The sequence below is a fragment of the Gastrolobium bilobum genome, unplaced genomic scaffold (genome assembly GCF_033153095.1).
Source record: "Gastrolobium bilobum isolate Gb01-03AN ecotype WA unplaced genomic scaffold, APGP_CSIRO_Gbil_v1 utg2803, whole genome shotgun sequence".
NCBI classification, from domain to species: Eukaryota; Viridiplantae; Streptophyta; class Magnoliopsida; order Fabales; family Fabaceae; genus Gastrolobium; species Gastrolobium bilobum.
This window is the reverse complement of record NW_026898379.1, coordinates 356888-428976: the sequence shown is the minus strand read 5'-3', so window position 1 is coordinate 428976 and position 72089 is coordinate 356888. Positions and strand designations below refer to the sequence as shown.

Sequence of the window (72089 nt, the reverse complement as noted above, 5' to 3'; positions counted from 1 at the left end):
TTTAAGGTCAAAGTTTAATATGAAAAAATCATTTGAAAATATTTATTAAAGGACCAATTACTAAATTAATGAATTTTCCATGCTTAGGAATTAAAATAGATTTATTTTTATTATTAAAAATGATATCCCCTGTGTCTTGTTGCAAACTCGGCAAGTATATCGATCGTCCCAAGTAATAAGTGATAAGTAGAGTATCGTCTCCACGAGGATTGAAGCACCAAATTTATTATAACTATTCTTTTCTTGTTGGATGGATAAAATCAGTTTAGAGAACAATTGTTGTTCATGAAAAGTAAGAACAAATTAAGGAAATAAAAAAAAAATTCAAGATTCGTTTTAAATTCCATAACACAATATTAATGATTAAGAAAATATATAAGGAAATATTTTGCGGTTAAGAGAAACAAACACGTTTATGATCCCCACCTTATAACTTGAATTAACGTTTATATTTAATTATTCAATTGATCAAACGATTCACTATCTTCTATTTAATTGGTTAAGCCCTAATTTCTTAATGACATTAACCTTATTAACTCTAGTAGATTCCTAATCTCTTAGAAATTTCTTTGCAAATTAAGACTTAGAATCAATGAATCTTTAACGTTTGCGGTTCATGTGGCCTATCCCTAGTGCATACATGAACAATTATCTTACCTTTTATCAGGAATTAAAATCCCAATATCCCTATTGAAAACCCTAACACTCACAATCCTAATAGATTGATCGATTCTAGAAGAATTATAAGATTAAGAACAAGGTAAAATAAAACTCAATTGAGATAAATAAATATAAATTTAACCAAACTACAAGGGGTTCACATTAAGGGTTGTGACGCTTACCACAATAATAGAAACTAGCCAGACATATTCATGTTTGACGAATTCAATGTAAAAGAAACTAACATTCAGAACCTAATTATGAAGAATAGGATGACGATCTTCAATCTTGATCTTGAGATTCTTCAAAAGCTCCAAGAAACCTCCAGAATTCTCTCTCTCTTGTTTGTTCTTTTCTTCCTGTCACCGAAAAAGTGTCATCTCCTGGTTTCTAATCTCCCTTATTAGGTTTAGGAAAAAAATCTTCCAAAATTACCCTCAAAATGGGCCTCAGCAAGTGCAATTCGCATCCAATTCGCATCTAATCTCCAGATTTACGCGGATCGCGCGGCAAAACAGTAAGTATTTGAACTTATGGCGTGGATCGCGCCAGTTACCGCGCGGATCACGGAGACTTTGCAATTTTGAATTTCCTCCTTTCACTTCTTTTCTGGTGCTTCCTGCTATCAAAATGTATAAATTGAGTGAGAGAACGACTGAGAGGGAATAATCAATATTTCTAACATTTATAAACCATTTTCGCTCATTTATGATTAATTTCTTGCTTCTTTTAGCTTAGAAAGCATCATATGCTAGACGCGTATCAAATAATTCCCAGATTTAGATGTTGTTATCCTCAGCAATAAACAAGATTTAAACATGGGAAGCAAGGTTCAATTAGTCAAGCATAACATTGCACAGACAATAATAAAGATTACTATACTAAGCATGAATGATTTCCATGTCAAAACTTAAGACGGTTCTTTTCAATTTCCTTCAAATATCAAAGTTTAACTTGATTACCCCTCACCAAGACATAATATTCACTCATCACTCAATTGTTTGGTTGTTCAACCTCACTCATTCCATCACAGCTGTAACACTACCATAGGCTTGATTTTATTCTCAAGATTCTAAATATGAAGAACATTAACACATGCACGATTGATCAACAGGGCCTTGCAGGGTTATAACTTGGTCTGGCTTAAGGATAAGAATATTTGGAAAGTAGCTGAATAATCATTGAGATTGAAACACTGATATTCTTCAAGACTCAATCATATCTGATTTAGGTTTTAAGCTCCACTACTTAATTGAATTCATGATTCTATCCTTTTTCTTTCCCTTTTCTTTCTCATTTTTTCAATTTATTTTTCTTTCCTCTTTTCTTTCTCATTTGAGGACCATTCCTTTCTTTCCCTTCTTCAATTGTGTAACTTCTAGTAGAGCTTACCTTAATTTCTTGTAACTTTTGATAATTAACATTTCAATCTCAATTAAGGTAAGTCCTGATGGAAGTGGCTAAATAATTTCATCGAATAATCGAACAAAAACAGTTTTAGGCTCAAAAGGGCTAGCAATGGATAATTTTTTTTTTCAGGTGGCTATTTGGCCATAGGCTAACAGAATAAAATGCCTTTATCACTTCAATCAATGCATGCATTACAGAGAAATAGATCAAGTTCTAGAGTACTAATACAGTGAGGACTCTTAAACAAAATTAATTGTATAAGCTCAAACCTCACATGTTGTGGTATCAAGCTAGACTCTTCCTAATTTCATTTTTATCATCACTCACTACTAGAAAATACTTGTATAGCGATGCAATTGCTATGGAAATTCCATTCCTAATTTCATCATCGCTACTACTTTCCGTCACAAATTCCCTCACAAAATCGTTTGCAATGGAATTTGCGACGGAAAGTAGTAGCGAGGATGAAATTAGCAACGGAATTTCTATAGCCATTCTGTCGCTATACAAGTTTTTCTAGTAGTGATTATTCATTTTTAACATAAAAATCAAACAAACGAGCAATCATAACATCAATTCATGTTCTATGCAATGCCATGGCAATAATTCATATCATACAAAGCTTCCTTATTTTCAACCAAAGACTTGACTGATTTAGCACATCTAAATCTGAGATATGCTTTCAAAGAGCTCTGTTTATTAATCCTAAGAGAGAATAAAATTAAAAACAAAATCAAAAACAGAAAAACAAAAATTTGACTCAAAACTGAAATAGAAAGGTTAAAATATCTCCCCTGAATTAGAAATGAATTTTCTGTAGACGTTTTTTGTTCCGCTGTATGTGATTCCTCAAGTAAAGCGTATACGCCCCCATTCCTAGATTTAGAAAATTGTTGTCCTCAACAATAACTAAACAAGTCGAAGGCGTAACTGCTGCGTAGGTGAAACACACACACATGTGAAATATCAATCAGAAAATAACATGACCACTGTACTGGGGATATACAATACCAAAGACCAAATATGTCTCACAGACCTGAACATAATCCTAATTGGTCAAACAAAAACAGCAAAACTAAAATAGCAAAAATAGAAAAATGGTGATGGTCAACAATGTCCTGTGTCACTCCTCATCCATAATGTCAGGATGCTCTGCTGCTGACTCAAATGGCATGGAAAAAGTCAGGAGGAGCGTCAGCTGCTGTGGGAGGTGATGGAAAGTATGGTTCTGGTGTCCGATATGATGGTGGAACTGGTGGATACTGTGGCTGATAAGCAGAATAGTCAATGGCTAAATGCTGGTAGATGTCCTCAAACATACGAGTATGGTAAGCTCCATGAATGGTCTGTATGTCACTCTGAATAACTAGACGATCCAGCTGAGCCTACATCTGTAGATAACTTGGAAAATCCTCATATACGAGGTCATACCGTGGGGCTTTGAAGGTGAAGGAAAATGATGCACGTGGAGGGATCGGTAACTCTGACTGGGGCTCCTCAGAAGAAGCACGTGGTGCTCGGCGAGGGCTCCTAGCAACTAATTCTCTTGGCTCCAACTCAGAAGCTCGAACAATCTGATCTCGCCTAACATCCTCAATCATATCTGTATAGGTATTATGAGTCATGGTCTTGTCCAACACCACATCTCTGGTGTAACACCCCGTATATATCCGGTTTGTTATCATATCATCGTATTAAGCTGCGCTTAATTTAAAATGCGGAATAACTTTTTCTTTTCAATTATGACGTCATTATGCTTAACCAAGTTGATTACTTAATCATTTTCATAAAACATCCCCTGTATGTAAATTGCAAATAGACATCTAATTGAAATACCTGAATATATAGATATAAATGTGAGTAACTAAGTCACGGATCTACAACACGTAGTCCGGACAATATCCTGGTACATTATAAGACCCGAATCTAAAACAACGAGTCAAAACAATGTGGCATGGACAACCCCCATGCTCACCAAATAAGGCAACAAAGCCCCAACAGAGTCTCAACAACAAAATCATAATAATAACGTAAAGCATGTCAGCATCCAAGCATAACAGTAGATACAGCATAAATCTAACTCAACTCCGGCCTTCTACCAGCCGAGGTCTCAACCCCCGAGTTACCTGAACCTGAAAATGGTGCCCCAAACGTGGGGTGAGATCTCTAAACAGAAATCTCTGTAAGACAAGGGGTCCTCACGGATCTTCCACCCCAATCTCACTTACATGTGCAATATAAGTTCTAAAAGCAGTAATTCAATATAAGTTCCAAAACTATGCAGTGCAACAGATATTCATGCCATATGTGTTATCACTATTCTACTGGCCAGAGAAATGCAGGATGTACGTCTACAACCCCACAATAAGCACAAGGAACACAGCTTGCACCTCACCCACAGCCTCGCCATCTTGTATGTACCACATACTCAGGCTTGCCGTATAGGTGGAACACCACATGCATATCATCAAGGCACTCGCATATAACAACTCAACAGCATTTCAACAAATCAATATATCACGAAAACAACATCATGCATATAGACCATCCCCCCATGGGACATGTGGAACCAACAGTGGCTAAACCGAGGACACAAAAGCTTACCTTGCAAGCTAACTATCCAATGTCAAGAGTCCACACAAGCTCAAAGTCCGAATACAGCAGAATCACAATCTGTTACGGACCAATTATAACATCAATATACATACTCCACAAGCATACAATAAAAGACAACGCCTTTCCTTTACGTTTTATGTCTTTAGGCTCCTCACAAAGCCTCAAGCCCTTAATCATTTGATTCTGACTTAGTTTCTTTATTACAGAAGTTCAACTCCATTAATCTAGGGTCCACTAACCCCCAATAGCCTTCTGTATGAACAATGCAGCTACTGTTCTTCGAAAACCCAGAATATCCGAATATTTGTCGGAGGCATATCCGGACATCCAATATCCGGATATCTCTCTGTCAATATCCAGATATCAATATCCGGATATCCAGAACCCCATATCCGGATATACATATCCGGATATCAATATCCGGATATACATATCCGGATATCAATATCCGGATATTTCCAACCCAATATCTGGATATCTCGCGACAGAATGCAGATTCTGCATTTCGCAAACATATCCATCAAAGGTCCAACTTTTATCCATTAAATACGTTCAAGACTCCATTTTTAGGCTCATATAGGTTCATACACTGGTTAGTTACATGTTTAACTCATCTACATGCCAAGACTCCATCTTTAATCAACTAAAACTCATGATCAAGGTTCACAACTTACCCCAATGCTTAGAACAGCAACCCAAGGTGCTCTTGGAGCTCACAAAGCAACTCCCACGATTCTGGTTTCCAAGTGCACGAAAATGGAACCTCAAGGAGAGTTCCTTCTCTTCAAAGGTTACACCTTGAGACACAAAACACCAAGATAAAGGCTTCCACCACCAACTCAATGAACTCAGCCCTCCAAACTGGCTTCACACAGTCCCCACACTCAGAAATCTTGCTCCTTGCACACTCCCAATGATCCCTCTCACTCACACAAGGTGTTTGGTGAAGAGAAATGAAGCAAAAGAGGTTTCAATGCTCACAAATGGGTGAGGGAGCAATGGAACAGTGCCAAGAGAAGCTGGTCAGCCTCCTCTCTACGTGTAGAAACTGAGATGCCTAGGGTTTTGGGCCAAACATACATATTTATAGTCCACTTAAGCCTTAATCACACAGTATTAGCATTAATAGTTACGCTTAATATTTTAATCCCAAACTTAGGATTCTGAACCTACTCAATTTTACAAGATTTGTCATATTTTTATTATATTTTTCGCAGCACCTTTTCGGTAGGCGCTTTTCCATAGCCAGTATTAGTTCTGGCACCAGTTCTCATTATTTTAACTTGAAACTTGTTTTACAACTCCTATATAATATCCTAGGAATATTCATGCACTTATTATAATTTTCTGAGATACTTCATCGGTATGCATTTATACCGGGTAGCAGAACCGGTATCTGCACTTTTCGTCAGAAAAACGACTTTCAACATTATTACTCACTTACTATAATTATTAAAGCCTCATAATAATTATTAGGGTCAATTATGGAATTATTTCCTAATTTCACATAATTAATTAATTAACTTCCTTAATTAACGGTGCGAGTTCTTACATCTGGGCTCCTCCGATAGAATGTCAACTCCTGCCTTGATACATAAATGCATAATCATGGAGGAATGTGCAATCCTAGTCTTGTTGCCTCCATCTTGTATAACTTTAAGGATCCTATCAGATAGAATCCTAGCAATATCGAGGTTTCCATCTCTCATCAGCACATATAACAAGATCGCCTTCTCTACATTTACATCAGTCAAGTTTGGAGAAGGAATGATTGTGGCATTATTAAACTGGTGCCAGAAAGATGCCTAACATGTCAAATCATTTCTTTTCATCTTCTCTGGAACATGAGTAAGGCCAGCGTTAGGTTTCCAGGCTATGTATAGACAAGTAATTCCTCGCCTGATAGTATCAGCCATTTCAGGCATATTTTCCAGATAAACATTTCTGATATCAGTGGGCTGCATCTTATTGAAGAGAGAAATGAATCTACATCTAGCAGTAGATACATAGGAGGTCTCAAGGAGATCCTCAATATCATTTGGAGCAAACGATACTATCTTGCCTCGCACCCAGCTCCTCCTGGTTTCATCCACGTCCTCCCTATTCTTCAAAATAGTACTTGGACTGGGTTCAACAAAAGTAACCAGCTTCTCCCACTTTCTCATTCTTATTATTTCCAGAATGGGAGAATCCTCAGGGAGACTCTCCAAGTTAATTTTCCTTTCCAGAATTATTTTCTTTGGCCAATACCAGTTTTCATACCTCTGTTGGCACTCCAAGGAGAGGAACCTCCCTTCAACAAAATCAGCATTCTAAGGCCTTTTGCTGCCAGATGCAACTGTGCTCTTTCAATGTCCAACCTGGGTACTCTTCTTGCCAACCTGTTTTCCCTGAAACTCAGAAAAATTCCAACCAATATATTGCAAAACAGAGTCATCATAATTCACAATTGCAATAATCAGACAAGCACAATTCCTAGATTTAAGTTCAAGACAAGGTTCAATTTTAATCATTTGGAATCATGTAGAAACTATTTCTATGCATTCAGTCAATGATCAAAAAATAAATCATAGCTCATCCAAATCAGAGATTTCAACATGTAACTAGACTGTCATCAAAATCATAGCAATAATTGTATAGAGATTACACACCACAGTTGCATGAATTGTCCTTGATGAAAGCACACAAAATCACAAATCCCAGCTAGCGCGTTTAGCGCGAGTTACCACTCGATTCGCACGGGTTGGAAAATATATATACTTTAAGGCCCATCCAGCGCGTTTCGCGCCAGCCTTCGCGCGATTCGCGCTGGCTGGAAAGGATGAAGATCCTCATCTTTTCTATCTCTAAACCAGTAATATTCCACATATAATTTAATCAGCAAATAACCAAATGACCCTAAATACATAAATATGTATGAGATTCGAAAACCTTACCTTTTCTACTAAGCTGGAGGTAACATTGTTGAGCATTCCACACTTGATGCCCCTTGGTGTAATACTTCAACACCATCCCTGCCCCCAAACCCTTCTCTCTCAAACTCATAACCTCCAACAATCTTGAAGTATTAGCTTTGTGTGTCGGATTTGAGCAAGTAAGGTGTCTATTCGAAGATCTCAATGAGAGGAACTCATATTTCAAATCACTTCCGTGATTCGACAGAAGGATTTTCCAAGATCTGAGTTTGAAGATACTGCAGCCGCAACCTTTCGACCCAGATCCCAAAAAATTTACCCAATTTCAGGAAGTGAAACCTATTGGTTTTGTTCTACTCATCGAGACGATCGTTTTGAGGACGAAGGAGATATGGAAATCTGAAGTTTTCATATACATTTTCCTACGATTTTAATAACTGAGAAATATTTCGGTGAGTTTCCGGCAGAAGGGGTAGTCCATCTTAAGATTTTTGGGCGCTCGAAATCTGTTTTTGGATCTATTTGGGCAAATTCCAACTCTACAGAGCTGTCTTGATAAAAATTAGAGTCTTTGAAGTCCTTGGGCTATAAGTTGCACTCTTTCTAACTCTTAGCTCTAATTAAAAAGTTGCAATCATTTGATGTTATTGAGTTTCATGGTTGGAAATTAAATGTTCAATTCGGTATGAAAGAACGTCAAATATTCTATACTGTATTAAGTGATTTTGCATCTACAATTGAGGATGTGGATGAATATCAATGAAAAAAGGATGGAGATTTTTGTAGGGATTACTTGCTAAATTTTTTAAATCCTCGTTTAGCTATGACTTATAGTGAGTATAAGACGACAAAAGAGATATGGGATCACTTGAATGCTCAGTTCCAAAAATAAGGGGCTTTCCAAAACTCTCCTAGCAGAGAAGTTTTTTGAATTCAAATTTAATATGGATTCAAGTATCACATCTCAATTAATTGAATTAGAGAACATGATGAATAAGCTAAAAGATGATAAATCTGATATGTCTGAAAATCTTTTTGTCAGTCTTATTTTGGGTAAGCTACCTAATGAATAGAATTCTTTCAAAATTGAAATGCATAGACTGAAAGAACAGATTGGACTAGATGAATTAAAGAGGTTTATTCATATTGAGGATCAAAACTATTCTAGGAAGAGTTTGGAACAAGTAGGAGAACAAAAGTCAGTTGCCAACTTAGTTTCACATTCCAATAAACCTCAGAAGAAGTCTAAGTCACCAAAACGTGAATCCTCTTCACAGTTAGTTTCACATTCCAACTTAGTTTTTAACACAAGGAACAGATCCACTGTTCCATTCTTAAATGGATAGATTCTCAACCTAAGACTTAACCCTTATGAATTTGTTTAGGTCTTTTCACTGCCAACTCTGATTCCTCAGCTCATGGACTTTCATAGATCACGAGTTTTCATATTTCTATGGCTCCCTTGACTGCAACAGTTACTAAGTTCAGAACCTTCAGTGAACGAGGTGGTTCCTTATTCCTAATCCTAAGGCAACCAGTAGTTTTGTTTTCACAACACTACCTTCCTTCTCTGATTAAGTTGTCTGAAATCCCCTCCTTATGGAATTTCCTTTCTCAGTTTGAGTTCAATTTCCATTGATACAAAAAGAATAAAGCCCACTTAATCACATGAATACAAAAGCTTCAGTGTAAAAGTTTTGAATATAGTTCTTTAAGAACTTCACAGCTTTTCCATTCCACAAATAACTTAGCCCATGGCTATAACTATAAACATAATTATTCCAAACTGAAGTCCCATAGACCCGAGATTCAGTTCAGAGATAACGATTGGAAGAGAAAATAAATAACAACTTATATTAATAAGAGACAAGATTAGGTTACAAGAATATAAAATGGAGAAGTATGGAGGTTGCTCGTGAGGAGTCTCAAATGGAAGGTATAGAATGGAGGTAGAGTTGCTGCCACTTAACTATTGCTAGAAACTATACAACTGAAAAGCATAAATTGAAACTATCCTAAGTGATCTCTTCTTAAGGAATTCGATATTTTCTTCATGTTGGAACATCCTATTTATAGGCCAGAAGAGTGGTTGGAAAAGCTTGTAATTTCCTTTGAGTTATTTTCTTGACTGCATGAAAGGGGCAGTGTGAACAGTACTCTTTTGGGAGGCAAGTTGCTGGATGGGACACTTATTGTTGATATTTGCCTTTCCTTCTGCACTTCCCATGCTTGCTTTTCTCTTTTCCAATGGTAACTCTTTATTCTCTGCTATACACGTTTCTTCTTGCTTGATTGTTGTACCTCTTTATGCTTTTTGGAAGCTTCTTTTCAATGTTTCCTGCAAAGTGGTCAGAGAGATTGAGTTAGTGAAGCAGGTGTATTTAATGAACCAATTCGTTCCCCTTTTTCTTTTATTTCTCAAATGATTACCTCATCATCTATTCCTTACTGTGTTTTTGTTATAAAGAGAGAGAACGTCTAATGTTCACCTCTGATCCAAATAGATAAAATAAGTACTGTGGCAGGAACGTAGTTTTGGGGTGGTTCAATAACCACATACACCTATATTTTTTTTTCAATATAAAATATATATATATATATATATATATATATATGTAGTTCATAATATATATTGGTTATACATATACTGATGTTCATAATTATTTTGATCACAAAAATGGCTAAGTTTAGGATATGTTAAAAAGGAGAATGTTCCCTTAGCTTACAAGATAAGGATTATAGGGACATTTGTCCCTGCTGAGTCACTCAAGGGCACGCAGCCGTTAGCAAACCTGCATTCATTGCAAATTTTGGAAACGTGCTCACAAAAAGCAACTGTCCACTCAGCCATTAATGCAACAGCTCTTCTTTTCTTTCCCGCTCTCCCACGATTTTTCCCCAAAACCGTTCCATCTCCTCAACCCATCATCAGCAGTTATTAGCCATTACTCCCTGACTACTCATTTCATAACGTTCCCCCTCCACTACGTCTTCAACCTCCCTCCTTAACCCCCCACGTCCTCAAAACTTCTCACTTTCCCTCCTTTGCATGTCTATTTAAACCTTTCTCTTTTCTCTTTCGTATTTTACCACTCTTTTGCAAACTTAGAAACTTTCATTCTCCATTACTCTTCTCTTTCTTTTGCCCTAATCCCTTCTCAACGCGTGACTATGACCGAATTCACAGCAACCATTACCCCTGTTGCAGACTACACACAAGAGCCTGAAATCTTTGAAAACAATATGATTCTCTATCTAGATAGGAACATTTACCTGAAAGATAAAGCTCATATGCCCACCTTTGTGGTGAATGCACTGACCAAACTCAGATGGGTCAAGTTCGCAACTACAAAACGAGATTTTTACCCTTCTTTGGTGGCTGAATTTCTATACCATGCAAAGAGGCTACCCGAGATAACCAGTCATAAAAGGTAATGGTGCAGGGGAAGAAAGTCTCATTCTCCCCTGAAACCATTAGGCAAGTGCTTTTATTGCCAATTATGAACAAATGTCCTTATCCTGAATACATAGCAAAGAAGGAAGACCTTGAATTCGTGATGGAAATGAAGAAGCTGATAACCATCGGCACACCTGTGTATGCCAAGGGAGCCCTCTGCAAAGGTAGTTTGGTAGATGAAGCTAGGTTCTGGGCTTTGCTCGTAAATACCAACTTGACTCCTTCCACTCATGATGCCACTATTAAGTGGGCATTGCAGGTTCAAATTTACTGTATCATGATGAACATCCCTATTGATGCAGTACCCCTTATCTATGGGAGCCTGAAGAAGGAGTTCAGGAAAACCACCAACTGCCTCCCCAATTTGATTTCAAAGCTCTGTCTAAGAGCTGGTGTGCCCGTCCCCTCGAATGAAGACCCAACTGTTGGGTCAGTGCTTGATTTCAAAACTTGGAATAATTTGAGAAGCACTTACATTGATGGAGCCTATGCATTTCTCAAGGATCACAACATCAAGCATGATGTTGTTGTGCTCAATAATGAAGATGATGAAGAAGAAAAAGAAGTCCTTGGAGCCAAACATGAGAAGAAGAAAACCAAGAAAATCAATAAACCAGCACCTGTTACCTCAGCCACCAAAATAGCAAAATTCGTTCCCCCTCCACCAAAAATCAAGAAGGAGATTCATGCTGCTACTGAAAGAAAGCAAGTGAAGAAACTACTCCCCAAATCTCCTTCAAAACCTTCCCCAAAAACACACAGAAAGAAGGAACGATCCAGTCAGAGGCTGAAGAGAACCTTCAGCCGCACAAAAGGACTAGAGGTGTAACACCCCGTGTATACCCGGTTTGTTAACATATCATTGTATTAAGCTGCGCTTAATTAAAATGCGGAATATCTTTTTCTTTTCAATTATGACGTCATTATACTTAGCCAAGTTGATTACTTAATCAATTCCATAAAATATCGCCTGTATGTAAATTGCAAAAAGACATCTAACTGAAATACCTCATAATATAGATAAAGTGAGTATCTATGTCACGAATCCACTACACGTAATCTGGACAATAATCCTGATATACTAATACAACTCCAACATAAAACAAGACATAATCAAGTCTATGTGGCATGGACAATCCCCATGCTCACCAAATCCACAGCATAACCAACAGAGTCTCAGCAGAGAAATCCATAAACTGAAGCTAAAAGCATAAGACAGTAAATAGGATCCAACATCCAATCATAACAGCATATCAGCATAAGCAGCATAAACATGTAACATCTATCAGCTAAGCTCTGGCCTCCTGCCACTAGAGGTCTCAACCCCCGCATTACCTGAACCTGAAATAAGCATTTCCCAAACGTGGGGTGAGATCTCTAAACCAGAAATCTCAGTAAGACAAGGGGTCCTCAAGGATCTTCCACCCCAAGCTCACTTACATGTGCAATATAAGTTCCAAAAGCAGTAATTCAATATAAGTTCCAAAACTCAATGCAGTTCAACAGATATTCATACCATGTGTGTTGTAACTATTCTACTGGCCAGAGAAATGCAGGAATACATCTATTACCTACAGATAGTACAAGGAACACCGCTTGCACCTCACCCACAGCCTCACCATATTTTATGTACTACATACTCAGGCTTACCGTATAGGTGGAACACCACATGCATATCATAAAGGCACTAGCATATAATAGCTCAATAGCATTTCCAAAACATCAAAAGCATATAACACAACATGCATATAACCATACCCCCATGGGACATGGTGGAACCACAACATGGCTAAACCGAGGACACGAAAGTTTACCTTGCAAGCTAGTTATCCCAGCCAAGAGTCCACACAATCTCAAAGTCCAAACATAGCAGTATCACAATCTGTTATGGACCAATAATATATCAACAATCATACTCTACAAGTATACAACATAAAGACAACGCCTTTCTTTACGCTTTACGTCTTAAGGCTTCACACAAAGCCACAAGCCCTTAATCACAATGATTCTGACTTAGTTCAATTAAAACAGAAGTTCAACTTCAACAATCTAGGGTCCACAAACCCCCAAACATAAGTTCTGGATGAACAGTAAGCTACTGTTCCTCGCAAACCCAGAATATCCCGATATTTGTCGGGGACATATCCGGATATCAATATCCGGATATCATATCCGGATATCCATATTCGGATATCAAGGGACCCCATATCCGGATATCAATATACGGATACACATATCCAAATATTTCACGACAGATAGAAGCTTCTGCATTCGCGAAGATATTTATCCAAGGTACCATTTTTAACACTTTAAAACGTCAAAGCATGCATTTTTATACTGTTTTAGGTTCATACAACAGTTGGTTACTTGTTTAACCCATTAACATGCAAAGACATCACCTTTAAACCATTAAAACTCATGATCAAGGTTAGGTAACTCACCCCAAAGCTTAAAATAGAGGAAGGAGTGCTCTTGGAGCTCACCAACAGCTCCCCAAAACTGACTAAACACAGTGCACGAAAATGACACCTCCAAGGTTGGTTCTTTCTCACCAAGGTCACCACTTGGACCTCAAAATGCCATGACCATGGTTCACCCAACCCAAACAACCAAGTCAGCAACCAACCCTCCCTCACACTGACCCTCTAACTCAGAAAATGCACTTTCCCACCCTCACAAGGATAGCTCTCAAGTGTATACAAGCTCAAAGATGGAAGGAATCAAGTAAAGGTGACAACTTGAGTTCAAAAATGGTGAAAGGAGGCAATGGAACAGTGGCAAACCACTCAGCCTCCAAGAGGGTCACGAAGGAATTCTGTTATGCCTAGGGTTTAGTGCAAATAAGAGTATTTATAGGCCACTTAAGGGTTAAACACATAGTATTAACTTTAATTGCTACGCTTAGCATTTTAATCCCAAACTTTGGAATATGATCCTACTCATTTTTCTAAGATTTAACATGTTTTTATTTTATTTTTCGGAGCACCTTTTCGGTACGCATTTTTCATAGCCACTATTAGTGTCTGGCACCAGTTCTCATTATTTTAACTTGAAACTCGTTTTACAAGTCCTGTATATTATTTTAGGAATTATCATGCGCTTATTATAATTTTCTGAGATACTTTTTTGGTACGCATTTATACCGACTAGTAGAATCGGTATCTGTACTTTACTTCCGAAAAATGACTTTCAGCATTCTGAACCACTTTCTATAATTATATAAGCCTCATAATAATTATTAGGGTCAATTATGGAATTATTTCCTAATTCTCATATATAATAATTAATTAACTTCCTTAATTAACGGTATGGGTTCTTACATTCACCCCACTTTTTTGGGATTTTGTCCTCAAAAATAGAAACACACCTGTCTCGAAACTCGGGGTACTGCCGGAGAAGCTCGTCCTCACGCTCCCAAGTACACTCCTCAGGAGTTCTTCCAGTCCACTGAACTTTGACCATCAGAATGATCTTGCTCCTCAGCTGCTTCTCGCCACGATTGATAATCTTGAGTGGTCCGACGGGAGTCCTTAGGTTCTCCTGAACCTCCACATCATCAGGTTGCACCACGTGTGAAGGATATGCTATGTACTTCCGAAGCTGAGACACGTGAAACACGTCGTGGATGTTGGCCAAGTTCGGAGGCAAGGCAAGCCGGTAGGCAACAGGTCCTACTCTACCAAGAATCTGGTATAGCCCAATAAACCGCGGGCTCAGCTTCCTTACTCCGAGTGCCCGACTAACACCGGTGACAGGTGAAAGTCTCACAAACACGTGCTCACCCTCACTGAACTCCAGTGGACGATGCTTGACATCATAGTAGCTCTTCTGGCGATTCTGCGCCTGCTTCAACTTTTCTCTAATCATCAGGATCTGCTGGGTGGTATCCTGGACAAAGTCCAAGCAAAAAAGCTCCTTGTCTCCAATCTCAAACCAACAGGCAGGAGTCCGAAACCTCTTACCATACAGTGCTTCGTAGGGCGCCATGCCCAGGCTAGCATGAAAGCTATTGTTGTACGAAAACTCAACCAACGGAAGGTACCTATCCCATGCCGAGCCCTGCTCCAATGTGCAAGCCCGCAACATGTCCTCCAAGGTCTGGATGGTCCTCTTAGTCTGTCCATCAGTCTGAGGGTGATAGGCGGTACTCAATCTCAACTGCGTACCAAAAGCCTCCTGCAGCGCCTCCCAGAACCGAGATGTGAACTTCGGGTCCCTATCGCTGATGATACTCTCGGGCACCCCGTGAAGCCTCACAATCTCGCGAACATAAAGCTTGTCCAACTACTCTGTAGTGAAGCTCACCTTCACTGGAAGAAAATGGGCAGACTTCGTCAGTCTGTCCATAATGACCCAGATAGAGTCACAACTCGCCTGAGTCTTAGGCAATCCCACCACGAAGTCCATGGAAATACTTTCCCACTTCTACTGTGGTACTTCAAGAGGTTGAAGCTCACCAGACGGTTTCTGATGCTCGATCTTCACCTTCTGGCAAACCAAACACTTAGCCACAAAAATAGCAACATCCTTCTTCATGCCCAGCCACTAGAAATTCTTCTTCAAGTCTTGATACATCTTAGTAGCACCAGGGTGGATAGAAAATTGGTCCTTATGGGCCTCTACCATAACCTCTTCGGTCAACGGACCGCGGGGAACGACGATCCTCTGCTGAAACAAAAGAAGTCCATCCTCATTCCAAGATACACTGTCTTGGTTCTTTACATTATCCAGGCATTCTCTTTGCACTTGTGCCTCTTTGATCTTTTCTAACAGCTCGTTAACAACATCTGCTGCTTCCTTCTTGAGAAGTGCACTTCCGCACGGAGCGGTCACTGCCAGGTTTTGGAACTTCTCAACCACATCAAAATTACCAAGTAACAAACTGGATGAGCTCCCGGTTTTCCGGCTCAAAGCATCAGCTACCACATTGGCCCTGCCAGGATGGTACTTCAACTCGAAGTCGTAATCCTTTAGGAACTCCATCCATCTCCTCTGCCTCATGTTCAACTCCTTCTGGTCGAAAAGATACTTCAAACTCTTGTGGTCACTGAACACCACAAACTCTAAACCAAAAAGATAATGCCTCCAAATCTTGAAAGAAAACACAATAGCAGCCAACTCCAAGTCATGAGTAGGGTAGTTCTCTTCATGAGGCTTCAGCTGCCTCGAAGCATAGGCAATCATTTTGCCCAACTGCATCAACACACAACCTAGCCCCTTCCCGGAGGCATCGATGTAAAGCTCAATCTCAAGCGCAGGATCAGGAAGGACCAACATAGGTGCAGTAGTCAGTCTCTCCTTCAACTCTTGAAAACAAACCTCACACTCGTGAGTCCACACAAACGGAGTCTCTTTACGGGTAAGGCGAGTCAATGGCAGCACCATGGTGGAGAATCCCTTAATGAACCTCCGATAGTAACCTGCCAAACCCAAGAAACTCCTCACTTCAGTAACCGTCTTGGGCCTCTCCCAATCTAGCACAACCTCGATCTTGTTCGGATCCACTGTAACTTCTTCAGCAGAAATAACATGCCCAAGAAACTTCATAGACTTGAGCCAAAACTCACACTTTGAAGGTTTTGCATATAGCTTCTTCTCCTTCAACACTTGCAGAACAATCCTCAGATGCTCTACATGCTCCTCCTCCGTCTTGGAGTAAATCAAGATATCGTCGATGAAGACGATCACAAACTGATCCAGGTACGGCTGTAAGTTCTGTTTCATGTAATCCATGAACATTGCAGGTGCATTGGTGAGTCCAAACGGAATCACCAAATACTCAAAGTGACCGTATCTCGAGCGAAATGCGGTCTTAGGGACATCCTCCGGTTTCACCCGAATCTGATGGTATCCGGACCAGAGATCAATCTTAGAATACACGCAAGCACCCTTGAGCTGATCCAACAAATCATCAATCCGAGGAAGGGGATACTTGTTCTTGATCGTCACCTTGTTCAGCTGCCTGAAGTTGGTGCACAATCGCATTGTCCCGTCCTTCTTCTTCACAAAGATGACCGGTGCTCCCCAATGAGACACACTCGGTCGAATGAAATCTTTCGCTGAAAGATCCTCAATATGCTTCTTCAGCTCTGCCAGCTCCGGTGGCGACATCCGGTATGGAGCTAATGAAATAGGCACCACACCAGGCAACATATCTATGGACAACTCTATCTCCCTCTGTGGTAGAAACTCAAGAATCTCCTCAGGAAAAACCTCGAGGAATTCCCTCACCACAGGAATGCCAGAGATATCCTCATGTGTCCCACTCACTAAACCTCCCAACATGACATATCCAAATGCCCCAGCTCTCAAGGCTCTCCTAGCCTGCAGAAAAGAAAAGTACGGCGAGGAACCGACTGTGGAATCACACGGAGATATCACCACACGCTTGGCACAACAATCAATCAATGCACATGTGACACCCTCCCCTGTGTGCACCCAAGGGAGTTGTCTGCTAAGCGGATTAGAGTCGTAACGAATTTTTTAAATAAATACAGCACTGCGTTTTCGAGTTACTAAGTAACCATTAATTTGAAATCTGGGAGTTTACTGAAATCAGAGTGCAACTTTACAAAATGCATGGCTTGCTGAAATAATGGCTTTCTTGAAAAACCTTGCTGCCTTGTAAAAACGGTATAAATTCGAGTTCAATAGCTTAAAAAAATATTCTTTAATACAAGGAAACTAGACATTCAGGGCTTTATGAGCATATAAAAATCATTTCATTCGGAGGCGTCTAGCTCCCGAAACTAAACTCGCAAAGTGTAAGACAAATCAGTGCAATGTTTCAAAATGACCTGACTTGCAAAAATCATTATAAATCGAGCTTTCATAATTTCATTGTAAAGTTTATATAATATTAAACTAGACACGTGGGGCTTCGCGTGCATATAAATTATAGGTGAATCAGAGGTCTGTAGCCCTACTAAATATGACTCGCAAAGTGCTCGCCAAATCTGTTTATAAATCAGCACTTAAAACGTTCAAAAATCGTTTTTCGCAAAACAGGACTAGAATCTCCTAATTTACCAGTTGGCCATCAAATCTTATAAGTAACAATTTAAAACATGTTTCAACAGTAGTCCAATCTTCCCAAAATATTACATCAAATTATCATAATCAGCCAACATCTACAAGACCAAGCAGGCAGCAGCAAAAATCCCAAAACAGCAGCAATAAACAACAAATATCCAAATAACAATATCATCATATGCTTGTTCGTCCTCCTGCAATTTTATTAAAATTGAGCCCCAAAAGGGGTGAGAAAAATCCCAGTAGTGTGATAGCAAAACCAATAATGCAACAGTATTAAACTAGGCACAGAATTCCAAAACAGTCGTATCAACATTTAAAATTTCGTACAGCTGTTAATCATCATCTTATTGCGCGTATAACGCCATGGTCATGTATATTCATAATAGTCATAATAGTGCGTATATAACGCCATTTCCTTGTTGGTGCGTATATAACGCCATTTCCTTATACGTTCATAGCACCGTTGTGCACGTACTAACATACACAGTGGATATTCCATGAGGGCTCCCTTAAAGGTGAATTCCAACTGTGGCCTATGCGGACGGAAGCCAAGTGTCCCATACCCTGGTACCGAAGGGATGCCTATATGATGCGTGATCAAACGTATGCATATTTATATAATTATCCTAGTCCATGAGCAACATGAAATTCGTGCATGTATGCCATGATATGCTTTACACACAAACAAGAAACAAATGAATTATGAGGTGTATATGCATGACTAGATCATCATCATAATAGCATATATTTCATGTACTTTCCGTACCAAGCTGCCACATAACAATTACTTCTCATACAAAATTTTCCATCTTGTCACATTCATAAGCAGCATACATATAGCATATGACAGCACATTAATCCAAGGCACGTGTGAGCAACAATTCACAATTCTATACGCTAGCTAATAGTCTCATTAGGTAATACCACCAAACACTTACCTTGGCGTCCAAATATTAATTAAACAGCAGCAACTCAGCCCACACCCTTAGGGGTTTTGCGCACCTAGTAAACCCGTACGCCAAATCAGAATTCAGAATAATATTTCATATAATTCACAATACTTTCTATACCCCTTAACCCATGTATGTAATTCGGTTTTCATGATTCTCATAATAATTAATTTTCTAACTTTATATCATTTTTTTCTAACTTGCTACTTTAATAAAAATCCAAGGTTCTTCCATGTATCCAATTCGGTTTTACCATGCTTCTTTTCCTAGACAATTTCTGATTTCATATTAATTTACCAACATATAACAGCGAGAAGTTCCAAGGTCTCATACATATGCAGTTTCGGTTCTTTTTTAGAATTCAAAGAGGATATTTAGGATTTTATTTAACTAGCCAACTCCACTAAGCCTAGGTGCGTTACAGAGGACCTAAAGCATGTTGTTCCTAAATTTCTTAACTCATATGAATAATTCAAATAGTTTACAGCTCCAAACAGAATTATAATAATTCACATTCTAAGACAGGTCAGGGATACTTACCAAGCAGAATTTACAAGATACATGCGCGACAATTCAAAATCTCAAGACTTAAATTAACAGTCACATAGATTAAACTACCTACACATACTTTGGGTGTCCAAATAATATTCAAACAGCACCAGAATTTCAGCCTACTCTCTAACAATTATACGCACCTATATACATTACTAACAAGTCAGAATTTGTTTCTTGTTATTTCTATAATTTACCAACAAGTTTCCACGCCTATTAACCCTTGCACCCATTCGGTCTACAAGATTCTTTTCTCAGTAATTTTCTGGTTGTTATTAAGTTTATCCACTAGCTAACAATGAAGAAATCCAAGGTCCACAACCCATTCATTTTCGGTTTTCAGCTGATAAACATACTGTCATCACCGGTTTTAACACATGCAATAGAAGTAATTTTTCCTAGCTTTTATACAAAACTGAATCAGAGGAAATGACAAAATAATTATCCTCCTAAGATATCCATGCCAGCCGAATAGAAAAGGGGAGGAATGACAGAAAAAAATTTCATCTACTCCATATGCATGCCACGGCCAAACAGTGAGGGAAAAAAAAGTTTTAAACTTTGCTTATTCACTTGCATGTACTAATGGCAAGGCTGTTCACAAGGCAGTAGTAGTGAGGATAAAATACAGAAATATAACCGCTCCCAAGGTACACATTCACGGCTGAACAGAGAGTAGGGATAACTTAGAGTTCGACTCACCTCCTTGTGCGTTCTCACACTCACTACTCGGTCCAACGGATAACAGCAAAAAACGAACAGCTCCCTAATCTTCCTTATGCTTCACGGTTTCAAGCTTTAACTACATGCAAGCCAAAAATGGTTTCATCAACCGAGTGAGGTGTGAAGGAACAAGGGGACGATGGATACCTTACCTTGTTGCTAAATGTAGTTCGGCCAACTAGAGAAAAAGATGAATTGCTAGGCGATTTGCTCCCTTGCTCCCTGCTCATGGAGTTCACGGATTGTCGCATGTAATAGATGAGATGAAGTTTCCTTGTGTTTTCATCTCTATGAGCTTACGATTTTTGTTTGAAGGGAACAAGGAGATGAGAGTGGAATGTGAGCTGAATGAAAGTTCCTTGTGAGAGTATGCTTGCGGTTTTTTAGGGGAAGTGTGACTGAAATTGATCCATTTCTGTTTGATGATCGAAGAGCATAGGAGAGGTTTCAGTCTTTGAAATATCAAGAGGTGAGTTCTTAGTCACCAAGAGGACTTGGCCGATCCTAAAGGGAAGAGTTCAGTGTCCTATTTGGTGTGAAGGTGGCGGACATGCAGGGAAAAATGGGTATGTGGCACACATGCACAGACTTAGAGGCTAGGTGTCATTCATGCAAGAGGGTGGCGGGCTAGGTGGCGCGCATGCAGTGGGATTTAGTATGTAGTACTGAAAATTAATCCTAGCCTACACATGCTTGTTTTTCGAGTTTATTAAGTATGTACTCCTCCATCATTGCACTTAAAATAATTTCCTAATTTTTATGGGATGTTACAGCACAGTTCCTGGACAACCAATCCATGCCCAGAATAATCTCCAAGTTGGCCATCGGCAATCCTATTAGATCCACTGAGAAGTCATGGCCATCTCACTGAAACGCCACATTGCGATGAACAGTGGTAGAATCACACCTTTCTCCGGTGGCGGTGGTCACCCGCAACGGTGGAGAAAGCACATACATGGGAAACTCAAGCCCCACAGCAATCGGGTTGCAACAAAAGAATGTGTAGCCCCAGAGTCAAACAAGACATCGACAGATGATGCACCAATAGTAACAGTACCTCTGACAAGGTTCGGAGCTCGGTCCGACTGTTGACGATCCAGGGTATAAACACGCCCAGTAGACGGTGGCACTGCCGGTGCCGAAGTAGGTGGAAGGGGAACCATCTGAAGTGGCACTGCCTGAACTGCAGTAGCTCTCGCCGTCGTCGACGGACAGTCTCTGGAGAAGTGGCCCTCCTTGCCACACTGGAAACAAATCAACTGGCCGGTAGAACACGACCCAAAATGAGTCTTCTCGCATCCCGAACACTTGGGAGCAGGAGGTCTCGTTGCACTCCCCTGAGCAGAAGTTCTCTTAAACTGATTCGGCGCTTGCCGAGCCACCATCTGCTTTCCCTTGCCCTTATTCCCAAACTTCCTGTCTCTCCAAGAAGTGGAACTGCCAGCTACCTTGGCCCTCTTGGCCTTACTCGAGCTGTAGAAGTCCTCGATATCCCGACAATGTTGTACTAGTGTCCCAAAGTCTCTAGAAGCCGAACCAGCAAGGTAACCAGCAATATCCTCACTAAGTCCCCTAGGAAACTTAGCAGCCAAGAATGTTGGAGTAGGCCTCGCCATCCGGAAGTGTGCAAACTTCACCAGCTGATTAAACTGGGCCAGGTACTCGTCAACAGACAACGAGCCCTGAACCAACCTGTCAAACTCCCCCTGCTTCCTCTCCTGTGCGTCATAAGGGAAGTAGTGACCCAGAAAACAATCCTCGAAGAATGGCCACGTCATCACATGGCCCTGCATCTCGTAAACATGAGAAGTGTTTGTCCACCACTCAGGGGCATCGCCCTTCAGCATATAAGTAGCGAACATCAGCTTCTGCGGATCCGTACACTGTATGACTCAAAAGATCTTGTCCAGCGCCTGTAGCCATCGCGCCGCAGCAATAGGGTCATAAGACCCATCAAAGGTAGGTGGCTTATGCTTACGGAAAGCATTCAGCCGGCGATCAATCGCATCTTGATCCTCAACAAGCACAGGGCCGGTCGGCATGACCCCCGTAAAGTGATTGCCATCACCCAACTGACTCTGACTGTCGTCCTGCAGACTGAGTGGAGGTGGAGGTGGTGGCGGAGGAAAATGGCCAACAGCAGGACCAGTCCTTAACTCCTATAACATGACTCTCATCATCGTCATGTTCACCAGACGGTTGGCCTCCAACACATCCTCAGTGGCCTTCCTGTTCGCCTCTCTGACGGCGTCCAGCATGGCCTGGTTTGCCATTCTCATGGCCTCCTCGTCGGCTTGTCGGGCCGCCTGCATCTCAGCCAATGCAGCCAGGACCGGGTCAGGTTGACCCTCATCAGTCTCTCGTGTTCTCCTGGATCCTACCATGACTCTGCACAAGTTACACAATTTATGAGTTGATCAGGCCCACACAGTGTGATTACATATGCATCATCATAATAAAACCCAACGGAGCAAACACACAAGACAGACACAACCAAACATCCTAATCATTGCAATACATACAGGTTTTTCCCTTGAACCGTCGCTTTGATACCATAAAAAGTAACACCACGTGTATACCCGGTTTGTTAACATATCATTGTATTAAGTTGCGCTTAATTAAAATGCAGAATATCTTTTTCTTTTCAATTATGACATCATCATACTTAGCCAAGTTGCTTACTTAATCAATTCTATGAAATATCGCCTGTATGTAAATTGCAAAAAGACATTTAACTGAAATACGTCATAATATAGATAAAGTGAGTATCTATGTGACGGATCCACTACACGTAGTTCGGACTATAATCCTGATACACTAATACAACTCCAACATAAAACAAGACATAATCAAGTCTATGTGGTATGGACAATCCCCATGCTCACCAAATCCACAGCATAACCAACAGAGTCTCAACAGAGAAATCCATAAACTGAAGCTAAAAGCATAAGACAGTAAATAGGATCCAACATCCAATCATAACAGCATATCAGCATAAACATGTAACATCCATCAGGTAATCTCTGGCCTCTTGCCACTAGAGGTCTCAACCCCCGCATTACCTGAACCTGAAATAAGCATTCCCCAAACGTGGGGTGAGATCTCTAAACCAGAAATCTCAGTAAGACAAGGGGTCCTCAAGGATCTTCCACCCCAAGCTCACTTACATGTGCAATATAAGTTCCAAAAGCAGTAATTCAATATAAGTTCCAAAACTCAATGCAGTGCAACAGATATTCATACCATGTGTGTTGTAACTATTCTACTGGCCAGAGAAATGCAGGAATATATCTATTACCTACAGATAGTACAAGGAACACCGCTTGCACCTCACCCACAGCCTCACCATATTTTATGTACTACATACTCAGGCTTACCGTATATGTGGAACACCACATACATATCATAAAGGCACTAGCATATAACAGCTCAATAGCATTTCCCAAACATCAAAAGCATGTAACACAGCATGCATATAACCATACCCCCATGGGACATGGTGGAACCACAACATGGCTAAACCGAGGACACGAAAGCTTACCTTGCAAGCTAGCTATCCCAGCCAAGAGTCCACACAATCTCAAAGTCCAAACACAGCAGTATCACAATCTGTTATGGACCAATAATATATGAACAATCATACTCTACAAGTATACAACATAAAGACAACGCCTTTCTTTATGCATTACGTCTTAAGACTTCACACAAATCCACAAGCCCTTAATCACAATGATTCTGACTTGGTTCAATTAAAACAGAAGTTCAACTTCAACAATATAGGGTCCATAAACCCCCAAACATAAGTTCTAGATGAACAATAAGCTACTGTTCCTCGCAAACCCAGAATAATCGGATATTTGTCGGGGACATATCCGGATATCATATCCGGATGTCCATATTCGGATATCAAGGGACCCCATAACTGGATATCAATATCCGGATATCATATCCGGATACACATATTTAGATATTTCGCGACAGACAGCAGCTTCTGCATTCGCGAAGATATCCATCCAAGGCACCATTTTTAACACTTTAAAACGTCAAAGCATGCATTTTTATACTATTTTAGGTTCATACAACAGTTGGTTACTTGTTTAACCCATTAACATGCAAAGACATCACCTTTAAACCATTAAAACTCATTATCAAGGTTAGGTAACTCACCCCAAAGCTTAAAATAGAGGAAGGAGTGCTCTTGGAGCTCACCAACAGCTCCCCAAAACTGACTAAACACAGTGCACGAAAATGACACCTCCAAGGTTGGTTCTTTCTCACCAAGGTCACCGTTTGGACCTCAAAATGCCATGACCATGGCTCACCCAACCCAAACAACCAAGTCAGCAACCAACCCTCCCTCACACTGACCCTCTAACTCAGAAAATGCACTTTCCCACCCTCACAAGGATAGCTCTCAAGTGTATACAAGCTCAAAGATGGAAAGAATCAAGTAAAGGTGACAACTTGAGTTCAAAAATGGTGAAAGGAGGCAATGGAACAGTGGCAAACCACTCAGCCTCCAAGAGGGTCACGGAGGAATTCTGTTATGCCTAGGGTTTAGTGCAAATAGGAGTATTTATAGGCCACTTAAGGGTTAAACACACAGTATTAACTTTAATTGCTAGGCTTAGCATTTTAATCCCAAACTTTGGAATCTGATCCTACTCATTTTTCTAAGATTTAACATATTTTTATTTTATTTTTCGGAGCACCTTTCCGGTACGCGTTTTTCATAGCCAGTATCAGTTTCTGGCACCAGTTCTCATTATTTTAACTTGAAACTCGTTTTACAAGTCCTATATATTATTCTAGGAATTATCATGCACTTATTATAATTTTCTGGGATACTTTTTCGGTACGCATTTATACCAACTAGCAGAACCGGTATCTGCACTTTTCTTCCGAAAAGCGACTTTCAGCATTCTGAACCACTTTCTATAATTATATAAGCCTCATAATAATTATTAGGGTCAATTATGGAATTATTTTCTAATTTTCATATATAATTAATTAATTAACTTCCTTAATTAACGATGCGGGTTCTTACAAGAGGGAACTACCTTTGAAAAACATATCACCCTCTCTGACAAATAAGAGGACAATGAAGATAATGTGCCCATTGCTAAGCCGCTAAGGCAGGATGAAGCATCAAATCTCAGGCAGCTACCAAGGAGACGTCCCCAGGTAGCTATGAAATCTCTGGTTTTTCTAACGTTCCATCTTTTCAAGCTTCACCCCCTCATTCCTCACCACCCCCACAAGATGCACCATAACAGCCTTCTTGTTGATATTTGCCTTTCCTTCTGCACTTCCCATGCTTGCTTTTCTCTTGCCCAATGGTAACTCTTTATTCTCTGTTATACACGTTTCTTCCTGCTTGATTGTTGTACCTCTTTATGCTTTTTGGAAGCTTCTTTTCAACGTTTCCTGCAAAGTGGTCAGAGAGATTGAGTTAGTGAAGCAGGTGTATTTAATGAACCAATTCGTTCCCCTTTTTCTTTTATTTCTCAAATGATTACCTCATCATCTGTTCCTTACTGTGTTTTTGTTATAAAGATCTAAACATGTTCTTTTAATGCAAAAGTTGTTCACCAGATTAAAGAACAAATGGAATTTTACCATCAAAATGAGCTTAGATGGGAATGAATTTTCGTCTCATCAAATACCCCAAAACTAAAATGTTGGTTGTCCTCAAACAACTCAGAGATAGTGGTTAAGCTGCTCAATTTCAAAGAAAAGCTCAACATTAGAATCTTAACCAATGGGAAACATAATTATGTTCAAAGACAAATTACTATCCATAGATGGCAGAGTAGAAAGAATTTGTTCCAAGGTAAGTGAAGGTTACTGATCTTCTGTCTCACTGTCACTCAGGGTTGGTGTGTCTCTGTCCATTCCTAGATGTGATTATTCAAACTTGCTTATATGCTGCTTACCTAAGAGGTACAAGTGTCTTCTATTTCAAAGGACTTTCGCGGGGAGGAATTATGGAGTGGGTAAAAAAATAATGCGAACACTGGTCTAGGGTCAAGGAATTACTTCTCTATTGAGAACTGGACTTTTCTGTTGGGGAACGCCTTTTCTTTGTATTTCTACCTTCTTTTCTTCCTTTGAGGGAATCTTGTTTGGTAGTTTCTTCTGAATTCTTTTGAATTGTTGTTCCCATTTTCTTTTTCTTTGTCCTTACTGCTTATTTTGTTGTTGTTCCTTGACCTTTAGTTTGACCTAAAGGTTTGTAAGTGTCTATGTGAATGTGTTGATGGAGGTTTTTGGATGTTATTGTGAGGGAACGGTTAGTTTAGTGGGTGTCCTTATTCTTTTGGAATTCACCTGTTCCACAGCAGTACTTACAACATCAAAGCAAGTTCAGAAGTTTTATTGTGGTTACACCTTGTGAACGCTCTTATGAGTAGGTATTTGGCATTTTTCGTTCCTCACCAGCTAGTGCACACAGATCGGCATCCTTCAAAAATCTGAAGATTAAATTCACTTCTCTTTCCCTACTTCTAGAATTCAAAGTAAGAACAACAATTATCATTCATTGGTTTTATATTCCATGTCACTATTTATTCAAACTTGCACAGCCACACTACTATAACTAAAATGTTTGCTCAAAATAGTTTGAATTTTCACTAAACAAAAAGGATTTTTCTATTCATAACTGAAAAGTTTTTACACTAAGAAACAGAAAATGAAAGAAATTGAAAACTGCAGTAAAGGTAATAGAAAAATGCAGTAATAAAAGAAAAATGGGGGGTTCTCCTCCCTTCATTGTGGTGACCTCTTCTCCAGCTTTTGTTTTTCTCTTCATCCCTCTTCTTATATCAATCTCTTCTTGTGTTAATGGCCTGCTTCGCAGCCGATCTTGCAACTTCTTTACTTCAGCCTCAGGGAGCCATTTCTTAGCTTCTTTTAAGAGGTCACTGACTATAGCAGTGATATGTTCCATGGTGGCCCTCATCATTACCCTGCCATTGTGAATATGCACCAATTAGCCTTCCATATCCAGCACTCTATCCTCCAGCTAAGTGATCTTTTCTTCCAGGAACTTACCAAAGACCTTGAAAGCCTCTTTTGTCTCTTTTCGTTCCTTAGCATCTTTGGTGAGGAGGCGTCTGAGTTGTAACTCAGCTCTGGTGTTATGCAGTGAGTGAGCATATTTTAAGGCATCAACTGCACCTCTGACTTCATTCCTGACAGCTTGTAGAGTTGGTGCAGAGGGTGTAGCTTTGGTGTTTATAATAGTGGCATTGACAGAGTTAAGGAATTGATCTCTCTCATCCTTTTGTTGTTCTTGAAATTGGATGAAAGTAGAAGATTGTTGTTCCACTCCGTTCCTTAGAGCTTTTAGCTCTTCTGAGGTACTGGAGGTGTTTATCTGAGGAACGGATGGCTCTTCAGGCCGTAATTTTTCTAATTTCTTTTCCATCATTTCAAAAATTTCAACAATTCCTATTTGGGATTTTCTCCTTGGTGCTAGGGGAATTGCTGTGATGAGAGAAATTGGATTTCTCTTTGCCTGTTTGCTTTTGGTTTGAGGGCCAGGAGATGACGGTGTTTCAAAAGATGCCTTCGTGATGATGGATGACGGTTCTTCAGCAGGTGCTTCGCTGGCCACTACCTCCTTTGTTTTTGAGGTAGATGGGATTGTTGTAACCTGTTCCTCCATCAGTAGAGAAACTTCAAGTCCTTATTCTCCTGCCAGAAGCCCTAGTTAAGGCCTCGTCCCCAGAAGTGTCAGGATAGATGAATGAAGACGAGAGGGGTCCCCCCAGGCTGATTTGTCTGGGAACGATTGGCTTTTTCTTTTGGGGGAGACTATGAGCAATCCCCTTGCCCTTGTCAACATTTTTTTGTGAGTGAGCCTCTTGCTCATCCACTTGTTTTTCAGCAGCTTTAGCTGCTTCTATTTCCTCCAGCCTTTCTCCTTTTTGCTGCATGAGAGAAGGCTGTTATGGTGCATCTTGTGGGGGTGGTGAGGAATGAGGGGGTAAAGCTTGAAAAGACGGAACGTCAGAAAAACCAGAGATTTCAGAGCTACCTGGGGACGTCTCCTTGGTAGCTTCCTGAGGTTTTGATGCTTCATCATGCCTTAGCAGCTTAGCAATGGGCAAATTATCTTCATTGTCCTCTTCTTTGTCAGAGAGGGTGATATGTTTTTCAGAGGTAGTTCCCCCTGGTCCTTTTGTGCGGCTGAAGGTTCTCTTCAGCCTCTAACTAGATCGTTCCTTCTTTCTGTGTGTTTTTGGGGAAGGTTTTGAAGGAGATTTGGGGAGTAGTTTCTTCACTTACTTGCTTTCAGTAGTAGCATGAATATCCTTCTTGATTTTTGGTGGAGGGGGAACAAATTTTGCTATTTTGGTGGCTGAGGTAGCATGTGCTGGTTTCTTGAATTTCTTGGTTTTCTTCTTCTCATGTTTGGCTCCAAGGACTTCTTTTTCTTCTTCATCATCTTCATTATTGAGCACAACAACATCATGCTTGATGTTGTTATCCCTGAGAAATGCATAGGCTCCATCAATGTAAGTGCTTCTCAAATTATTCCAAGTTTTGAAATCAAGCACTGACCCAACAGTTGGGTCTTCATTCGAGGGGACGGGCACACCAGCTCTTAGACAGAGCTTTGAAATCAAATTGGGTAGGCAGTTGGTGGTTTTCCTGAACTCCTTCTTCAGGCTCCCATAGATAAGGGGTACTGCATCAATAGGAATGTTCATCATGATACAGTAAATTTGAACTTGCAATGCCCACTTAACAGTGGCATCATGAGTGGAGGGAGTCAAGTTGGTATTTACGAGCAAAGCCCAGAACCTGGCTTCATCTACCAAACTACCTTTGCAGAGGGCTCCCTTGGCATACAAAGGTGTGTCGATGGTTATCAGCTTATTCATTTCCATCACGAATTCAAGGTCTTCCTTCTTTGCTATGTATTTAGCAATAAAAGCACTTGCCTAACGGTTTTAGGGGAGAATGAGACTTTTCCCCCCTACACCATTACCTCTTATGACTGGTTATCTCTGGGTAGCCTCTTTGCATGGTATAGAAATTCAGCCACCAAAGAAAGGTAAAAATCTTGTTCTGTAGTTGCGAACTTGACCCATCTGAGTTTGGTCAGCGCATTCACCACAAAGGTTGGCATATGAGCTTTATCTTTCAGGTAAATGTTCCTCTCTAGATAGAGAATCACATTTTTTTCAAAGATTTCAGGCTCTTGTGTGTAGTCTGCAACAGGGGTAATGGTTAATGTGAATCTGGTCATAGTCACGCGTTGAGAATGGATTAGGGCAAAGAAAGAGAAGAGTAATGGAGAATGAAAGTTTCTAAGTTTACAAAAGAGTGGTAAAATACGAAAGAGAAAAGAGAAAGGTTTAAATAGACATGCAAATGAGGGAAAGTGAGAAGTTTTGAGGACGTGGGAGGTAGAGGAGGTTGAAGAAGTAGTGGAGGGGGAATGTTATGAAATGAGTGGTCAAGGAGTAATGGCTAATAACTGCTGATGATGGGTTGAGGAGATGTAACGGTTTTGGGGCAGAATCGTGGGACAGGGGGAAAGAAAGGAAGAGCAGTTGCATTAATGGCTGAGTGGACAGTTGCTTTTTCTGAGCACGTTTCCAAAATTTGCAATGAGTGCAGGTTTGGTAACGGCTGCGTGCCCTTGAGTGACTCAGCAGGGACAGGTGTCCCTATAATCCTTATCTTGTAAGCTAAGGGAACATTCTCCTTTTTAACATATCCTAAACTTTAGCCATTTTTGTGATCAAAATAATTATGAACATCAGTATATGTATAACCAATATATATTATGAACTACATATATATATATATATTATGTTAAACTCTATGTTACTTACAGTTGGCATGCCTTTCTCCTATTGGGGAGAAGCAGTTTTAACTGCCAATCCCATCCTGAACAGGTTGCCTCACTCTAAGTTGTCTATGACTCTTTATGAGATATGACATGAGTTTTCTTGTAGATATGATACTCTTAAGACTCTGGGATGTATTGCTTATGTAAGAATACAAGATTCTAAGTGACCTAAGGTGGGACCTAGAATCAGTACTTGCGTATATCTAAGAAGTGCAGAAGACAGTGCTACAAATAGATTTTTGGATCTATTTACAAATATGGTGATAGAATCCAGAGATGCAAAATTCTTTGACAATAAGTTTATCAAAGACCATGGCTTAAGTGTTTCTGGATCTACAAATATGATTTTAGAATCTCCTATAGAATCTGAAGCCAGCCTTTCTGACACTTACCCCACACAACTGGTTGTTGAATCAGTTTTAGTTAGAGTATCTACGAGAGAGAGATAGAGTTTCCAAAGACTTTGGTGAGGACTTTGTCACTTATCATCTAGAGGATGATCCATCTCCTATCAAGAAGCGATGAGATATAGGGAATCTCTACTATGGGCAGAAGCCATAGATGATGAAATGAGCTCTCTGTTGCAAAATCATATTGGGCAACTAGTCAATTTAAAGGGGGTAAGGCTATAAGTTGTAAGTTGGTAGTGAAGAAGAAACTGAATAGTGATGGATCGATAGCCAGATACAAAGCACATTTAGTAGCTAAAGGCTATAGACAACAAATTGAAGTAGATTGTTTTGATGTCGACTCACCTGTGTGTCATCTATCAACCATAAGAATTCTTCTTACTTTGACATCTATTGAACACTATGTAGTGCATCAAATGGATGTAAAGACAACTAGTGGATGACATGTTAATTCTTGGCTTTGATCATCCTACAGTGATGGACATGAAAGCTAATTTAGCTAAATAATTTGACATGAAAGATCTTGGTATTGCTAATACCATTCTTGGTATGAAAGTAAGCTTTGATAGATAAGTTATCTCCCTTAGCCAGACTAATTATATTGAGCAACTACTTTCTACCTGGGGATACAGTGAGTGCAAACTGAGTGAGACACCATGTGATTATAATAAAAGATTGAGTCCTCATGAAAGGACCAGTGTGGATCAATTAAAGTATTTAAAATTGATTGGTAGTCTCATGTATGTTGCAAGTTGCACTAGACCTGACATAGTCTTTACAGTTGGCATGCTGAGTCGTTTCACTAGTAATCCTAGTAAAGAGCATTGGCATGCCTTAGCCTAAGCCAGCGAAGAGGCAGCGTGGATAAAGAATCTGATTATGGATATTCCATTGACTCAGCTAAAGATTAATTCTTTAAGTCTATTCTGTGATAATCAAGTCGTTGTCTAAGTTGTTAAAAATGCTCTCTTTAATTCAAAGAGAAGACATGTAAGACTGAGACATGCTTTGTTGAATTATCTGAGAGAACAAGGAGTTATCACCTTGATCGATGTAAGATCGAATGATAACTTGGCTGATGCTCTCACAAAAGGTATGCCTAGAGATCGATTATTCAAAACAGTGGGGGAAATGGGGTTAAAGACTATGTAGACAAGTTTTAATTACCATTTACTCTACTAATTGTGTGTTTTGAATTATCGAATCTTTCTTTTGTTGGCCAAAATGATAAGCACATTTTATATGTATCATCGATGTTCATGGTTGCTAATTAATTTGAAAATGGTAAGTTATCTCATTCCAAACTTGATGAAGATAACTTGAACCTAAATCAAAGGTTCTACCTAGGAAACTTGTGTCATTCCAAACTTGATGATACAATCCAACCAAGTTGGACCATCCTTTTGGTTAAATGATCCCATTCCAAACTTGATGCTAAATTATTTGACTTTGAGGTTTTAGTAATTGTGACATTCCAAATTGAGACATTGAAATAGTTGTTTACATAAGAAGCCTATTGGTCTTGTTCTTATTTGAAACTTGAAATCACATGACTAGCTTATTGTAAGTGTTTTAACTATTGGTCCTGTTCATTGAAACTAGACAATAATTATTCTTTTACAAATAAACTTAAATTATTTAAGCCTTGTTCATTATTTATGAAACTAGATTGATGCTTATTAACATGATATTATGATGTTTTTTGACATTAACATATGTTCTTCTTTGCCTGATGATATGATGCTAAGTTCTTTTAGTAGAACTAGACATCTATGGTAGATTATTCAACTGATTAAATTCATGATAATATGAAATTCATATTTGATATTTCACAGTGGATGGCAGAGATGGACGAGGGCTTAATAAGTGAGATCTTGACGAAGATGACCTGCTTGAAGAATGAATATATCATTTAGTGTGTATGGGGATTTGACAGCTCACCTGTTATTGCCCATTTTAATGGAGTCCATTTATTTGAGATTATTTGAGACTTATATTTTGCTATCTTTATTTTATGAACATTGTTGTTATGAACTGATTTTGAGACTTATTTTAGATGTTGGGATTTCAATGAGTTTAGATTGAATCTAAAATTCTAAATACTTATTTTTGTATGTTAGTCTTAGAACAACTTTATGATAATAATGGTTTATTTATTTAGATTATAAATGACGATTGAGTTTAATATTTTACCATTAAAACTCTTTGATTGATTCGAGTTAATTATCTTGGACTGTATGTGAATGATTCATATTTGTTTGAATATTACATTGATCACTCTATTGGATTGTGTTGTATGGTGAAAATAGGAGGATCTTGTTAGATATGTTAATAATATAATCCAATAGTATGTTCACATACAAGCCCAATAGGTGAAAGCATGGTTATTTGAGTCCATATGTGCTGGAGCCCAATAGCTTGCACTATCTTTAGGGTTTCATAAGTTGGAGGTAACACTGTTGAGCATTCCAAACTTGATGCCTCTTGATGTAATACTTCAAGCACCAACACTGCCCCCTAACCCTTATCTCTCAAACTCAACCTCCAACAAATTATTGGGATAATTTAACCGTGACAGTTTGTTAAACCTGCATATTTTATTTTGGTTTATTTTAGCCGTGACGACTTAGTGATTCAAAATTTATCTAAAATTTATAACAAAAGAAACTTATAACACTAAGTTTATTATCAAATGGGTGATTTAACCGTGATAATTTATTACCCCGTATATTTTATCTTGATTCATTTTAGCCGTAACGGCTTGGTGATTCAAAATTCATTCAAATTTATCTTAAAATTTACGATAATGAAAATAATAATATGGAATTTATTTTAAAAGGATTAGCTGAGTTGAGACAGCTTGTTAATCCTACAATTATCATTTCAGATTATTTTAGTCGCGACAATTTGATAGTCTGAAACCATCAAATCCAACTTTCAAATGATTTTCTTTAAAATTATTTTCAAAATTAAAACAATCAATAGACAAATATTTTCTACATAACAACGTAGCTTTGAGTTCCCTATTGCATCGAGGGATACGTTAAAGCGGAACTCTTCCTGTCAAGCATAAAAATAAATTTTCAAAAATTAGCTTTTTTTTTTAATTAATTTTGTTTAATTCTTTGGGGTGAAATAAATATTTAAAATTTTATCAATAATTGGCACAATTAATATAAGGTAACAATTTTTTTAAAATGGTCGGTATAGGATGCTAACACCTTTCCTACTCGTAATCGACTCCCGAATCCATTTTATATTTCAAAGACTAGTTTTCTCAAACAAAAGAGTTTTTTCAATGTTTTCTCAAATAAACCTTGGTGACGACTCTATTGATTTTAAACTTCAAATTTTTCGCTGTCATGTCACGATCCGATTGCGACACTAGTATTAAGAAAAAAATTTCATCACTCTTTTCGATTTTTCACCGGAGTTGCTATTATGAATAATGTTGTTATGACTCATGATAAGAAAATCTTCATTCGATGAATCCTTTAACAATAAATTGTATGCAAATTTATTTTATTAAAAAAATTAGATTATGAAAAATTTATATTTTGTATAGAATATTTAATAAAAGTGTTAAATATTTATTTGTTAAAATAATTCTGAATATATTGTATATGATAAAAAAAATAATTTTTTTTGAATGGGCCAGTCCTACGGAATTTTCGACCCTAACCTGCTCGATCTAAGGTCTAATGAGATAGACTGATTCATTTTGACAGTTCACAGAGTTATTTTTAAGGGAGTTATTAATCTTATGTCATATCAGATAAGTATATTATGTGGGTGAAACGAAGTTGTGGGACCCATAATTTTAAAAAATATATAAAAGAAATACAAGATTCCATGAGTGTGCAACATAAGATAGTTGCCTTATGTGACATAAGACAACTATTTTTCTATTTTTAATCTGCAAAATGAGCTGCGTCTACGTTGCTACGAGTTATTTTCAATTCATTGACCTCATATCCAAATTAAATGTATTTATCCATTAAAATTATGTTTTCATCCATTAAATTGAATCTATTTGTGTTTGTGAGAGATCTCCATTAGGTACAAATATAAAGGTTTTGTGACATCATGGTGATGGTGGTGGAGGTGATGGCATGGTGGTGGCAATAGTGGTGATGGTGGTGATGACATTGTAGCGGCGACGACGGTAATGGTGACAGCGACAGTGGTAGTAATGGTGGCGTTGTGGTGGTAGTGGTGACGGTAGTAGTTGTGGCGATGGTGGTGGTGATGGTGGAGGTGATGGTAGTGATAACAGTGGTGACGGTTGTAACAGTCCGTTACGTACCGGTAATGTTATCATTGCGTATGGTATTAAGCGCAGTTACAATCACAGTGATTGAGTTAATTAAATTACGGGTAAACTTCTTCTTTTTGTTACATCCTTATCTTTAAACATTAATTATTTCCGTAATCAATTAAAAACAACACCATAATTGTAAATGCGAAACTCGTGGAAGCATAAGACTTATTTATTATAACCCCTCCAAGCAATACCATTAACTCTAGGTTATAAAATCCCTCATTTTCAAAATTTGCACAGTGATAATCGATTACCATTCTTGCAGTAATCGATTACCGAAAGCTACAGTAACAGACAATAGCTAAATTTGGGCTTCCCTGTTTTTGGTAATCGATTACCTTGCCATAGGTAATCGATTACTGAACTAGGTAATCGATTACCTATGCAAAAGTAATCGATTACTTTGATCACAGTGACTCAATTTTTGCGTCCCCTGTCCAGGTAATCGATTACCACACTTAAGGTAATCGATTACCCTACTGCAGAATCACATTTTGACAGCTTTTTCTTTACAAAATGGACCATGTGTTCTACTCCTAACACTTCAATACTAAATTTACAACTTGTACAAGTACTAAGGTAGGCTCTAGGCCCTTCCATCATGTATAATCATTATACAATGTATCAATTACAATATTCATCCTTTCTTTGCCATTTACACATCATATGGCCAATATGTATCAGACATTCTCAAATGCCTCAAAACATAATATGTGGCGATGGACAAGTCTCATGCTCACCAAAATAACATTATACACAAGAGGCATGAAATGTACATCCACTAAAAAAGACTTAGAACATAGTCATGAACATCCAAAAGCATGACAATCTCAATATGTAATATGTTCATGACCTAAGTCGAAAATACTAAATATAATGCTATGTGCATAAAATATAATCCTCCAAAATGATATGCTCTCCATATGCACATCATGATCAACTCCTCCACTAGGAGGACCTCTTGCCCGAAGATCCTCCATGCTCACTATAACCTGAAATGATGTCCCCAAACGCGGGGTGAGATATACAAATATATCTCAGTAAACCAAGGGTACTAGAGGATCACTCCACCCCATGGCTCATTCAATGTGCATATAATGATCATCATATAAAATGCATAACATACAAAATCACATCACACTGGTCTCACATCTAAGAACATCCACACAAGGATTCCGTTCAAGGACCCCTTCATATAACTCCCGAGAAGCTTCCAGGTGCCTCTCCCATGGATGAGACGACCCCATGGAAAAACCCAACTGGAACTCCTCAAGAGACCTATCCAACGAAAGTCCCACGTTTAGATCATCCTGATACCGCTCCCAAAGTCGGCCTCACGACAAAACTCTACCAGAATCCCCCAAAGGGATATCTCCAGCAGAAGTCCAAACCACACACATCTACTGGCCAGAGATCACAGATATGTCACACAACATACTCCAAGCATGTCACACAATCATGGCAAAAATGCATGAACATACAATTTCACACAATGTCAAAGAGCACACAATCCAACCACTACCTTCCACTAGGTGTGGCGGAACACACAAGGGGATAAAATCCAAGTACCAAGAGTTTACCTCAACTCCACAAGTAATGCTCTTCCACGTAAGCTCCAAGCTTATTCCACCTCTATTGAGTCTGTGAGAGGAAACCTATAACGATCAAATAATAATGATCAACAAACAATTGCAAGAATCAATCAATTTCACAATAATATTACTCAAACCTAAACACTTAGGCCTAATGGTTATCTTGCATTTATTTCAACTACCTCAACCATTTTAATCATCAAACTAACTCACCATTCCACCACTTATGCACCAAAGCATCAACCATTGATCATACCATATTTTTCACACTATTTTCCTCCAAACACCCTATAGGTCGAATTCTTCAAGGAATCATTCTCCAAGGTTTGTTATTCAATTCAACACTTACACTCATCATATAATCCTATAATTAATTCATACCAATGCTCCACAACTCAACCACACCATCACCCAACATATCCATTTCACAAAGTATTGGAATTCAAACACTTTCCAATCATAAATTTCATTAATTTACAAATTTACAAATCACCATAATTTTTATTGCATCAATCATCATCATTTATCATTCTAAACATTTAATTCCAAAGGACACATACCATTTAATTCCCCTAACTACCACAACTCATCAAAACATAATCAAAACCCTCACCCATTTTATGATTTCAATACAAACTCAATGAGAGTGTAAAAACTTACCACCAATAGCTTCCTAGGGTTCAAGGGGATGATCTCCAACCAACCAATCAACACAAGAAAGCACCAAAATCCCCCAAAAATCCACAATTTTCGTGGCTGAAAATGGAGGTTTTCTCCTCACACAATGATCCCCACAAGGTGCACTCTACATGAAAGTCACTCACAAGATCAAGGGGAACAACTCTGTAGTTGGAAGTTTCTCTCAAAAGTGTCTCTAAATCAAGGTTTTAATTTGAGAAGCTTTCTTGCCCTTAACCATGGTGGAGAGCTCGACGGGAAGAAGAAAGAGAGGAGAGAGAAAATGTGGGAAAATCTGATTTCAAGTCTATTTACCCACTTAAGTCACTTAAGTGGGTCCATCACGTCACCTAATTTTCTTAAATCATCCAATTAAATCCATAAATTCATAACCTACGTATTTTTTTCGTTCATGACATATTTTTACTTCCTAGAAATACTTATCATATTTTTGCGCTTATCGGTACAATTATACCGCAGTATTTTTCACCAGAAAAATCATTATTCATCAAATTTTCCGAAACTTGCCTATCCACTTATATTTCGTTCCGAATCCATTTCCAGTGTTATTTTTCCCATTTGAGACCTTATACTCAAATTTCCTTTCATAGGGTTACGTATTTGGCAAATTACTATTTTATCCTTCTTATGCAATTTGACTTTGATTTCAGGATTTTTCACTAATCCTACCCTTTAAACCATATTTTCATATTTAATAATACGTTTACAAAATACGAGGTGTTATATTCACCTTTCCTTTTTGAAATTTTGTCCGCAAAATTAAGTCATACCTGTCCGCAAACTCAGGATACAGCCGGAGAATCTCATCCTCCTGTTCCGAAGTAGCCTCCTCAGGTGTACGTCCTTCCCACTGAATCTTTAACATAGGGATTACTTTTCTTCTTATCCTCTTTTTACTATGGTGCAATATTTCAATGAGACCGATGAGAGTCTTCAGGTTCTCCTGAATTTCAATATCATCCGGTATCACCACATGTGATTCATCCGGAACATAACGCCGCAATTGCGACACATGAAAAACATCGTGTAGATTTGACAACTGTGGGGGCAATGCAAGCGGATAGGCCACTAATCCCACTCATTTTATAATTTGATATGGCCCAATAAATTGAGGACTCAGCTTCCTCACTCCCAATGCACGGCCAACAACAGTGACCGGAGATAACCGCACAATTACATGGTCACCTTCTTCAAATTCTAGCGGTCTGTGCTTATTATCATAATAGCTCTTCTGCCTATTTTGTGCCTGCTTTAGTTTTTCTCTGATCATTTCAATTTGCACTGTAGTCTCCTGCACAAAATTTGGACCAAATCTTTCTTTATCACCTACCTCAGTCCAACAAGTAGGAGTACGACATCTCCGTCCATACAATGCCTCATACGGTGCCATGCCCAGACTGGAGTGAAAACTGTTGTTATACGAGAATTCTACCAATGACAAGTATTTGTCCCATTCAGTACCATGCTCCAGTGTGCAAGCTCTCAGCATATTCTCAAGTGTCTATATGGTCCTCTCAGCCTGACCATAAGTCTGCAGGTGATACGCAGTGCTCAGCCTGAGCTGAATGCCAATAGCCTGCTGCAAGGCTCCCCAAAAGCGTAAAGTAAACTTCGGGTCCCAATCACTTACAATACTAACTGGAATCCCGTGGAGCCTTACAATTTCATTTACATAGAGTTTTGCTAATTTCTCCATAGAGAAATCCACTCGTACTGGCAAAAAATGTGCAGACTTCATAAGTCTATCAATAACCCAAATTGAATCGTATTAAGCCTGAGTCTGAGGCAAACCAACAACAAAATCCATAGAGATGCTCTCCTATTTCCACTCTGGTATATTCATTGGCTGAAGTAAACCAACAGGTTTCTGATGTTCTATCTTCACTTTGTAACAAAATAAACACCTTGATACATACTCTGCAACATCATTTTTCATCCCAGGCCACCAAAACTTAACTTTCAGATCTTGATACATTTTTTTGGCACCAGGGTGAATAACATACTAACCCTTATGGGCCTCAACCATAACTTCCTCTGCTAGCTCCTTGGGCACAATAATCCTGCCCTGATATAACAATAATTCCTGTTCATTCACAGATATGCCACTCTGGCCTTTCAAGTATTTGATATTGTCATTCCATATCTGAGTTTCTTTAATTTTCTCATGCAACTCATTCTCAATCCGTGTCAACTCAATATCACAAATCCTACCTGCAAAGAAATCTGTTATTTTTAAATCTCTGAATTGCTCAATCACTTCATTATCCCACATCATCATATAAGACAAATTAACAGACTTCCTACTCAAAGCATCTGTCACCACATTAGCTTTACCCAGATGGTATTTCAGCTCAAAATCATAATCTTTTAAGAATTTAACCCATCTTCACTGTCTCATGTTCAGCTCTTTATGATCAAATAAGTATTTCAAGCTTTTGTGATTACTGAACACAACAAATTTTACCCCATACAGAAAATGCCTCCAGATTTTCAAGGCAAATACAATAGCAGCAAGCTCCAAGTCATGCGTCAGATAATTTTCATCATTAGGCTTCAACTGCCTAGACGCATAAGCAACCACTCTCCTTTCTTGCATCAAAACACTCCCCAAACCTTTCTTGGAAGCATCACAGTATAATTCAAACTCACCTTCCAGATTGGGAAGTGTCAACACAGAAGCAGTAGTCAATTTCTCTTTCAAAGTCAGAAAACAGTCCTCACATTCCTGGGTCCACACAAAAGGAGTATCCTTTCGTGTCAATCGGCTCAACAACAATACCATAGCAGAAAACCCCTCTATAAACCTGCGATAATAACTAGCAAGACCCATAAAGCTTCTGATCTCAGTCACAGTCTTAGGTCATTCTCAGTCACTTACCGCTTCAATCTTACTTGGATCCACAACAACACCGCTAGCAGAAATCACATGACCCAGAAATTGTACCTCAGACAGCCAGATTTCACATTTAGATGGCTTAACATATAGCTTTCTATCTTTCAACACTTGTAACACCATCCTCAGGTGATCCGTGTGATCCTCTTCACTCTTGGAATAAATCAGAATATCATCGATGAACACAATAACAAACTGATCCAGATAGGGTTTAAAGATGTGATTCATATAATCCATGAACACCGTAGGGGCATTAGTAAGCCCAAAAGGAATCACTTGATACTCAAAGTGTCCGTATCTGGATTAGAACGTCGTTTTAGGCACACCTCCTGCTTAATCCGGATCTGGTGGTATCCAGACAGGAGATCAATCTTAGAAAATACATAGGCACCCCTCAACTGATCCAGCAAATCATCAATACGAGGCAATGGGTACCTGTTCTTAATCGTAACCTTATTCGGCTGTCAGTAGTCAGTGCATATTCTCATACTATCATCCTTCTTTTTCACAAATGTTACCGGTGCTCCCCATTGAGACACACTCGGTCTGATAAAATTCTTTGCAAATAGATCTTCAATGTGTTTCCCCAACTCTGCAAACTCCAGCGGCGACATCCGGTATAGAGCCAAAGAGATAGGCTCCATGCCATGCAACAAATCAATAGAGAATTCAATCTCTCTCTCAGGTAGAAATTCCGATATCTCATCAGAAAATACGTCAGGAAATTCATTAACCACCGGAATACTTGAAATATCTTCTTCCTTATCACCAACCAATCCACCCAAGAATACATAACCCAGATCGCCAGCCTTCAAGGCTTTAATAGTTTGACAGACAGACAGATAAGGAGACAGACAACTAGCGGACCTCTCAGGAGATAAAATCAACCTCTTTCCGCAACAATCAATCATTGCACAGTTTTGAGACAACCAGTCCAAACCCAAAATCATATTGACAGAGGCCATGGGCAAGATAATCAAACCAATAGTGTAGCCCCTGCCTTCATAGACAAACTCAACATCTCTACAAATAAAGAAGGAATCACTAACATCTTCTGTAGCAATAGTAATATGCATGGGGTGAATCATCCGTGTTACACTCAAGTTCAACCCCATGGCCACATATTCCGCCATGAACGAAGGTGTCGCTCCCGAATCAAACAACAGACAAATCAATATTAGAGATGAAAATTATACCTTTGACCAGATTCGGTGCCTTTTCTGTATACTGCACATTTGTAGTATACACTCGTCCAACTGTAAGAATAACAGCAGCAATAGTAGCAGTAGTCGGTAAGGCCTGCAGATTCACAGCTTGTCCCGTAGTAGGAGCATAAGATGGCCAGGCCTGCAGATTCGCAGTCTGCCCAGCAGTAGATGTACAACTCCTAGCAAAGTGGCCAGTTTGACCACACTTGAAACACGCCCTCGGGGCCGCACCACATACACCTTTGTGGTATTTCTTTCACTTACCACATTGTGGGGTATAGTATCTATCAACAGCTCCACCACTAGGGGCACCATCACTCTTAAATTAACCAGGAGGCTGCCTTACTTGCAACTCCCTACCTCTGTTATTATTATTATTATTATGACCACCTCTGTAATTAGAACCAGGAGGATTATTGTTCTTCTTCATCTCTTGCTCTTTAGCAGAATTAGACTTGAAATATCTACCATAAACAGGCTCGCCTCTTACATTGGGTCACAAGATCAGCAAAATTTCTCACTGCCGTATTTGACATCCTTTTTGCAATCTTCTCACTCAGCCCCCTTTGAAACTTAGCAGATAAGAATTCGGGCGTAGGCAGAGTACCCCCATAATTGGCAAATTTGACCAACTCATTGAATTTAGCCAAGTAAGCATCCACGTTCATCGACCCATGTATAAGTTTATCAAACTCTCCTTGTTTTGCCTCCCTGATGTCTCGGGAAAAATATTCTTCATGAAACAAGCCCTCAAACAAGGCCCATGACAGCTCCTCACCCTGAATAATAAAAAGGCGAGATACGTTGCACCACCATTCGTGTGCATCTCCCTCCAGCATATACACCGAATACAACAACTTCTGAGGATCCTGGCACCTCATCACCTGGAATATCTTATCCATCCCCATAAGCCAGGTAGTAACCTCCTTCGGGTCCTTTGACCCCAGAAATGCTGGCGGCTTATGTTTCCGAAACGAGATGAGTCTCTGCTCATCCGCAGCATCATCACTAACCTGCTCAGTAGCCCCAGAAGATTGAGCAGCATATATAGGATCAGCAGTCAGCCTCGCCAGTATGATGACTAGCCCCACTCTCCCCTTGCGGGGTGTAACTGAGGGCGTAGGTGTAGGTGTCACTGTAGCCGTACGCGGAGGAGAATCATCCCTCCGATGCTAAGCTTTCTCAGCCCTCATCTCAGTCATGAAGGCCTGCAGCATATCCTAATTATTCTTCATCAGGTTTTCAGTCATAGTCCTATTAGCAGCCGTCTCTGCCTGCAGAACCGGATCAGGCGGTGGAGGATCTGCACCTCGTGTCCCACGGCGACAACAAGCCCTCATCATGATAACTGTACATGCAACACAAAGGAATGAGCTGATCAGACCCACACTGAGGAATCACATATACATTAATCATAAAGAGTCTACATGTAGCTATGCAACACAAAACACAATCATACATAATCAGAGTTCCCTAAGAAACTGCTCTGATACCATAAAATGTAACAGCCCATTACGTACCGGTAATGTTATCATTGCATATGATATTAAAGACAGTTACAATCACATTAATTGAGTTAATTAAATTACGGGTAAACATTTTCTTTTTGTTACATCCTTATCTTTAAACATTAACCATTTCCGTAATCAATTAAAAACAACACCATAATTGTAAATGCGAAACTCGTGGAAGCATAAAACTTATTTATTATAACCCCTCTGAACACTACCATTAACTCTAGGTTATAAAATCCCTCATTTTTAAAATTTGCACAGTGGTAATCTATTACCATTCTTGCGGTGATCGATTACCGACAGACATAAATTTTTTGATTCTTTTTTCTATTTCCCAACATAAAAAATAAACCGGTTCATTCCGGTAACAAAAAAATAAATCGATTTTACCAAACGAGATTTCTATTCGTTTCTGCTGGGAGCCGAAATTAAAAAAAAAAGAATAATTCCGGAAAGATTGTCATGCGTAACTAAATGAATCCATAAAATTATGTAAGTACAAATGCATTTCCTTAATTATTATTCCCAAATATTATACGATTTTTTTTTTATTATTACCAATAAAATACAATAATCAAGTTAAAAAATAAGTGAAATTCTTACTAGCCACTACAATTTCGGTCGTTCCAATCATCCCGTATTGTGGTGGACTTTTCTTCTTTCGTTATTAAGTTATTCCTCGTCAATCAATCGCCTTCCATGGTCGCATCTCGCACAATCACAACACAGTAACCAATTTCCACGATTTTGAAAACCCTAGAAACGCACGCACCCACCCAAACCCATGGCGAGAAGATCCGCACCGCTCCTCAAACAACTCCTGTCGAGATCCGAATCCCAATCCCAAACCCGGTTCAACCTGTCCCCGACCCGATCGGTGACCTACATGCACCGGCCGGGCGACGGTTCTCCTCGTGCGGTGACGCTGATCCCTGGCGACGGGGTGGGGCCACTGGTGACCGGCGCTGTGGAGCAGGTGATGGAGGCGATGCACGCGCCGGTGTACTTCGAGAAGTTCGAGGTTCACGGCAAGATGAATGCGGTGCCGACGGAGGTGATCGAGTCAATACGGAAGAATAAGGTGTGCCTGAAGGGCGGTCTCGCCACCCCGATGGGCGGTGGCGTGAGCTCCCTCAACGTGCAGTTGAGGAAGGAGCTTGATCTCTACGCTTCCCTGGTTAATTGCTTCAACCTCCCTGGCTTGCCCACGCGCCACGACAACGTTGACATTGTCGTCATTAGGGAGAACACCGAAGGAGAGTACGCTGGCCTTGAACACGAGGTTGTTCCTGGCGTCGTTGAAAGCCTTAAGGTACTGTTCGACTTCCTTCCAGTGTCAGTTTTTATATGTTATCATGTTTATTGTATTTTCTAATTATCTGTGGTTCTGTGCGATATGTGTTTGATTAAAAATGATAACAAAAGGAAAAAATGTAATGATTTTATCAAGAGTAAATACTATTTTTGATCCTCAACAAATGTCACGATATCCGCTTTAGTCCCTAGCAAATAAAAAAGCTCATCGAGGTCTTAAAAAATTCAAAATAGATCCATTTTAGTCTTTTTGAGGACTAATAGGGATTTTTTTGAATTTGTGAGGGACTACAATTTCAACTAAATAGGCCCATTTTGAATTTCTTGAGGATCACGCATTTTCATTTGCTAGGGACTAAAGTGGGCATGGTGAAATTTGCTGAGGACCAAAAATGGTATTTACTCTTTTATTAATTGACAATGGCTTTTATATATATATATATATTATTCTTTTTGGTGTGTGTACATGTTGCTGCATCTAGTTCTTACTCTAAGGTTAAGTTTATTGCATATGGAGGGACACTACAAACAGAATATTACAGCAGAAATGGCTGAGTCATTATTTTTTGTGCTTTTGCTGTTAGCTTTATGATGCCCAATGCATATGATTAAAAAATTTGTGATATCCATGAATTGAATAAAGAAAAATTGGTTATAATACCCTTTATGTTGAGCTTTGTTTTGTGTGCAATAATAGAGTTGGGAAAATAAAGGGGCAAGGGTTATTGGTGACAAGATTATGTAACTTGGTTAAGTGGGTAGCAAATATTTAGAGATTTATACTGTCCCTTGGGTTGTTTTTTTTCCATTGCATATACTATTTTAACAATTAAATTAAGTACAATTTTATTTTTGTGCTGTTCTGTTCCTTAGTCTTTAGCAAATCAAATGAACCCCAAAGATTGTTTTAGTGAACATATTCCAGCATTTTCAGATTTCTAGAGGGCTATTCATTTAATGGGTAAAGATATTTTCCCTTGGAATATCTGTTTAGATTTTATGGTGAAGTTGTATTCCATTACTCTAAGGTTAAGTTTGATGCATATTAAGGGACAATACCAACAGAATATTACAGCAAAAACGCCTTAGTCACTGGACAATTTTTTCTGCTGTTATCTGATTGATGATCAGCGCACACAACTAAAAATTTGTGACATTCATGAATAGAATATAGAAAAACTTGTTATAATACCTTTTGTTTTGGGCATTGTTTGCGTGCAATAGAGTTGTGATAATGAAGGGGTAGGGTTATTGTCCGTTGAGTTACTTTTTGTTGAATACATATACTATTTTAATAATCAAACAATTTGTGTGTGTGTATATATATATATATATATATATATATATATATATATATATATAGGGAGGGTTCTTTTGACTCAAGAGTAAGATTTTTAAGTCTTACTCCCCATCTCAGCCATTGATAGACAGAAATCAACGGTTGTCATTTATAGTGTAATTAATAAGTAATTAGTTATTATAACTTCCTAAACTATAATCATTGGATGGACGGAAATCAATGGTTAGAATGGAGAGTAAGACTTATAAATCTTACTCTGGAGTCAAATGATCTCTCCCCCCTATATATATATATTTGAGAAAAATATTTCTCAAGTTGCTTGAGAAATATTTATCTCCGGTCACTCAAAAACTATGTCGTTTTGTTTATTTATTTCTTTATATTAATTGATTCATCTTTGAATGGTTATTATTCCATTTTTCTCTCTCTTCCTTTATCACCATTGATCCATCTTTGTATGGTTATGATTTAATAGTCGGAGATAAAGTTATCTCAAGCAACTTGAGAAACGATAAGTCCTATATTTATATATTTTGTATCTGTGTGTTGTGATGTCCCTTATCTTTTAGCAAATCAAATGAACTCTAAAGATTGTTTTAGTTAACATATTCCAGAGTTTTCTGATTTCTTGAGAGCTATTCATTTTATGGTAAAGTTATTTTCCCTTGGAATATCTATCTAGTTTTTTTTCCCCTATAATCTTTAATGTATATATCTCATGAAGTTATCACATTGATACTGATGCAGTATGGGTTTATGTTTGTGGTTCATCCTAATATTTTGCTAGGTAATAACGAAGTTCTGTTCGGAGCGTATTGCTAAATATGCATTTGAGTATGCTTACCTGAATAACAGAAAGAACGTGACTGCTGTGCACAAAGCAAATATTATGAAGCTTGCAGATGGTTTATTCTTGGAATCGTGTCGAGAGGTTGCCACAAAGTATCCTGGAATTAAGTATAACGAAATTATTGTAGATAACTGCTGCATGCAGCTTGTTTCAAAGCCTGAGCAGTTTGATGTCATGGTATATAATTTTACAATTAAATCCTGATTAACAACTATTTATCCACTTTTGTTTAATATATTTATGGATTAAATGTAGAGGTCTATACTTTTTTTGTTTTGCAAGGTTCTTTTAACTTAGTGCCATCAGATTATTGGTGACAAAACAAATCTTTACTTAAAACTCTGAGCACATTGGTGTTTTGTCATATTTTTTTTCATTTTCTTTTGAGAACTGGTGCTTTGAGTTTCCCCTTTTATTCCTCTTTAATAAATAACTTCTACAAGAGAAATCAGCTGAGAAATGTGTAGTGGCAGAAAATACAGTGGAAATTTATAACAAAAGGCATCTTGCTTATGATAAATCATGTTCCAGTTTTGGTATAGGCTTTTCACTGTTGGTGTAATCAAAGGATATATTAAGGTGAAGTAATTCAGGGTACGTTTGGAGGGAAGAGAGGGGACAGGAAATTTTCTAATTTTGTTAAATGAGAGATTATCATGTAGCATTCCAATCGTCCCCTATTCATTTTTTTAATCATTTTATAATGTTCGGAATATTAAATTACAAAATCCTTTGGTCCCTTCCTCCCAAAAATTCTCCATCCAAACATAACTAGTGAGATGTAGGTGTACTTTTTTGAATATTTGAAGGGATATATAAATTTTGCCTTTCTTTTCTGTTGGTCGCACGAGAACATTGCAGGGGGTTGCTCATTAACTTCTGATCCTGATAGTTCTATCTTGCAACTCACTGGTCTTTGTAATTTGTTTGTGATTTTTAGTCAAATAGAATTTTTTTTGAAGTTCATGTATATTGTTTCCTCTTGCTAGGTTACCCCCAATCTTTATGGAAATCTAGTTGCAAATACTGCAGCGGGCATTGCTGGAGGAACTGGAGTCATGCCAGGAGGTACGATTGTTAGTTACTACTGTATTGCAACTTTAGAGCTCTCATCTGATTACGTTGCGTTTTTGCTTTTTACATGCTTCCACACTCGCATCTACCATGTCATTATCAGATGTTCAGAACATGAAAGACTAGGCACAGAGTTTATCTAGATGATTATTCTGGGAGCTTTTTTACATATTCAAAACTTTGCAGATTAACGCATGTTATTGAATTAGACTGTTTGATCATACTAGACTTAAATTAAGCTGGAAGTTTACTTTTCTACTGTAATATCGGGAAGTACGGGAGATGACAGCTTTCATTGACTCATTCTTGGGGTAATGGAGTCGTAGGTACTAATGACAACAGAAGCAGCTGTAGCAATATCAGTGAAATGGAGATGTCAGTGGTTGTGATGGTGGCAATGGCAGTACTCGTATGTTAGGATTGAGATGGTTGCTCTGTTGTAGTGAGGATTAGCATAAAGATCTAAAATAGTGAGATAAATCTGGTTGTTGGGGGTTGTGGAAGGACTTCTGCGTAGAAGTGATTATTGATAAAAATCATTTTCTGTCTTCAAATTATTGCTCGACAACAATTACAAACCCTGGATGACATTTTTTGCAGGTAATGTTGGGGCTGAGCATGCTGTGTTTGAGCAAGGTGCTTCAGCAGGTAATGTTGGTAGTGAGAAAATAGCGCAACAAAAGTCAGCCAACCCAGTGGCGCTTCTTCTCTCATCAGCTATGATGCTTAGGCATCTCCAGTTTCCTGCATTTGCTGACCGTTTGGAAACTGCAGTGGAACAAGTCATTCTAGAGGGCAAATATCGGACAAAGGATCTTGGAGGGACAAGCACCACCCAAGAGGTTGTCGATGCAGTGATTGGTGCTTTAGATTGATTCATTCAGTTACTGATTTCCCAAATGAAATCTATCTCGTATATTCTTTTCTAACTATTTTTATCAACATTGTTTTGCACCCACCGAATTGAAAATAGCAATTTTTGGTCCTGAATAATGTTAATGCAACACAGAAAAATGATGTATTATTTTTTTCCAACAGAATTTACAGAGAAAGTGATAACTGTTTCCAACTCCTTTTGAAACGCTGTTATTTGCTATTTATTGTTTAATAATTATTGTGACCTAGCTATTTTTTAAACTTGTGCTTGCAAGAACTTAAATTGTTTTATAGGGGTTTCAAAAATGAATTGTTAATCTTGGAATTACATCCCCATGTTATAAATGGATTGAGAAAATATTCCAAGACTCAGGTACTTGTTTTTACAGCTGGGATATGGATCATTGTATAATGTCTATGATACAAGAATCTTACCCATACAATATGTGGAATGTACCCTCAGTACTCGTTTAGGTTTGCTGTAGGGGACGTGAAAGACCCAAGTAAAATGGTGGCACATGAAATTTGAGTCTTCCCTAGGTCTAAAACCTAGCGCACGTTCCCGTTCAAGAAATTCTCCCAACAGATGGAGCTGGTGAGTGGCAATAGAAAGGAACCTTCTCGAGAGAAGCATTAAAAAAGCAAAAGAAAACGAGATGGAAGATGCACAAATGGACGATGAGACGGTTGAGAGAGTGACAGAAGAGAAGAGGAATGAGGACATCTGCTTGGGAATATCCAGAAAGGAAAAGGACGAAACTTCAGCAGGCAAAAGAACGGTAACCTATAAGGATGTGGTGCTTCAACTGAATGGAGCTAAGAATGATCTGGATAGTGACGAGGAGAACTGGATGGAGATTCAGAGAAAAGAAGAGGAGGAAGACACGGATATAGACGAGGAGGATAATGGTCCATAGGCTGACCCATTGTGTCCAGTGTGGAGACAACATAAGAAAGACTGCAAGAAATGGAGAGCCGCTCTAATAATCAAGCTCCTGGGAAAAAAGATCAACAACAGATTCTTGATGGCCAGATTACTTAGACAGTGGTGCTTCACAAGAAAGTTTGAAGTTATCGATTTGGACAATTGCTACATCTTAGTCAATTTCCACGAAACTAAAAACTACTTCCACGTCATACATGATGGTCCGTGGATAGTGGTAGAACACTATGTGACTGTCCAGCGATGGAGACCAATGTTTGATCCTCATGATGATCAATTCAAAAAACTTGTTGTATGGATTAGAATCCCAGATCTTCCAATGGAGCTCTATACTTCTCAGCATCTGTGGAGGATTGGGAACATATTTGGGAGAACTTTGAAAATTGATAGTAACTCCTTAAGGAAATCAGACGGGGGAGAAGGTGAATACACAGAAAAAGCCAAATATGCCAGAATTTGTGTAGAAATCGATTTAAGGAAAATCATCATCTCAAAATTTCAAGTGTTTGAAAGGACGTTCTCTGTTGCATATGAAGGTCTACACCTTATTTGCTTCAGGTGTGGGAGGTATGGGCACCGAATGGAAGCTTGTGACGGAGGGGTGGATGCTAAGGAAGTCCAGGCAATGAAGATGCAGGAAATAGTCAATCCAGCTGAGAAGAATGAGAGAGATGACTGCAGAAAAGAACCAGAGGAAGCCTTTGGGCTTGGATGGTGGTTAAGAGGAAGGTTAGAGGCAGAAGGACTTTAGCAACGACCACCGGGCCGAAAAAAGAGCCATTCAAACCACCGGTGGCTAGGGATCGAAAAGAGGAAGGGAACATTGGGGCTGAAGCTCACACTGATGGGGACGGCGTAGCAGGGAACGCGGGAACCAACAAGGTGACATGGATCATAAGCAAGGACATTAATGTGACAAAGACAGATAACAAGACACGTAGCTCGAGGAACAAGACAGGTGCGAATAAGGAGGAGAAGTCAACAACTAAAGGGCTCAAACTTCAAAATAAAGAAGCAGAAGGCAATCATGCTTTCAAAGGAAAGACAGAAAAGGGCCCTTAGGCAGAGCAAAGGAAAAAGAGAGTACTGGGGCGGGTTGTTCCAGAAGGCCTCCCATCAAATCAGTAGATCTTTCGATGGTGAAAGTCACTGAGCTAGAAAACAAGGATCCAAACATGGACCCAGGGGTTGGTGGCCGTAGGGTGGAAAAGAGGAGAGAAGAAAGTGAAATGCTCCAGATTATGAGATACATGTCTAAGGAGCAGAATGATACTATGCTAGATGAAGTAATAACATCCAGTCTAGCTACCAATCGAAGAAAAAACAAACAAGAAAAACAACCATCTAGGATCCTTAAGAGAGGAGAAACTGACGGCTTTCTGCCCTTGGCCAAGGGAGGAACGTTGCTAGTCAGGGAAGAAGAAAGGGAGACTAAGACAAATGGAAAAAGTGGAAATGTTAAGACCTCAATCCATGGGAAAGCAGAGGAGGAAGGTGAGGGCGAGCCGAACGGGAGCCGAAAAGCAGAAAGTGTTAATGAATATCCTCATCTAGAATTGTAGGGGAGCTGGGAAGGGTAGACTCAGAAGTATCCTAATGACTTTTGTCAGGAAGCATAAGGTTGACCTGGTAATCCTGTTAGAAACCAAAGTTAGCGGGCCCAAGGCCCAAAAGGTAATAAAAAGACTAGGTTTTGCTAATTATCTGGTGGAGGAGGCTAGAGGATTTGCTGGGGGAATATGGGCTTTGTGGAATCAGCCCAATTTCACAATTGACATGTTGGACTGTAGCACTCAAGTGGTACACTTGAAAATTAACTGGGCCAATCAGGAGCCTTTCATTTTCTCTGCCATCTACGCTAGTCCCCAACTGGAGCAAAGACGATTACTATGGGAAGAGCTTCGAGAGTTTAGCAATAGCAACAGAGATCCGTGGCTTACGGCTGGAGACTTCAATGAAATTATGGGAGCGCACGAGAACAGAGGAGGAGCCAACGCTGACCTATCCAGATGCACTGCTTTCGCAGAATTGATAGATGATTGCAAGCTTATTGACTTAGGGGCTGCTGGTCCGTTCTTCACATGGAAGGGTCCAAAATTTGCGCACTTGGATAGAGTTTTCAAACGACTTGACAGGGCCATGGGGAACGAAGCTTGGCAAACCAGGTTCGATAGTGCTCGTGTCAGGACGCTTCCTAGAGTTTACTCTGATCATAACCCTCTTCTAATCAACCTCTTTGCTGATTTGGAGGGGTGGGAAGATCGCCCTTTCAGATTGTTCCCTTCTTGGCTGGAGCATCCTTCCTTTAAGCCATTGGTGGCGGAGCACTGGTGTAACGAGGTTAATACCTTTAACAACCTGCAACAACTTATACCGCTCCTAAGGAATTGGAACACTAATACTTTTGGCATTATTGGGCAGAGAAAGAATGTGATCCTCAGAAGGCTTAACGACATCCAAAGGAGCCTGGAATGGAGGGCGAGCAATTATTTGGAGGATTTGGAATCTGTGTTGCATAAGGAATTGGAGGAAGTTCTTAACCTGGAAGAACAACTCTGGTTTCAAAAGGCTAGGACGGATTGGATCATAGGAGGAGATCGAAATACCAGATACTACCATACCCTTGCTATCACGAGAGGGAAAAGAAATAGAATCGAGGCTCTAAGAAACGAAGCGGGTGTGTGGATCAGGGAAGAAGACAAGCTTAAAGAGATGGCCTTGAGCTTCTTCACGAGGTTTTTCACTGATGACAGCAAGCAAAGACGGTGGAGAACAACATTGGTCAACTGGCCGCTGCTTGAAGAATCAGAAAAGAGCAAGCTCAATGGTACTATTTTTGCAGAAGAGATTAAATATGCCTTTTTCCAAATAGGAGGCTTCAAGGCTCCTGGCCTGGATGGGTTTCCAGCTGCGTTCTACCAGAAGAATTGGAAGACATTAGGGGGAAGAATTGTGGCAGATATTTGGAGATGGTTCAAAAATCCCGAAGATTTAAAAGAGATAAATGAAACCCTACTAGTCTTAATTCCAATAGTGGAGGCTCTTGAGAATTTAGGCCAATTCAGACCCATCTCCTTATATAATGTGCTGTATAAAGCTGTCACTAAAATTATAGTGAATAAAATGAAGCCTGCTCTGAGGAAACTAGTGTCGCCCTTTCAATCTAGTTTCGTCCCAGGAAGGAACATTCAGGACAACATTATAATCGCTCAGGAACTTACTCACTCGATGAACAAGAAAAGAGGTAACCGAGCTTCCATGTCTATCAAGATCGATTTGGTCAAGGCGTATGATAGATTAAATTGGAATTTCATAGTGAAAGTTCTTGAGGAAATAGGCATCCCTGTTGATCTGGTGGCTGTCATCAAAGCCTGCATTTCTTCTACGAACTTCAAAATCCTTTGGAATGGGAGCAAAACGAATACCTTCCAGCCTTCTAGAGGAGTGAGACAGGGAGATCCCATCTCCCCTTACCTTTTTGTACTTTGTATGGATAAACTAACTCACCTAATAGCTGAGCAAATTAGGAAAAAGAGATGGAAGCCCGTGAAAGTGGGTAGGAATGGCCCTGGCATTTACCACCTAATGTTTGCTGATGACTTGGTCTTGTTTGGAGAAGCCAACCTGGAGCAACTTGACGTTATGCTTGGCTGTTTGCAAGAATTTTGCAGCATGGCTGGCCAGGAGGTTAGCATTGACAAGACGGTGTTATTCTTCTCCAAGAATACGAAAACAGAAATTAAGGAGTCTATTGCTAGCACAAGTGGTTTTAAAAAAGCGGACTCTTTGGGGAAATATCTTGGGACCATTCTACACAATGGCAGGGGTAAAAGACATAAGTTCGAGGGGATTATCCAAAGAGTAAGACAGAAACTTGCTGGATGGAAGTGCAATGCTCTTTCCTTCGCAGGAAGAACTACTCTAACTACCTCGGTTCTAAGCACAATTCCCTCCTTTCATATGCAACACGAGGTGCTGCCAAGCTCTATCTGCAAAGAATCGGAGCAAATTCAAAGATCATTCTTGTGGGGAGACTCTAATCAAAAGAGGAAGCCGCACTTAGTAGCTTGGGAAATTCTTTACAGACCAAGGGAGGCAGGGGGCTAGGAATCCGAAACCTCCAAGCCCACAATGAAGCTTTTCTCTATAAGGTAGCTTGGAGAATCCTGAATAGTGGGGAGGAGCTGTGGGTCAAAGTCTTAAGAGGAAAATATGGTAGAAACTTGGACTGGAGGAGAGATGCGAAGGCCCAATCGTATGACTCCGGTCTGTGGAAAGGAATATGCAGCATTTGGAGTGATTTTTTGAATAATCTTCAGTGGGATATTGGTGACGGAGAGGAGACCCTTTTCTGGCAGGATAGCTGGACGGACGAGGAATACCCCCTACATCTTTTAGCTAGCAGGCCAATAGACGAAGGCAATCTCCAATTGAGGTGCGAGGAGCTGGTTAACAAGGAATCGGGAGAGTGGGATACCAATAGGATAAGAGAATTCCTGCAAGAAGATATTGTTCAATCAGTCCGTGCTATTCCCCCTCCCAACAGGATTAAAGGTAAGGACAAGCTGATTTGGAGAAACGAATTGGGAGACAGGAAAATAGTGAAGAATGCAAATTATGGGGTTCTAGTTTCTTGCTATAAACCTGAAGTGGAAAGCGATTTGGAATTGGCATGGCCCTATTAGAATGAGATCTTTTGCCTGGTTTGTGTTCCAAAACAAACTCCTCACTAAAGACAGAACCTCTAGATGGGGAGGTAATGCCTTCTGTCATAATTGTACTGATAAGATTAAGGATATCATCCATGTCCTAAGGGACTGCCCCCTTGCTCGTCAAGTTTGGAAGGAATGGTTTAATGATAGGATTCCTAGCGAGTTCGTGACTCTTAATTTGGAAGATTGGCTCTTAATCTGGAAGATTGGCTCTTAATCTGGAAGATTGGTTAAATAGGAATATGGGAAAATGATGGAAAGGTAAAGCCCAATTCAGTTGGATCGACACCTTCCTAACCACCATATGGCACCTTTGGAATTGGAGGAACCTGGAAATCCACAACCCCAAGGAAAGTCGTGCCCCTAATCCTGCTCTTATTATATCAAGGTATATCAGTGATATCGAGACAGCCATGGCTAGGTGCACGCCCCATATCTCCCACAGTCCTGAATCGAGAAAGGGCACATTTAAATGGAGTCACCCACCATCGGGCTGGTGGAAGATGAACGTGGACGACTCGGTAAAGCAGAAAGTGGCTACTTGTGGAGGATTAATCAGAACTGAGAAAGGTGAGTGGGTTACTGGCTTCTCGTATAGAATTGGCAGGTGCTCCCCCCTGAATGCAGAGCTGTGGGCCATCCTCAAGGGATTGCAATTAGCTTGGGAAAGTGGAGCTCAACACCTCATCGTGGAAAGCGATTAAGCTACTGCAGTTGAGGCTATAAACGCAATTGAGGAAGAAGACGTGCTAACACACTTAGTGCACAACATCAAGTACTGGATGGTCAGGGTGGAGAAGATTGACAGGAGAAAAAACAGTTGTGCGGATTGGCTTGCGAAAGACAATTTCAGCATAGAGGAGAACCTAATGGTCTATCACGAACCCCCTGTGGGGGTGAGGCCGTTACTGGCAGTTGAAGCTATCTGTTAGCTTTGTCTCTTGGGGCTTTGCCCCTCCTTGTACTAAAAAAAAAATGGTGGCACTTATTACTTAACACAGAAAAAGAAAGTTTAAGTGTATGATACAAATCGTATTAGAAGCTTCTACTCAATTTGCAATACGAAGCACTATATAGGACCATTATTAATGTTATGTACATATTATTTTCATTAAACTATTCTTACATCATTTTTTTATATTGAAAATATATTTTTGACACCCTCTATTTTTTTTTCAATAAAGCAGTGTAATGACGGTATATAATTATTAGTGGACAAATAACAAAATTCATAGAACAGTAGTCCAGACGAAAGGAAAACGAATAGTAAAAGCATTGCTCATCCAAGGTTGGTATTGTTCAATGACTATCGTAATCTCTGTGATCCTGGATGCAGATTTATCATTATTATTATTATTTTTACACCTACCAAGGCTTTGAAAGTTTGGAGCAGAAGGCGAGGAAATGGATATAAAGGAAAGGAAGGGGAAGGAAGAGAAAATAAATGAAGGATATTCCTTTTCCTTATTTGAGTTAAAAATATGATAAGAGAAAAAATAGAGGGTTAATTAGATATTTTTACAATTTTATCTTTTTTTTAAAAAAAATTAATATATTTGAGAGGTATATGCATTAATTTTTATAATTTTTACTTGTTCTAACTTGTTCTCCTAATTTTATTTTATTTTTGGCACAATTCTCCTAATTATTTAACTTGAAGACAAATCTATGTTACAAATGGGTCCATCTAAAGTTTTAAAGATGTGGCCGCCAAGGATATTGGTGTGATTCAATATCCAATTTCCTACAGAGTCCTTAAGGGCTAAAATCCTATTAAGCCTTAACCAAAAGAAATCAGCCCAATTAAATTAATGATAATAGAACAACACGAAAGAGAATATATGGGCTTGCATAGTGGCCCACAGACTTGTAGTTTGGAGTAAATAGAGGTGATAATATGGGTTAAATCCCATGGGTCAGGTAAGGACCAGCACCGATAAATTAGGAATTTAATTAATTTAATTGACATAATTATGTTATTAGAAAAAAAATCTCATAATTGACCCTAGTAATTATGAGAATGCTTTAGTAATTATTGTAAGTGAAAAATAATGTTGAAAGTCACTTTTCTGACGAAAAATGCAGATACTGGTTCTGTTCCACATTATAAGTGCGTACCGATGAAGTATCCTGAAAAATTATAATAAGTATAGGAATATTCCTAGAATAATATTTAGGATTAGTGTATCAAGTTTCAAGTCAAAATAATGAGAACTGGCATCAGAACTGATACCGGCTATGTAAAAGCGCGTACCGACAAAGTGCTGCGAAAAATAAAATAAAAATATGAAATATCGTCTGTATGTAAATTGCAAAGACAGCTAACTGAAATACCTCAATATATAAATAAAGTGAGTATCTAAGTTACATGACTACAACACATAGCCTGGACAATAATCCTGATACATTATCATAACTCATAACTAAAAACAAGACATCGTCAATCAATATTCTACTGGCCAGAGAAATGCAGGAATACGTCTATTACCTACAGTTAGTACAAGGAACATCGTTTGCACCTCACCCACAACCTCACCATCTTGTATGTACCACATACTCAGGCTTACCATATAGGTGGAACACCACATGCATATCATAAAGGCACATTGCATATAACAGCTCAACAACATTTCCAAGTATAAAAGCATGTAAACACAGCATGCATATAAACCATCCCCTCATGGGACATGGTGAAACCAAATAATGGCAAAGCCGAGGACACGAAAGCTTACCTTGAAAGCTAACTATCCAATGCCAAGAGTCCACACTAGCTCAAAGTCCACAAACAGCTCAATCACAATCTGTTTATACAGTAATCCATCATTAATAACCATTACTCAAGGTCACATTAAGTGGTTAAGGCTTTCCATATCATTTTAAGTCATTTCATGTTGTTTCTGCAAGAGGTATTCGAATACTCCCCGATGAGTATTCGAATACTCCAGCTCTCCAGAAAGTATCTGAATACTTTCACTCAAGTATTCGAATACCGCAAGGTATCTGAATACTTTTCCACCAGTATCCGAATACAACCAAGTATCCGAATACCAAACCCCAAGTATTCGAATACTATTCAGTATTCGACTACTTCTTCAAGGGTAATCGAATACTTTTCTTCCCAGAAAAGTATCCCAATACTCCAGCAAGGAGTATTCGGCTACCTGCGAATAAGTATTCGAATACTTCTTCACCAGAATGCAAAAACACGAACTGCCTTCTGCATAATCCCAAATTTAAGGGTCCAAAAGCGATTGGGAGTCCAATGACTCCCTAAACAGATATTCAAAGGCATGTTATGAACTCAGAAACACATCTCTTTACTTAAATGGTTCAAGTTTCCATTTTTATCCGATTAAACAAGCTTAAAACATGAAAATAGCAAGGAGGTGATCATGTATACCTCCAAGGCTCCAAAACTCCGAAAATGAGGCACAGTAAGGGTCCTCTACACAGCACCAAGGTTCTGCTTCACAAGAACCACAAAAATACAATCAAAGCATGGACCTTTCACTCCAAAGGTGACTCCTTGAAGCTTCCCAAGGCAAGGAAATGGCTCTCACCAAAAAGGACCACCAACTCAGCCCACAAACAGTGAGCTCAGCCTTCCCACACACACACTAGAGGCTGCAACAACTCAGAATAGAATGGCTCTCCACTTCACAAGGTTTACTCTCTATATTTATGGTAATTCCAAGAAGAAAATAAGGAAGAGAAGGCCTAGGGTAGCAACTGATAAGCCAGCCAAAATACATGTAGCAACAAAGGATGCCTAGGGTTTTGGGCCCAAAAGTGGTATTTATAGGCCACTAAGGTTTTAAACACACAGTATTAGCGCTAATAGTCATGCTTATCGTTTTAATCTCAAACTTGAGATTCTGAGCCTACTCAATTTTCTAGGATTTATCATATTTTTATTTTATTTTTCGCAGCACCTTTCCGGTACGCGCTTTTCCATAGCCAGTATCAGTTCTGGCACCAGTTCTCATTATTTTGACCTGAAGCTTGTTTTACAAGTCCTATATATTATTCTAGGTATATTCATGAACTTATTATAATTTTTCGCGATACTTCACCGGTACGCATTTATACCGAGTAGCAGAACCGATATCTGCACTTTTCGTCAGAAAAATGACTTTCAGCATTAATACTCACTTACTATAATTATTAAAGCCTCATAATAATTATTAGGGTCAATTATGGAATTATTTCCTAATTATCACATTTAATTAATTAATTTCCTTAATTAACGGTGCAGGTTCTTACATTCACCCCACCTTTTTAGGATTTTGTCCTCAAAATCAGAAACATACCTGTCTCGAAAGTCGGGATACTGCCGGAGAAGCTCATCCTCTCGCTCCCAAGTACACTCCTCAGGAGTTCTTCCGGTCCACTGCACTTTGATCATAGGAATGGTCTTGTTCCTCAGCTGCTTCTCGTCACGATCGAGAATCTTGAGTGGTCCAACGGGAGTCTTTAGGTTCTCCCGAACCTTCATATCATCCGGTTGCACCACGTGCGAAGGATCCGCTACGTACTTGCGAAGCTGAGACACGTGAAACACGTCGTGGATGTTGGCCAAGTTCGGAGGCAAGGCAAGCCGGTAGGTGACTGGTCCTACTTTACCAAGGATCTGGTATGGCCCAATAAACCGCGGGCTCAGCTTCCTCACTCCGAGAGCTCGACCAACACCGGTGACAGTGAAAGTCTCACAAACACGTGCTCACCCTCACTGAACTCCAGGGGACGATGCTTGACATCGTAGTAGCTCTTCTGGCGATTCTGCACCTGCTTCAGCTTTTCTCGGATCATCTGGATCTGCTGGGTGGTATCTTGGACAAAGTCCAAGCCAAAAAGCTCCTTGTCTCCAACCTCAGACTAAGAGATAGGAGTCCGACATCTCCTACCATACAGTGCTTCGTAGGTCGCCATGCCCATGCTAGCATGAAAGCTGTTGTTGTAAGAAAACTCAACCAATGTAAGGTACCTATCCCATGCTGAGCCCTGCTCCAACGTGCAAGCTCGCAACATGTCCTCCAAGGTCTGGATGGTCCTCTCAGTTTGTCCATCAGTCTGAGGGTGATAGGCGGTACTCAATCTCAACTGCGTACCGAAAGCCTCCTGCAGCGCCTCCCAGAACCGAGATGTGAACTTCAGGTCCCTATCGCTGATGATACTCTCGGGCACCCCATGAAGCCTCACAATCTCGCGAACATAAAGCTTGGCCAACTGCTCTGTAGTGAAGCTCACCTTTACTGAAGAAAATGGGTAGACTTCGTCAGTTTGTCCACAATGACCCAAATAGAGTCGCAGTCAACCCGAGTCTTCGGCAAACCCACCACGAAGTCCATGAAAATGCTCTCCCATTTCCATTCTGGAATCTCAAGAGGTTGAAGCTTACCAGACGGCTTCTGGTGTTCAATCTTCACCTTCTGGCAAATCAGACACTTGGACACAAAAACAGCAACATCCTTCTTCATGCCCGGCCACCAGAAGTTCTTCTTCAGGTCTTGATACATCTTTGTTGCACCAGGGTGGATAGAAAATCGGCCCTTATGGCCCTCTACCATAACCTCTTCGGTCAATGGACCGCGAGGAACCACAATCCTCTTCTGAAACAACAGAAGTCCATCCTCATTCCAAGACACACCGTCTTGGTTCTTCACGTAGTCTAGGAACTCTCTGTACTTGTGCCTCCTTGATCTTTTCTAACAGCTCATTCACAACACTTGCTGCTTCCATCTCGAGAAGTGCACCCTACACGGAGAGGTCACTGCCAGGGTTCGAAACTTCTCATCCACATCAAAATTACAAAGTAACGAACTGGATAGGCTCCCAGATTTCTGGCTCAAAGCATCTGCTACCACATTGGCCTTGCCAGGATGGTACTTCAGCTCAAAGTCGTAATCTTTTAGGAACTCCATCCATCTCCTCTGCCTCATGTTCAGCTCTTTCTAGTCGAAAAGATACTCCAAACTCTTGTGGTCACTGAACACCACAAACTTCAAACCAAAAAGATAATGCCTACAAATCTTGAAAGCAAACACAATGGCCGCCAACTCCAAGTCATGAGTCGAGTAGTTCTCCTCATGAGGCTTCAACTGCCTCGAAGCATAAGCAACAACTCTACCAGTCTGCATCAAAACACAGCCCATCCCCTTGCTAGAAGCATCACAGTAAAGCTCAAACTGCTCATCAAGATCAGGAAGGATCAACACAGCTGCGATAATCAATCTCTCCTTCAACTCCTGAAAGCATTCCTCACACTCGTGAGTCCAAACAAATTGAGTCTCCTTACGAGTAAGGCGGGTCAACGGCAAGACTATCTTGGAGAATCCCTCAATGAACCTCCTGTAGTACCCGGCCAAACCCAAGAAACTCCTAACTTCAGAAATAGTTTTGGGCCTCGCCCAATCCATCACTGCCTCAATCTTGTTGGGATCCACTGCAACTCCCTCAGCATAAATCACATGCCCAAGGAACTTCACGGATCTGAGCCAAAACTCACACTTGGAAGGCTTCGCATACAGCTTCTTCTCTTTCAGCACTTGCAGCACAATTCTCAGATGCTCATCCTGCCCCTCCTCCATCTTGGAATAAATCAAAATATCATCAATGAAGACGATCACAAACTTATCCAGGTACGGTTGGAAAATCCGGTTCATGTAATCCATGAATACTGCAGGTGCATTGGTGAGTCCGAACGGAATCACCAAGTACTCAAAATGCCATATCTCGAACGAAATGCGGTCTTAGGGACATCCTCCGGCTTCACCCGAATCTGATGGTATCCGGACCGGAGATCAATCTTCGAATACACGCAAGCACCCCTGAGCTGATCCAGCAAATCATCAATACGTGGAAGGGGATACTTGTTCTTGATTGTCGCCTTGTTCAGCTGCCTGTAGTCGGTGCACAATCGCATTGTCCCGTCCTTCTTCTTCACAAAGATGACCGGTGCTCCCCACGGAGACACACTCGGTCAGATGAAATCTTTCGCTGAAAGATCCTCAATGTGCTTCTTCAGCTCCGCCAACTCTGGTGGCGACATCTGGTATAGAGCTAATGAAATAGGCCCTACACCAGGCAATAAATCTATGTAGAACTCTATCTCCCTCTGTGGCGGAAACTCAAGAATCTCCTCAGGAAACACCTCGAGGAATTCCCTTACCACAGGAATGCCAGTGATATCCTCCTGTGTCCCACTCACCAAACCTCCCAACATGACATAGCCAAATGCCCCTGCTCTCAAGGCTCTCCTAGCCTGCAACAATTAAATATATGGCGAGGAACTTGCTGTGGAATCACGCGGAGACATCACCACTCGCTTGGCACAACAGTCAATCATCACACAATTCCTGGACAACCAATACATGCCCAGAATAATCTCTAAGTTGGCCATCGTCAATCCTATCAGATCCACCGAGAAATCACGGCCATCCCACTGAAACGCCACATCGCGATGAACAGTTGTAGAATCACACCTTTCTCCGGTGGCGGTGGTCACCCGCAACGGTAGAGAAAGCACATACATGGGCAACTCAAGCCCCACAGCAATCGGAGTAGCAACAAAAGAATGCGTAGCCCCAGAGTCAAACAAGACATCAACAAGCGAACCACCAATGGTAACAGTACCTCTGACAAGGTTCAAAGCTTTGTTTGACTGCTGCCGATCAAGGGTGTACACACGCCCAGTAGCAGGTGGCACTGCCGGTGCCGCTGAAGGTGGATGGGGAACCATCTGCAAAGGAACTGCCTGAACTGCCGCAACTCTTGCCATCGACGACGAGCAATCTCTAGAGTAGTGGCCCTCCTTGCCACACTAAAAGCATATCAGTTGGCCTATAGAACACGACCCAAAATGAGTCTTCCCGCATCCAGAGAATCTGGGAGCAGGAGGTCTCGCTGCACTCCCCTGAGCAGAAGTCCTCTTGAACTGATTTGGCACTTGTCGAGCCGTCATCTGCTTTCCCTTACCCTTGTTCCCAAAATTCCTGTCCCTCCAAGAAGTGGAACTACCAGCAACCTTCGTCTCAGCAACCTTGGCCCTCTTGGCCTTGCTCGCACTGCAAAAGTCCTCGATGTCTCGACACTGCTGCAATATCATCCCAAAATCTCTCGAAGCAGAACCAGCGAGGTGATCGGAAATATCATCACTAAGTCCCCTGCGAAACTTGCTTCCAAAAAGACTGAAGTAGGCCTCTCCATTCGGAAATGAGCGAACTTAACCAGCTCATTGAACTTGGCCAGGTACTCGTCAACAGACAACGAGCCCTGAACCAACCTGTCGAACTCCCCCTGCTTCCTCTCCTGAGCATCATAAGGGAAGTACCGACCCAGAAAGCAATCCTCGAAGAATGGCCATGTCATCACATGACCCTGCATCTCGTAGACGTGAGAGGTGTTCGTCCACAACTCAAGGGCATCGCCCTCCAGCATGTAGGTCGCAAACATCAGCTTCTGCGGATCTGTACACTGCATGACCCGAAAAATCTTATCCAGCGCCTGAAGCCATCTCGTCGCCGCAATAGGATCATAAGACCCATCAAAAGTAGGTGGCTTATGCTTACGGAAAGCATTCAGCCTGCGGTCGATCTCATCTCGGTCCTCAACAAGTATAGGGACGGTCTGCATGGCCCCTGTAAGGTGACTGCCCTCACCCATCGGACTCTGGGTGTCGTCATGAAGACTGGGTGGAGGCGGTGGCGGTGGAGGTGGTGGCGGAGGAAACTGGCCAGCAGCAGGACCAGTCCTCAGCTCCTCTAACATGACTCTCATCAACGTCATGTTTGCCATGCAGTTCTCCTCCAGGATATCCTCCGTGGCTTTCCTATTCGCCTCTCTGACGGCGTCCAGCATAGCCTGGTTTGCCAACCTCGTGGCCTCCTGGTCGGCTTGTCGGGCCGCCTGCATTTCAGCCAATGCAGCCAGGACCGGGTCGGGTTGACCCTCACTAGTACCTTGGTTCCTCCTCGACTGTACCATAACTCTGCACAAGTTACACAAAGAATGAGTTGATCAGGCCCACGCATTATGGTCACATATGCATTATCATAATAAAGCCAAACAGAGAGAACACAAGATAGACACACAGCAAAACATCCTAAGTTATTGCAATACATACAAGCTTTTCTCTAGAAAGTGCTCTGATACCATAAAATGTAACACCCCGTGTATACCCGGTTTGTTAACATGTCATCGTATTAAGCTACGCTTAATAAAAATATGCAGAATATCTTTTTCTTTTCAATTATGACGTCATTAATCTTAACCAAGTTGATTATTTAATCAATTATCATGAAATATCGTCTGTATGTAAATTGCAAAGACAGCTGATTGAAATACCTCAATATATAAATAAAGTGAGTATCTAAGTCACATGACTACAACACATAGCCTGGACAATAATCCTGATACATTATCACAACTCATAACTAAAAACAAGATATCGTCAATCAATGTGGCATGGACAAACCTCATGCTCACCAAATAAGGCAACAAAGCCCAACAACAGTCTCGACAGCAACAACATAGTAATAACTGAAGCTAAAAGCATAAAAGCACAGGCATATCCAGCATCCAACATGTCAGCATATAACAGCAATATCTAACTCAGCTCTGGCCTCCTGCCACTAGAGGTCTAAACCCCTGGGTTACCGGAACCTGAAATAAGCGTCCCCAAACGTGGGGTGAGATCTATAAACAAGAAATCTCAGTAAGACAAGGGGTCCTCAAAGATCTTCCACCCCAAGCTCACTTACATGTGCAAAATAAGTTCTAAAAGCAGTTTAACAACATCAGTTCCAAAACTATGCAGTGCAACAGATATTCATGCCATGTGTGTTATCACTATTCTACTGGCCAGAGAAATGCAGGAATACGTCTATTACCTATAGTTAGTACAAGGAACATCGCTTGCACCTCACCCTCAGCCTCACCATCTTGTATGTACCACATACTCAGGCTTACCGTATAGGTGGAACACCACATGCATATCATAAAGGCACATTGCATATAACAGCTCAACAACATTTCCAAGTATAAAAGCATGTAAACACAACATGCATATAAACCATCCCCCCATGGGACATGGTGGAACCAAACAATGGCAAAGCCGAGGACACGAAAGCTTACCTTGCAAGCTAACTATCCAATGCCAAGAGTCCACACTAGCTCACACTAGCTCAAAGTCCACAAATAGCTCAATCACAATCTGTTTATACAGTAATCCATCATTAATAACCATTACTCAATGTTACATTAAGTGGTTAAGGCTTTCCATCTCATTTTAAGTCATTTCATGCTGTTTCTGCAGGAGGTATTTGAATATTCCCCGATGAGTATTCGAATACTCCATCTCTCCAGAAAGTATCCGAATACTTTCACTCAAGTATTCGAATACCACAAGGTATCCGAATACTTTTCCCCCAGTATCTGAATACCACCAAGTATCCGAATACCAAACCCCAAGTATTCGAATACTATTCAGTATTCGACTACTTCTTCAATGGTAATCGAATACTTTTCTTCCCAGAAAAGTATCCCAATACTCCAGCAAGGAGTATTCTGCTACCTGTGAATAAGTATTCGAATACCATACGAAAAGTATTCGAATACTTCTTCACTAGAATGCAGAAACAGGAACTGCCTTATGCATAATCCCAAATTTAAGGGTCCAAAAGCGATTGGGAGTCCAATGACTCCCTAAACAAATATTCAAAGGCATGTTATGAACTCAGAAACACATCTCTTTACTTAAATGGTTCAAGTTTCCATTTTTAACCGATTAAATAAGCTTAAAACATGAAAATAGCAAGGAGGTGATCATGTATACCTCCAAGGCTCCAAAACTCCGAAAATGAGGCACAGTAAGGGTCCTCTACACACCACCAAGGTTCTGCTTCACAAGAACCACGAAAATACAATCAAAACTTGGACCTTTCACTCCCAAGGTGACTCCTTGAAGCTTCCCAAGGAAAGGAAATGATCTCACCAAAAAGGACCACCAACTCAGCCCACAAACAGTGAGCTCAGCCTTCCCACACACACACTAGAGGCTGCAACAACTCAGAATAGGATAGCTCTCCACTTCACAAGGTTTACTCTCTATATTTATGGTGATTCCAAGAAGAAAATAAGGAAGAGAAGGCCACTAAGCTCACAAGGTGAAGAGAGACCAGCAAGGGAACAGTGCACCACTGATCAGCCACCCAAAATACACGTAGCAACAAAGGATGCCTAGGGTTTTGGGCCCAAAAGTTGTATTTATAGGCCACTAAGGTTTTAAACACACAATATTAGCGCTAATAGCTACGCTTATCGTTTTAATCTCAAGCTTGAGATTCTGAACCTACTCAATTTTCTAGGATTTATCATATTTTTATTTTATTTTTCGCAGCATCTTTCTGGTACTCGCTTTTCCATAGCCAGTATCAGTTCTGGCACCAGTTCTCATTATTTTGACCTGAAACTAGTTTTACAAGTCCTATATATTATTCTAGGAATATTCATGCACTTATTATAATTTTCCGAGATATTTCACCGGCACGCATTTATACCGGGTAGCAGAACCGATATATGCACTTTTCATCAGAAAAGCGACTTTCAGTATTAATACTCACTTACTATAATTATTAAAGCCTCATAATAATTATTAGGATCAATTATGGAATTATTTCCTAATTATCACATTTAATTAATTAATTTCCTTAATTAACGGTGCATATTCTTACACAAGGCATGAGGCAGCATGCCTCATGTTGGTAGGTAACAGACGTGTATAAACCCTATCCTGTTCCCTAGCCAGTCGAACCGCACTTGCATACATCACATGATCGATGAGTTTTTTGGCTCGTTGAGCAAGAGATTATATTGTCATGAATTAAATGCCTTAACATGAACATGCATTGAAATTACTGTGTTTGAACTTATATTATACTTCTAAGTGAGCTTTGGGCGGAAGAGTCCTTGAGGACCGCTTGTCTTACTGAGATTTCTTTTTAGAGATCTTACCCCACGTTTGGGGCACATTAGGTTCAGGTAACTCGGGGGTTGATACCTCGGGCGGCAGGAGGCCAGAGCTAAGTTGAGTTGATTATGCATGCTGATTACTGATATGTCTGATTTAGTGCTGATGTTTTATCCAGTATATGATTATTTGTGTTGAGACTTTGTTGGGCTTTGTTGCCTTATTTGGTGAGCATGGAGATTGTCAATGCCACATTGATGTTAGTTATGCTTGTAGCTTTGAGTTGTATAAACTATCAGGATTTGTCCGGTCTACGTGTTGTAGTTCCGTGATTTAGATATTCACTTATATATATATATATATATATTGAGGTATTTCAGTTAGTTGTTGAATTGCAATTTACATACAGGCAATGTCTTGAGAAATGATTAAGTAATCAACTTGGTAATTAATAATGACGTAATAATTGAAAAGAAAAAGTTATTCCTCATTTTTAAATAAGCGCTGCTTAATACGATGATATCATAACAAATCGGGTATACACGGGGTGTTGCAGGACAACCCGCCAAAATGGGGTGGGTTGGGTTATACATCTCAACCTATCAACCCGTCTCAACTCGCTCGACTTAGTTGTGGGTCAAAACTGGTTGGCAGCAAGTTTGCCCGCAGGTCATTATTTTTTTTACTATTAGATAGTATTTTATTTGTTAGTGAGCTTTTATAATATAATTTTTTTATCTTAATACTCCCCTAAAAAAATAAAGAATAAAAAGTTTATTTATGACAAAAGTTATCTATATATGGATTATGGAGGCAAAAATAAGTTCCTAAAAAATGTTTGACTAAATTTTAGCTTATATTTAAGCTTGAGATTGGAAAAAAAAACTAAGGGGAATATAAAATGAAAATAAGTAATATTCAAAAATCAATAAAATATAATTTATTTTTAATTTTTAATTATTTTTATTTTTTAGGCCGGTTGAACTGCCAACCTACCATAAAATGGGGTAGGTTGGGCTTTTTAATCCATATTCAAGAGGCGGGGCGTGGTAACTCGTTTTTTGCGACGGCTCGAGGCGGGTCGGGGCAAGCCGACCCATTTTGCCACCTCTAGGAGTAAATGAAAAACTCAAACCCTAGTTCCTAAACTAATAGAAAGAGAAAGTGAAATCAAGAGGCAAAATGACAACAACTTGTAGCAGTGGAGAAGGAGACAATGCAGCGCAACATGGTGGTGCTCGCGATGGAGCTTGCAATTGTCGGCAACCTGCGATGATGGCAGCGGTCATGGAAGTTTGGCCACACGGTTACATGGTGCTATCAACGGTGATTCACATCTTTGGGGATGGTCCTACAGATCTGATCAAGATAGTTAGCATTAGAATAATACATAAGCAAAACCCTAATCAAGTGTTTGGTTACCAAGCAAGAATAAAGAAAGAGAAAGAGAAGGTGTTTTGATTTTAATGGTAAGGGTAAATAAATAAATTCGTATGTTTTACCTCTTAAAATCCTCAAAATGGGGGAACTTAAATTTTAAGAACAATAAGGTTTTGAAGAGTTTTGTGAAAATCTCTAATTCCCCTCTTACTTTTTTAAACTCATAAACAAGGGAAATGATTAATAAAACCCTATCCTTCCTTTCTTTTCCCTCCTAAAACTAACTCACAAACAAGCCCTTAGCATCTCGCTCATTGAAGTTATAAGAAGGATTTTGACTTGCTAAATCTCTTCGGAACGTATAGCGAAAATTTTGGCGAGCAAAAGAAAAACAATATGCGACCTTATTTTTTAAAATGATGACATTTTTGTCTCTAAAATTTGAATAGCCAAATTATCGTAAAGGTACTTTGAGAGTAGCTCAATATCAGTGGTTGGTTTTGACCCAAGCACCACATTTTTAAGTTATCTGTGAATAAGAGAAATAAAACTCGAGCCAAATTGGGTCTTCATTGTTTCGGTGAATGAGCTTGAACTGGTGTGAGGTTCTGTGGGGTACATTGACGATTGTGCCACAATTTTCAAACTTTATATCAAAATGCCATGCTTGCAAATTTTTTACCCTAAATGCCACATGTCAGGACCCGTTCTGAGTAGAGGTGGGTCCATACTGACACGTGACATGCGTTGCGTGGTCCACAAGACCCATCCTGATCCAAGGCGTGTCACTGATATGCCATCCTAAGAAGCAGGTCTCAAACTCGTCACGTGGCAGAGCGTGCCTTTGCATTTCTACCATGTGGGTCCTTTCCTCCCCAATTTCTACTTCCTCATACGAGACAAAAACAGTATATTCAAATTTAGTGTTTAATTTTCTTATCAATATTAGTGTGCACCTATTTTGTCAATGTTATTTCCTACCCTCTAATTTTTTAATTTTTTTTAAAAATGAGCGGTAGTAGTAATTCATTAATGGCCATTATATTCTACAATGGGAGAAAGTATTATGGTCCCAATGGTCCTATTTTTGAAGGAGATATGAAAATGTTCTGCATAAGCCCCCGTTATAGCTATAATACTCTAAATAAGACAATCAACGCGAAGCTGGGAGTGCAAGGAAGTCAATTTCTATGTCGGTTGACTGCTAGATGCTCTACCGGTAAGGAGAAATAGGTTACGTGAAGATTATATGCGTAGTTAAAGCATTTCTAAATCAGAATGACACCATATTTATTGAACTGTGCGTGAAACTAGACTCTAGTGGAATGTCTACGTGTGAGCATTCACTCCCGTTAATTCAATCCATTGACAATAACAGGGAGTCGCGCTTTGATCGTGAAGATAGGTATGTCTCATCCCCATCCCCACCCCCACCCCCACCCCCACCCTCAACCTAGACCAATGTTAAATGATAAGGCCGTCACTCAAGATGAGTATGATCTGACATGACATATAGACAATGATGAAGCTGGGTGGATGAATGTCCTTTTAGGATAATGACTCATCGAACACTGACGTCAATGGTGATTTCGATTTATGTCCGGCAACTACAATGTGTCATCTGATTCCTTCATCGGGCATTGTTGGAATGCATGACCCGCCAATGGGAAGTTAGGAACTAAAATTAAAAGTTATTTTTAGAAGTTCAATTTTTACTATACATTTGCTTGATTCTTATGCATGTGATGATATATAGGTCATAACACCAATCCATTTTGGGTTGAGACAAGTTATTATATGCATATTAAATAGGGACACCCACTCAGATTGGGAGTTGCCTGCAATTAAGGGAGCGTAAGTACCTAAGTGGTAGACCCAGGAATTTTTACGACAAAGGGAGAAAAAAATTATATTATAAATAAAAGTACTTACAATACAATATAAACCTAGTATAAAAAGATTTGAAATAAATTTATTACACAAAGAACATGCATTATTCCATGACCAGTGTAATTTTAAAAATATTATTAGAATCTGACCACTAAAATATAGAAAATATTCACGAAAATGACCATTAAAAATAGAAATTAAAAAAGAAAAAGAACAAAAGACAATGAAAAAATTAAGAACGAAGGTGCATATACAATAATAAAAATATATATTACTTTTATGTTTATTTTTTGTTATCAATTCTACAAAAACATGGCCTCTGCTCCCCAACAAAGAATAATTAAATAAATAAAGAGAAACAGATAAAAAAATATGTCACGCATATAAACACATGTCCAACAAACAAAAACAAGATTTGTAGATGCATACAACACCTATAAGTCAAAAAATATCTTTATTAATGGAAATTTTTGAAATAGACAATTTTGTTAATGAGACAAAAAAAGAGAAAAAAAATATAAAGATTACAAACTTACTATCAGCTGCAAAAGCCTTGAGAATTGATGGTGAACGGTTGATAATTTTGAATGGATGAGAAGTTGAGAAGGGGGACAAAATAGTAGAGAAATTTAGCGGAGGAGAGAAGAGCAGTGGCAGCGAAGGAATTAGGGTTAAGAAAAAAATATGTTTGTCCAGTGAGAAGAGGCAAGATTACGAAAAATTAAAATAAAAAAACATAAGATATTATTTTATTAAAAAATAACAAGATATTATTTTATTAAAAATAAAATAAATTATTATTTATTAAAAATACGAACTGGGCTTGGAGGCTTAAGGACCATGCTTGCTAAAATAGACTTGTGACCCATTTACATCCCTGCACGTAGGTAAGGGGATAAGGTTTTCTTTTAGAGGTTTTTATTTTTTAATTTGAGGGGATTAATTTTTAAGATAAACAATCCACTAATATTACTAGAATGATATTTTGTATATATAATTTTTTTTAAAAAAAATTAGGGAGGGGCAGAGGCCAACCCTTGCCCCCTAGGTTCACCCCTGGTCAAGAGTTGTATAAGGACCAAGTGATTGACTGCAAGCACAATGTGTAGATGGTTATCAAGCAATTTTGTATGATTTACTATCACAAAAGTAATGTAGAAAAAAGTGATAGCACAAGATTGATCATGGTATGTTAAAATCACAAAGATGGTTGTCCGTGGAGGGTGAAGGCACACGTAACAATTAGGTTATCGACAAATGAATTAACACATACATGTGTTAACTAAACTCTTTCCCAAGATCACAATCATTTGGACTCTGATTTCATTTGTTCAATAATCATACATATAAGAAATATCTAATTTTTAATAATATGTACTTCTTACTTAGTTATACATCCAATTGTTTTGATTAATTTTTTTTTTGGCATTGTAGAAATGATAAAGGAGGAGCCACATGTTAAAATTCCTCTAATCCAGGAAAGGATTGCAACAAATCATGATTTTCATATATTATACAAGACAACATAAGAGACAAAACAAGAGGCAACTGTTAAAATTTATGGAAATTGGAATGAGTCATGTGCATTTTTGCCAAGATGGTTGGATTATATGTTGCTTTTTAACTCGAACACTGTTTATAAGTTGTATATAGATGATTATTGTGTTGATAATTGATTGGATCGAAGTCAAAAAATGTTCTGTAGGGTGTTTTGGACCTTCGAGCAGTGTTGTGATGACTTTAATAATTGCAAGTCGGTTAAACAGATAAATTATTCCTTCTTATATGGGAAATACTGAGGGACTCTATTAATCGCAACAACTGAACAACTGCGGACCGAAATAATTACGTGATGTCAATTACATTTGCCATAGTTTTAAGGGAGAACCGGATGACTGGTCATGCTTTTTGGCATTGATTCACATTTATGTTACATAAAAAAGCATCTATCTTATTTTCGATCAGCATGTGCCCATACTATTTGCGGTTAGCAATCCAGCACTTGGTGGAAACCTCCCTAAGCATACCATATGTTCTGCATTCGACACCTTGCTAGTATATGTCAACTTCGTAGGGTTTATATCCTACACTAACCTATATAAAAATTAACATATGTCAACTATCATAGGGTTTAAAGTTCTAATCCACACTACAATATATCACAACAAAAATAATATTAGGAAAAGAGAAAAAGATTGGCTTGTGTAAAAGCCTCACTAGAATGATGACTAGAAGAAAGAGATTTAAAAAGAGGGTTAAAAAAGAGAGAGATTTAGAGCGAGAGTATAGAGAAGGTTGAAATGGGGAGTAGGGAAATGGGGGTGGACCACGTGTAGGGTTGGCAAAAATGAGTCAACCCGTCATAAATGAGTCGGGTCGGGTTGGCTTGAATGAGCTGTCAACCCGATTCAACCCGACCCGATCCAACCCAGACAAAAACGAGCCAGCCCGCGGGTTGAGTTTTTTTTAATTAAAAATAATAATATCAAAATTACAAAACTGCTCTACACTAAGCATCGTCGTCACTTTCTTTCATTCTTTTGTCCAACCCTAATCAGCTAATCTGCCCTTTTTAACATTTCATCGTCAGTCGCTCCTTTGTAATTGTAACCTTGCCCAACTGAACCCATTTCACTCCACACGCCGATAGCAGCTGCGACCATCACCATTTCCTCAGACAGCCCTCGAACCCAAGAAGTACCCTTTGCAATCGAAGAACCCTTGTTCACAGTAAGGTCTTCTCACTTTGCTTTTTATTTAGTTTACCTTTTTGTTTTCTAAATTATTTTCTAAACTATAAAGAACGCTTGTTCAATCGAAGAACCGATATCATAATTCATCTTTGCTGTTCTAAATTATTCTCACCGATCTTCACTTGGGAGATTGGGTTTTTTGTGCTAAAGAATATGGTATATAAGAATTTTTTGTTTTCCTTTTTCTTATTAACACTAGATTTGAAAAT

The 72089-nt window shown here is 39.5% G+C and overlaps 2 protein-coding genes across 3 annotated transcripts; both read left to right on the top strand.

Moving 5' to 3' along the window:
* The first annotated feature begins 43463 nt into the window (after window positions 1-43463).
* On the top strand, window positions 43464-48441 carry LOC133315471 (isocitrate dehydrogenase [NAD] regulatory subunit 1, mitochondrial-like). 2 transcript variants are annotated; one of them, XM_061517098.1, is made up of 4 exons: window positions 43464-44135; window positions 46237-46464; window positions 47277-47355; window positions 47962-48441. In XM_061517098.1, exons 1-4 carry the CDS (start codon window positions 43608-43610, stop codon window positions 48234-48236), a joined length of 1110 nt encoding a protein of 369 aa, XP_061373082.1. In that variant the 5' UTR covers window positions 43464-43607; the 3' UTR covers window positions 48237-48441. The 2 variants fall into 2 exon arrangements, with proteins under 2 accessions (XP_061373082.1, XP_061373081.1); XM_061517097.1 differs by having other exon boundaries at window positions 46225-46464.
* Window positions 48442-49262: 821 nt separating this feature from the next.
* Window positions 49263-49931, top strand: LOC133315467 (uncharacterized). Its single transcript, XM_061517093.1, has one exon. The coding sequence runs from the start codon at window positions 49263-49265 to the stop codon at window positions 49929-49931; it is 669 nt and encodes a 222-aa protein (XP_061373077.1).
* The last annotated feature ends 22158 nt before the right edge of the window (window positions 49932-72089 follow it).

What these genes read in the sequence shown, in the direction of transcription:
- LOC133315471 (XM_061517097.1), top strand. Translation starts at nt 43,608, where the DNA reads ATGGCGAGAAGATCCGCACCGCTCCTCAAACAACTCCTGTCGAGATCC. An exon ending in CTGAGCAGTTTGATGTCATG is followed by an intron (nt 46,465 to 47,276) that starts GTATATAATTTT and finishes TCCTCTTGCTAG; the next exon opens with GTTACCCCCAATCTTTATGG. An exon ending in AACTGGAGTCATGCCAGGAG is followed by an intron (nt 47,356 to 47,961) that starts GTACGATTGTTA and finishes CATTTTTTGCAG; the next exon opens with GTAATGTTGGGGCTGAGCAT.
- LOC133315467 (XM_061517093.1), top strand. Translation starts at nt 49,263, where the DNA reads ATGGCCAGATTACTTAGACAGTGGTGCTTCACAAGAAAGTTTGAAGTT.